The 64,061-nt window shown below is 44.0% G+C and overlaps 3 protein-coding genes across 4 annotated transcripts in view; all 3 read right to left on the bottom strand.

The window, feature by feature from the left end:
* Positions 1–11,254: 11,254 nt before the first annotated feature.
* MXD1 (MAX dimerization protein 1) lies at positions 11,255–32,768 on the bottom strand. Of its 2 annotated transcripts, none has more exons than XM_034761747.1 (6): positions 32,580–32,768; positions 31,350–31,449; positions 25,391–25,420; positions 18,647–18,761; positions 16,280–16,439; positions 11,255–16,182 (listed from the first exon to the last, which is right to left on the bottom strand). In XM_034761747.1, exons 1-6 carry the CDS (start codon positions 32,656–32,658, stop codon positions 15,998–16,000), a joined length of 669 nt encoding a protein of 222 aa, XP_034617638.1. In that variant the 5' UTR covers positions 32,659–32,768; the 3' UTR covers positions 11,255–15,997. The 2 variants fall into 2 exon arrangements, with proteins under 2 accessions (XP_034617638.1, XP_034617637.1); XM_034761746.1 differs by having other exon boundaries at positions 11,255–16,185; positions 32,580–32,764.
* Positions 32,769–37,200: 4,432 nt separating this feature from the next.
* On the bottom strand, positions 37,201–44,550 carry SNRNP27 (small nuclear ribonucleoprotein U4/U6.U5 subunit 27). Its single transcript, XM_034761749.1, has 6 exons — positions 44,411–44,550; positions 43,339–43,459; positions 42,640–42,752; positions 40,997–41,076; positions 39,355–39,419; positions 37,201–38,126 (listed from the first exon to the last, which is right to left on the bottom strand). The coding sequence occupies exons 1-6, from the start codon at positions 44,445–44,447 to the stop codon at positions 38,072–38,074; spliced, it is 471 nt and encodes a 156-aa protein (XP_034617640.1). The 5' UTR covers positions 44,448–44,550; the 3' UTR covers positions 37,201–38,071.
* Positions 44,551–56,947: 12,397 nt separating this feature from the next.
* The window catches only part of ADD2 (adducin 2), a 55,612-nt gene continuing 48,498 nt past the window's right edge, over positions 56,948–64,061 (bottom strand). Inside the window, exon 4 of the mRNA XM_034759531.1 lies at positions 56,948–60,586. Within this exon, the coding sequence (XP_034615422.1) occupies positions 60,270–60,586 (317 nt within the window). The 3' untranslated portion in view covers positions 56,948–60,269. The remainder of the gene's footprint in view (positions 60,587–64,061) is intronic.

Genomic DNA, 64,061 nt, shown 5'->3' with positions numbered 1-64,061 from the left:
AGATCCCATGACTTTCTGCGACCTCCGTGACTTCTGCAGCAGCCTGTGCCGCTGACCCCGGGGCGGCCCAAGCAGCTGGCTCCAGGGGCCATCTGCACTGGCTGCTGCTTAGGCGGCCCTGGGCAGCTAGCCCCGGGGACCACCTGAGCATCAGTCCCGAGGGGCAGCCAGAGCAGCCACTGCTCAGTGGCCGTAGCAGCTGGTGTCGCTGGCCCCACCCCGGAGCAGTGGCCCCCCCGGGACTCCCTCCCGATCAGCGCTCCCCCACAAGATTTAGTCATGGGTATTTTTAGTAAAAGTCATGGACAGGTCATGGGCCATGAATTTTTGTTTATTGCCTGTGACCTGTCCATGACTTTTACTAAAAATACCCATGACTAAATCATAGCCTTCCTCGTAACACTTCCCAGGGTTTCAGATGTTACATACAATACCACAATAATATATAAACATTTGCATTTTTAATAACATGAACTCCTAAGATACTTAAAGCTAGTTCAATAAAGTATGTTGGGGATATTGCAGGAAACTGCCATCGCTGTCACAATTATGATTAAACTGATGCTGTGAAGTACAAAAATCTATAACAAAACTGTACGTGAAAACCTCCCCGCCCTGCCCCAACTATATTAACTATATTATTCTACATATAATAGAATCCTAAAAGTATAGAACTGGAAGGGACCTCAAAAGGTCATCTAGTCCCGTCCCCTGAACTCAAAGCAGGGCTACGTAATAACTAGACTATTCCAGACAGGTGTTTGTTTAACCTGTTCTTGAAAACCTCCAATGACAGAGATTCCACAACCTCCCTAGGCAATTTATTCCAGTGCTTAACTACTCTGACAGTTAGGAAGTTTTTCCTAATGTCAAATCTAAACCTCCCTTACTGCAATTTAAGCTCATTGCTTCTTGTCCTATCCTTAGAGGTTAACGAGACCAACTTTTCTCCCTCCTTCTTGTAACAACTTTTTATGTCTTTGAAAACTTATCATGTCCGCCCTCAGTCTTCTCTTCTCCAGACTAAACAAACCCAACTTTTTCAATCTTTCCTCATAGGTCATGTTGTCTAGACCTTTCATCTTTTTTGTTGCTCTCCTCTGTACTTTGTCCAGTTTGTCCAAATCTTTCCTGAAATGTGGTGCCCAGAACTGGACAGAAAACTTCAGTTGAGGCCTTATCAGTGCAGAGTGGAATGGAAGAATTACTTCTTGAGTCTTGTTTAAAATACTCCTGCTAATACATCCCAGAATGATATTAATTTTTTTGCACAGTGTTACGCTGTTGGCTCATATTTAGCTTGCAATCCTCTATAACCCCCAGATCCCTTGCCGCAGTACTCCCCACCGTCCCGGAGGGGGAAGAGCCCGTCTGGAGGCTGGAGTGGGTGGAGCTAGGGAGCTCTGAGCCCGCCCCTCAGAGGGTCAGGCGGCGACCCGGAAGTATAAAGGCTCGCCCTCAGAGCTCAGTAGAGACCCAGCCGCCGGAGAGACCAGACGTCTCTAGCCCAGCCTGCGACTGGGAAACCCCCATGGCCCAAGGCGGCCGCCCAGACTTGCTGGGCCTGCCCTGTGCCCGCTATCTGGAGGAGTTGCCGGACCTGCCCTGCGCTCGTTATCCAGAGGAGTTGCCGGGCCAGCCAATCAACCCCTACCCCGAAGAACCCATGGTCCTGGATCTCACAGAGGCCAACACCAGGAGCCAGGTAGGCCCCGAGGGGGAGTGTGGAAGTAGCCAGGGGGCAGCCGACCCCAGTCTGGCTGCTGCACTGCCAGAGCCGATGTCAGTGTGTTGCGGCCAGAATCCCCACTGACAGCAGCGAGTTTCCGTCGCTGCTAGGGCCCCAGGCTGGGATGCAGTGGAGTGGGAGGGCCTGCGTCCCCCCTGCCACCCACTCCTTGGGTGGCAGACTCCCCCGTTTTTCCCTGACCTAGGGCCTGGGCTGCTACAAACCCTGACCCAGCCCCTGCTTAAGGGCTTGGGCCGCTATAGACTTTGCCTCAGCCCTTGCTTAAGGGCCTGGGTTTCGGACCTCTGGACTCAGCCCCTGCTTATGGGCCTGAGCCCCTAACTGTGTGCCTGTTGCCCCGGACTACCGCCGGACCAGAGCGAGGCGGTGGGATACCCCACAGCCCCGCTGAGGGCCGAACCTCGGCCCAAACCTACTACACCCTCTTTCAGGTAGTTGAAAACAGCTATCAAATCCCCCCTCATTCTTCTCTTCTGCAGACTAAACAATTCCCCTCAGCCTCTCCTCATAAGTCATGTGCTCCAGCCCCCTAATCATTTTTAAAAAGCAACAGAGGGTTCTGTGGCACCTTTGAGACTAACAGAAGTATTGGGAGCATAAGCTTTCGTCATTTTTGTTGCCCTCTGCTGGACTCTTTCCAATTTTTCCACATCCTTCTTGTAGTGTGGGGCCCAAAACTGGACACAGTACTCTAGATGAGGCCTCACCAATGTTGAATAGAGAGGAACGATCACGTCCCTTGATCTGCTGGCAATGCCCCTACTTATGCAGCCCAAAATGCCGTTAGCCTTCTTGGCAACAAGGGCACTCTGCTGACTCATATCCAGCTTCTCATCCACTGTAACCCCTAGGTCCTTTTCTGCAGAACTGCTTCCTAGCCACTCGGTCCCTAGTCTGTAACAGTGAATGGGATTCTTCCATCCTAAGTGCAGGACTCTGCACTTGTCCCTGTTGAACCTCAGCAGATTTCTTTTGGCCCAATCCTCTAATTTGTCTAGGTCCCTCTGTATCCTATCCCTACCCTCCAGCGTATCTATCACTCCTCCCAGTTTAGTGTCATCTGCAAACTTGCTGAGAGAGCAGTCCACGCCATCCTCCAGATCATTAATGAAGATATTGAACAAAACCAGCCCCAGGACCGACCCTTTGGGCACTCCGCTTGAAACCAGCTGCCAACTAGACATGGAGCCATTGATCACTACCTGTTGAGCCCGACAATCTAGCCAGCTTTCTATCCACCTTATAGTCCATTCATCCAGCCCATACATCTTTAACTTGCTGGCAAGAATACTGTGGGAGACCATATCAAAACCTTTGCTAAAGTCAAGGAATAACATATCCACTGCTTTCCCCTCATCCACAGACCCAGTTATCTCCTCATAGAAGGCAATTAGGTTACTCAGGCATGACTTGCCCTTGGTGAATCCATGCTGACTGTTCCTGATCATTTTCCTCTCCTCTAAGTGTTTCAGAATTGATTCCTTGAGGACCTGCTCCATAATTTTTCCAGGGACTGAAGTGAGGCTGACTGGCCTGTAGTTTCCCGATCCTCCTCCTTCCCTTTTTTAAAGATGGGCACTACATTAGCCTTTTTCCAGTCATCCGGGACCTCCCCTGATCTCCATGAGTTTTCAAAGATAATGGCCAATGGCTCTGTAATCACATCCGCCAACTCCTTTAGCACCCTCGGATGCAGCGCATCTGGCCCCATGGACTTGTGCTCGTCCAGTTTTTCTAAATAGTCCCGAACCACTTCTTTCTCCACAGAGGGCTGGTCACCTCCTCTCCATGCTGTGCTGCCCAGTGCAGCAGTCTGGGAGCTGACCTTGTTCGTGAAGACAAAGGCAAAAAAAGCATTGAGTACATTAGCTTTTTCCACATCCTCTCTCACTAGGTTGCCTCCCTCATTCAGTAAGGGGCCCACACTTTCCTTGACTTTCTTCTTGTTGCTGACTTACCTGAAGAAACCCTTCTTGTTACTCTTAACATCTCTTGCTAGCTGCAACTCCAAGTGTGATTTGGCCTTCCTGATTTCACTCCTGCATACCTGAGCAATATTTTTATACTCCTCCCTGGTCATTTGTCCAATCTTCCACTTCTTGTAAGCTTCTTTTTTGTGTTTAACATCAGCAAGGATTTCAAGCTGGTCACCTGCCATATTTGCTATTCTTTCTACACGTCTGGATAGTTTGTTCCTGTAACCTCAAAAAGGATTCTTTAAAATACAGCCAGCTCTCCTGGACTCCTTTCCCCCTCATGTTATTCTCCCAGGGGATCCTGCCCATCAGTTCCCTGAGGGAATCAAAGTCTGCTTTTCTGAAGTCTAGGGTCCATATTCTGCTGCTCTCCTTTCTTCCTTGTGTCGGATCCTGAACTCTACCATCTCATGGTCACTGCCTCCCAGGTTTCCATCCATTTTTGCTTCCCCTACTAATTCTTCCCGGTTTGTGAGCAGCAGGTCTAGAAGAGCTCTGCCCCAGTTGGTTCCTCCAGTGTTTGCACCAGGAAATTGTCCCCTACACTTTCCAAAAACTTCCTGGATTGTCTGTGCACCGCTGTATTGCTCTCCCAGCAGATATCAGGGTGATTAAAGTCTCCCATGAGAACCAGGGCCTGCGATCTAGTAACTTCTAGGATGATCTCTGGTGACTGTATATCTTTTATTGGTTTTAGTATTTTTTTTCCTGTAATGCTTTCACCTTAAGAATACATGTGCTTGCTTAGAAAGGGCCATTTGGTAACTTATAACTGCAGGCGCTTACAGCTGTTCAGAGCCTTTGAAGAGAAAGTAAAGCACAGGGATATCACTGTGTAGGCAGAGAACTGTGCAGCTTGGAAAAACACCAATCAGGAGGGAGACGCGAGTCTCCGCCCAAGAGAGGTGATGGCTGAGGATCCGTGGGTGGGTGCCATCGAGGGACTATGGAGGGAGATTACAGGTGCAGTTTTCCTGGACTGTCGCAGGGTCTTGGTGAGAGAGGGTGGGAAGTCCAATAGCTGGGAAGGTAGGTGGGTTTCCTGCCTACAGTATATAGTCAAGGCCCCATTTCTCAGCTAGCTAGCCCCTGAGTTGGGCTCAAGTTTTGCTAACCCACACAGCATCAGGGCCAGGTTCTTTGGGAGAGCTTGGCAGGGAAGCTATCTCCCTCACCCCACGCATGTTATCCCTGAGTCACCAACATTAGCAAGTTCTATCAGGGCAGACCCTGCTTCACTCCCAGACACCAAACAACAACATTTCCCAGCCGCTGAATGACTCATAGACCAAAACACAAGAACAGTCCTCAGCCTCACTAGATGCAAACTCAGCATTCCTGGTCCTTCCCCCTCTGGACTCCTCCATGCATGTGCCTTGTGGTTTTCAGGCTGGAGCAGCCTTCCCCTCCTGCCTCGAGCCCCGATAAGACCAACTGTGATTTTGATCTCTTGCTGGAAGGGTGGCTCAGCCAGTTTTGGCTCTCCATACCCCTTCAAGCCAGGGTAACCAGGGACGGTGAGGCGTTGGTGCTATTCAGTACCATTAGGTCTTGCAGGGTCCCTGGAGGCAGAAAAGAGCCACGACCCAGTTGTAATGATGACTATGCAGATTCTTTAGTAAGGCCACTGGGACCCGGACAGCCACTGTATCTCTCTCCCTAGCTGACTGCTCCCAGGCATAGCTACAAGACACCCAGATTTGGTCCTGTTAGAATTACTGCACACAAACAGGCGCTCCCAGGCCAGGAGGGTATTATTGTAGATTAAAGAAAACAACCAAGGATACAGAACCTAGCACCAGGGCCGGCTCCAGGGTTTTGGCCGCCCCAAGCAGCCAAACAAAACAAAAAAAGCCACAATCGCAATTGCGATCTGCGGCGGCAATTCAGCGGGAGGCCCTTCGCTCCGAGCGGGAGTGAGGGACCATCCGCCGAATTGCTGCCGAACAGCTGGACGTGCTGCCCCTCTCTGGAGTGGCCGCCCCAAGCTCCTGCTTGGTAAGCTGGTGCCTGGAGCTGGCCCTGCCTAGCACAATGGGGCTGTGAGCTTGGCACTGCTGGAATAAAGATGATTCACGCTACGTCTATGGCCTTGCTGCCCCTGGAGATTTCAGCCAGCCGGGCACAGCTGCAGTGGGTCAAAGCCCTAACGTAGGCGGGAACAGCTGCTGTGGTCTGCACTGGTGCTGTCACACTGGTGGCTGGGATCACTGAGTGGGAAGTCTGCTTTGGAAGCAGCCACCTGACATCAATTCACAGCACTGCCCCGTGGCAGGGAGTCGCTCCCCCGCTGAACAGAGTGGTGTGCATGCCTGCATCTGTATAAAGAGGATGCTACCTCCCCCTACCCTCCAGCTGATAGGGGTTACAGCTATATTCACTAGGGCCTGACACACCCAGCTGTTATATAGCACTTTGCATCAGCAGCTCTCAAGATGCCTTACAAAGACGGGGCACTAGCATTATCCCCATTTTACACATTGGGAAACTGAGGCACAGGGCAGGGGAAGTGACTTGCCAAAGGTTACATAGGACATCAGTAGCCAAGCTGGGACTAGACCTCTGCTCTGCAGTATCCCCATCCACACGTCAAGGTCTTAATTCGGGCACCACTATACGTGATGAATAACAATGCACCGGGCTTATTGTAACCGGCTCCAGCCAAGCTGGCTCTATCCCCACTGCTGTCTGACCCTTGGGGCTTTAATCTCCACCCCAGCTTGACTTCACGCTCTGCCTGCGCTGCTGGCATTGTGAGTGACATGTGCTCGAATTGTTTTCAATGGCAGGATGGATGTGCTCACAGCTCCTGACAGCACACAGCCCGTAGCAGTCACGGGACCCCAGTCTTTTGATGCATCTGTCCATTAAAGTGCGACATCAAAGTGACAGAGGCCGGGTAACCAGCCGCTCCAGAACAAAATGGTCCAGCAGCCTCTGTTAACAGAAAAACATCTTCTGACAGCAGTAATGGGACTGCAAAGCCAGTCTGGGATGAAGAGTGTTGTGATAGACAAAGCCAAGGCAATGGAACCTTCACTGCAAGCTGTTAGCTCAATTGGTCCTTATGGAATTGATGTTTTAAATGCATTAAAAACCCATTTAGAGGTTAAGAGCAGATCCTCAGAAGGCATTTAGGGGCCTAACTCTGATTGATTTCAACTATAGTTAGGTGCCTAAATATCTTTGAGGATCTGGCCCATAGGCCCTGATCCTGCAATGTGGGAGACCATGCATCTCCGTTGACCTCTGACCACCAGCCCGCTGCTGCTAGCAATACTGGGATGCAGCTTTTTAAAGCTAGACAGTGAACTTGTAAGAACCAATCCCGTCATAGCAGAGATATGAACCCACTGACCTAATGAGTCTATTCCCATTCCAGTATCCAGAAGTCTACAGCCTTTAATTAGGAGGTGAAAGTATAATCAAGAGCAACCAACTTGCTTACATATGTCTAAGCAAACAAGTCATGAACGGGGACAAAGTTCAACGGTTGCCAATAAGCTTCCAGTCTGTGGGCTATGTACAATATCATAGGGGAATTCCAATCACTTTGCTATATCTTGCCCTCTGAAACAGTCTAAGGTTGCAGGAAGAAGAAATGTTAAAGGAAAAAGTTGGGAATTTTAGGTACCAAACCAATAGCAGGTGGATTACACACACATTTCATCAGAAATAGAAACGTTCATGGATTTGATTCTATTAAACACCTTGAACCGGATTCTTAATTTCATTTTACATCAATGTAACTACATCTGTGGCACAGCAGTTCCTTCTGATTTGCACCAGGGGGAAAGGAATCAGATCAAGCCAAACATCAGATCAAGTATTTCCACAAAAAACAACAGGTCAGATTTAAGAGATTTCTAGTGTAGATTGCAATCCAAACACTACTTCTTTGTGGTAGTACCTGACAGTGAGAGAAGTGGTCTGTATTTATCCTTGGAACCCACTGCGAATTATGGGGGTGGGGGAAGTAAAATCTAAACTACTGTGATCTGCCTTTATAAGAGAAATCAGTTCTCCTGGTCATATTGCCAGTGCTCTGGTCATTGTAAAGTCGGTAGTTATTTGGGCACAGCACTGAAAAGCATTATTGAAATGCTTGGCAATTTGTGTTGATAAGGCCTAGAACTGGGACTCAGAAGACCTACAGTAGATCCTCAAAAAGTTACGAACACCTCAGGATTGAAGGTTGTTCATAATTCTGAAATGTTTGTTACTCTGAACAAGAAGTTAGGGTGGTTCTTTCAAAAGTTTACAACTGAACATTGACTTAATACAGTTTCGAAACTTTACTGGGCAGAAGAAAAATACTGCTTTTAGCCATCTTAATTTAAATGAAACAAGCACAGAAAATTTCCTTATCTTGTCAAATCTTTTTTGTTTTTTTTAAACTTCCCTTTTGTTTACATTTAACACAGTACTGTATTTATCCCCCCCCCCCATTGCTGCCTGATTGCATACTTACAGTTCCAAATGAGTTGCATGGTTGACCAGTTCATAACTGGTGTTCATAACTCGTTCTATTATAGGTTCATTTCTCACCTCTACCACAGGCTCCCTGTGTACTGCCAGGCTGTTATAATAAATAATTGTGTAGTTCTCCAATACCAGGCAGATGGGGGCCATATTACTACATAGATCCCACTAAAGATGGCCCTGCCAAATCATAAGGACCTTCAACTGCTTCGATAATGTGGTCTACTGGTATATTGTGTGACAAAGTTCCTCCTCTATCTTGGGGGGTCCTGTGCTTATTGGTGGATTTTCTTGCCTCAAAGATTCACCATGTGGGTTGGGGAACAGCCCAGAGACCCTCCCCTCTGGGAGAACCCACAGTCCAGGTCAATTGGGAGGTTTGGGGGGAACCCAGGCCCACCCTCTACTCCGGGTTCCAGCCCAGGGCCCTGTGGACTGCAGCTGTATATAGTGCCTTCTGTAACAGCTGCATGACAGCTACAACTCCCTGGGCTACTTCCCCATGGCCTCCTCCAAACACCTTCCTTATTCTCACCACAAGACCTTCCTCCTAGTGTCTGATAACGCTTGTGCTCCTCAGTCCTCCAGCAGCACACCCTCTCACTCTCAGCTCCTTGCGCCTCTTGCTCCCAGCTCCTCACACTCGCACCACAAACTGAAGTGAGCTCCTTTTTAAAACCCAGGTGCCCTGATTAGCCTGCCTTAATTGATTCTAGCAGCTTCTTCTTAATTGGCTCCAGGTGTCCTAATTAGCCTGCCTGCCTTAACTGGTTCTAGCAGATTCCTGATTACTCTAGTGCAGCCCCTGCTCTGGTCACTCAGGGAACAGAAAACTACTCATCCAGTGACCAGTATATTTGCCCTCTACCAGACTCCTGTACCCCACTGGTCTGGGTCTGTCACACTTGTTACATCCTAGAGGAAATAGATTCTTGAAAAGATGCTGTAGCATCAATAAAGCCTTGCCTACTCACTTCACAATTCTTTGCTTTTATACTTAAAAAAAAAATGTATTTTTTGCAATACTGAAAGTCATGCAGCAGCTCTGCATTTCAGCAGACTTGGGAGTGATGGGTGCTGTGTAGTCCAGACACAAATGCACAGCCCAACATAGAGCCAGATGTCAATTTCAAAGATGTCCCCAGTTTGACAGCAGCAGCTGGCTACTCTCAAGGACTTCCACATCCTAGAGAACTGCCGTAGGGTGTGTGTCATGTCAGTGCTATCGAGAACATTTCTAGGCTACGCCATTTTTCTGACAGTCATAACCCTGGTTTGAAAAAGTCCAAGAGGCGGTGATAAATAAGGTCCCATTCATAGATCCAAAACACTTGTACAAAGATCCACTGGAAAAGTTGTACTTTACTTTGTTTCACAATTATCTCCATCTTTTAAAGTTAATGCCAACCCTCTAAAAATGAATCTGCTTTGACTGCACGAAGCTTTTGTACATCAGAGTCCCCACTGCCTGCCTGCCATTAGTGCCTGCATTATGCCAGGTTTGCCCACAAAACACCATCCCTACCCTAGAGTTTAATCTGCGAACACAAGCAGATAAAGATACAAATTACTTTTAAAAACAGAATGGTTTTATGTTTCACCCCTCTCCAGGCAATCCTCTATCTAGCTTGAATTAATTGGCCAATTTCTTCTCAATACACACTTTAGCTATGACAACAAGAGTTAGAATGCTGTGCCTCATCTAGTCTGTAATGCTGCTAACTGTTGTCTAGAGTCTAGACCGTGAGCTCTTTGAGGCTGGGATGTTGTCATACTCCCTGTTTCTGAAGCATCCTGCAGTTGGTGTGCTACACGAATAGCAATAGCTTCCCCATTAAAAGCCATTCTTAATCATGCAGTAGTAACCTTTTTCTCTCAGCATGCTTTTTCGTGATTCATATTTCTCTGGAGTGTAGTCATTGCTAAAGGCCGACTAAGGTCTGAATCTGCAAGCAAGGTTAAGCTCCTAGAGAAACAGGTGTGGTTTTAGGGTGGGAAGGGATTTCACAATTCGGTCTGAGATTGTACATTTGCTAGTGTGACATGCAGCACCCAAGACTAACAGCAGAAGGAAAAATAATTTTCAGTTCACTTTAGTCCCAGTGCTGGCAAATGCACAATTAGTTCCTCTTGGTTGTGTAGGTCCTGAATATAAAAATAAGGGAGAGAAAGAAGGGAGTGATTGTAAAACCACAAAAACTGCATGGAGACTTGAGGGAAGGAACAAAACCTGACACTACCTTTTAAAATATAAGCATTATGATTAGGTTCCAAGTTGAGTCTCTAGACAAGTAAGGATCTGCATTGCTTCGAGATGACCAAAGAGTTTCCAGTCCAAGAGAAAAGCTTTCGAGCTCCAGAGTGCTCTTTTGTAGAGTGCCAAGCCCACCAGCGTTGGATGCTACCTAGTTGGGACTTTCCAGTGAAGTCACACTCCTGCACAACGATCCAATATGCACAGTTGCGACCCCATCGCAGAGATGAAGCCATGCCCCCCTTCACACTGTATGGCTGGAAAACATGAATGCATACAGCCACAGCGTGTGTAGGCCTGAACAGAAGGAGAGAAAGTTCTAAACAACCCCTCCCCTTCAGCAGTTGTTTGTGGCCCTCTCAAGCACTTAGCTCACTTCATTCTGAGGAATCTCAACTGAGGATGCTCAGTATTCAAAATTGAGGTTTAGTACAAAAAACTGGAAGCAGCTCTTGGGGGACAAACTACTGCTGAAAGGGAAGCTGAAAGCGTTAGTCCAGGCAACATTTAAATGTTATTCTTCCCCTTACTGTCATTAAAATGGGAAGGGAATGGAATAACTTTAAGCCATTTCCACCTACTAATTTCTTGCCTCCTAGAAACGGTTTTCAAAAGTGAATGTGATTCCGGGTGACAATTTTTGGGTGCCCAAGAGGCCATAATGAGTTTCATCACTAGATTGCTAGTAACATTTTGACTGCCATTTACTGAAAGGTACCTGACAAATCAGTGAAACTGTTCACGCCACAAGGCATTTTCTAGTCAAACCAGAAGAACACTGGGAGGACGTTGTTTCTCTTTAGTAATGAAATAATTTATTATCTAACAGTTGAACAATACAGAAGTATACATATACACAGCAAGGTCTTCTAAAACATGTAGTTTCTAAAAATGCATGTGCTAACTGTAATAAAAAGCACCATTATATGGTCTTGACACAGGATTCATAATGATGTGGTATTTACATTAGGAACTTAACATCTGGAAACAGAATTCATATTCTCCCATCTGCTTGCTCCCCTGTTTAGTCCGTTTACTATTTGGAAGACTGCCAAAAATAAAACTGATGGTTCAACAGCAGTGTTGCTAAGAGCACCAACTTGAGAAAGGGAGATAGGCAAGTTTGGTTCTTTCATCAATTTGGGAGAAAAAACAGCACAAATAGAACTGGTCAAAACCCCAGGTCGCTTAAGGTTTGGGCACTTTAGAAGATATAGGTACTTGGAATTTTTTTTTTTGCGCAGTCATACAACAGCTATTCAGCAAACAGCAACTGGGTAGAGCTGCCTCCGAGTTTATTCTTTCACCTGAACAACATGGTACAAAAAACCTTCCAAATAAAAAAAAAAGAGGGATCAAGTTTATTACACCCCAGATTTAAAAAAAAAAAAACCTGGCTATAGCATAGAGACGTTTGAACGCTAGATGACTATTTGGGGCTGGAATTTTTTGGTGATTTCTTCCATACCCCAGAGTGTCTACTCAGCTAGCTATTCACACAGCTGTCGCATGTTTCAGTAATGCTTGGGACCGAGGTACCTGTTTCTACTACTAGACAGTATAAACAACTTGCAGACCAAGCAGCAATAAAAAAAAAAAGCAACAGAATATACACTTTCAGGGGAGCAGATACATAGCCTGGCAAAAGCAGAATTCTTCCCAATACATTACAGTGTCAAAACCTGAAATTTATTACAAAAGGGGCAAAAGAAGAACTCAAAGCCCGAACGTATTGCTAGATAATATTTCATATGCCTGTTTCATCTAGTTCACACACTTTGAATGAGCAAGGAAAAGCCACCATACATTATAACATAGGACTCTCTCTTGGCTAGGTTGGTAGGCCTAATGCACAGATTTGTAGCTCTGGAGTGACATCAGATATAGGGCTCTGTTTTCAGAGCCGATATAGAGCTATAGTGGGTTTAGGACCGGGGGAGAGAAGTGCCTTAGTAGAGAACAAAGTGCTAACGTGGCAACTGGCAGACCATGGCCTGTTAATGTCCAGAGCTCTGAAGTGTTTCAGATCATCTTATAAGATGTTGTGAAGTTAGTGGCACCTACAGGGCTGCTCAAAAAAGTGCTCTTTGATTTTTCATCATAAATTGGAATTAGCAAGGACCCTGGAAATTCACAAGATGTGACTATCAGCACCGTGAAGAGTTGAAAGCTCTGCTTTGTAGAAGAAATTAGATTCTGGGTGCTCAACACTCAGGAAAACAAGCTCAATAGGTACAAACAGTACTTGAAGATGTTTAAGACAGACCATCATTAACACATAAGTTACTGCAAATTTGTTTTCTCTGCTCTGATTATTAAGTGCAAGAGTTTCGGATTTCTCTTCCAATTGAGCGTGTGCTTGGTTTCACCATTTTCACTGAAACTTAGTTACTGATGGCAGTATTTTTTAATCTGCCCTTTTCACAAGAAAAAGTGTGTTTTATATTTACACACATCTGTGCAACTATCAATCGTAAACTTGGAATATTCGAGTAGTCCCTCACTCCCCTAACAATCTACAAATTTTTTTATTTTCTGCAGCTTTAGTAATAATGCTGGTGGATCAGTGAATTCGAGGAAAAGGCTGGCAAAACAGAGAAAAATGCTACCATTTCAGCAGCCTTGGAAGTAGACTTAGCTGCCTGAGGCTTGTTGACTAGCAAAGAGGACCAGAGAGATTTGAAGCTGCCAAGGATGGTCCTAGCCAATACAAAAGTGGCTTTAGAGCCCACAGTAGCAAAATTTACTGCACCCGCCTAGAGTTTTGGAAAAGACACCACGTATACCCTTGTGTCAGTTTTGACATTAGTGCATCATTTTCAAAGTTCAACATTTTCTATGCCATCAAAATTGAGAGGACCACATCCAAACAGTGCAAAGGTCAAATAATTACTGTTTTATATAGGGACAAAACACTCAATATTTCACCAAAGGGAGGGGGAGAAGAAAAAAAAAAAAAGAATGTAGTTAACTCAAAAGGCACAACAATTAAAAACACATTACGCTGAAGCCTTAAGACTCAGTATTTCTAAATTAAAAAAAAAAAAAAAAAAGTACACAATTTAATATTTCAAATATACCCTTCCGACACTTTCCAAATATCTAAAGTTACTTTGCTACTTTTTAAAGATAGCAACATCTGCAACTCTAGGTTTGGTTTTGTGAGGCAGTTTATGCAACACTTATTTGAAGGGGGGAAAGCAAGAGGTTTCAAGGAAAAAACATATTGAGCAAAGGACCTCAAAGTGCAGATATTCAACATTTTTTTTTAGTTTACAGGTTTTGAGCTAGCTCTCTGAAGATTCTCTGCTTGTACTCAGGAAGCAGGCTTACAAATGCAAAAGGCATACAAGTTGTAGTTCAGTGCAAATCTGCTGGACATCTGAAAATTCCAGCTGTTTAAAAAATTTCCTTTTTTTTTTTTTTAAAAGCATAGCACACAAAAAGAATATACTTTGGAGATTTTTAGCAATCCACTAGCCCCATTTCCCATCTTTTCTTTTTTTAAAGAGTTCAAATTATCCAAAAATAGCTTGAGGATATTTTAAGAAAAATCTAAATTTTATATAGTTTGCTCATTTGCACTTTACAGAGTGTCTTCGTGGCTTTTGGCAGCTTGACTAGTTCAGTCTCATGAACTGCATTTTTAAAGACTGCGGGCAAGTGTGAAAGCCCACTTTTGTTGACCATCACTAAATAAACTACATAGCCCTTTTATATAGTGAAAATTGCTCAGTTGGATATTAGGGCTTCTCTGGTTACCTTGTACCAGCTGGTTGTATTACCAGAATCAAATATTGAATATTCATTGTGAGGAGTTTGCCAAGTGGGCTGAATATAAAGACCTTAAAATGTTTCAAGCAAAGAGGACTGAAGAAATCTGTCTCTCTCTCTATATATATATATATTTCTCTATCTGTTAGCAGACCTCTACATACAAAGTTTCCAGAACATCTATAAAAGCACAAAGGCATAAGAATGTATCTCCATTACATTAATTTTATATAAAATGAATAAATACTATTTATAGATCATGTGTATTATGTACATTTACATGTGCTCTATTTAGCTTAAATGAAAATGTTGCAAGGTTGAAAACCACATTTTTTGGGGAAAATATTAAGGTTTAGGCTGGCAACAAAATCTTTTATGAGCCAGTTTTAGAGTGCCTTATAATTCAACCCGGTGAGGAAGAGCTTTAATGCGAATAGCACTTCACTGAATAATTGTAGGAAGGTAGTATTAGCAACATCCTGTAAAATGTGCCCAATCACTGACACCCAAAGTTAGCACAGCTAGCTTCATCACTCAGTTATTGCTAAAATTTGTAGTAAAACAGATTTGAGGAGGACCAAGCATTGCTTATAGAAACAAATGAGGCATAATTATTTTTGTGCTAAAGGGATTGAGATAATCTTTGTTCATCTCTCTGAGGTAGAAAAGAATTGTCCCAGAGATGAGAAGCAAGAACAAACTTCTAGGAAAACTTGCCTAGAACAGTAATATGCAGCTGTAATGCAATGAGGTCACAATAAATTGCACTAGAGAAATAGTACCATTTGGGTTTAGGTATTAAAGAAACTGGGATGTGCAAGGCTGAAGACATCCTATCAAGGTATCTGGAAGAGGTGGAGCAGTATATCTGTGTTGCCAAGGTCTTGCAGCCCAATCCTGCAAGGTGCTGATTACCTACTATCTTCCAAGAGCTACTCAGAACATCTCAAAATTGGTCCCACTGTCCTGCACTAGTCAAAATTCCCACTGTCATTTGCTGGCTGCTAATCTGAGATAGAGTTCAATGGGGTTACTCTTGAAAGTAAAGGCCGCAAATATACAGCCCTTTGAACTTTAAGTCAATGGGAGCTTTGAATGAGTTAGGTCAAGAGGACTGGGTCAGGTGGTAATACAGCCACACTACTAAAAATGCAATACCCATAATATATAGGAGTAAATTTCCAAAGCAACAGTTGTGAGAATTGTGTAGCAAGATCTCGAAGTATCAGAGACAGGACAGCTACAATGCTCCACACTCTACTTTTGAAAGTTTAGTCCACCCATTTCCAGATCTGTACTATGAGGAAGTTGGGTTCCCCTTTCAGATTGTTGATCAAACAAAGTTATGTTTAGCCACTAGTTCTGGATATTAGATATATTATGTTGCTAAGCAAAGACAAGGTAGGTCTAGAATACTAGACAACAACATCAAGGCAAAAAAAAAAAAAAGAGGGTTTTTTAGCTCTCTATTACTGCTAAAATATTCTTGGGTACTTCAAAATTTGGTTGGAATGTACAGTCTCACAGAGATGAGTTTATGACAGAAAGAGAAGCTAGTGGATGCAATCAGATGTGTGCTCCAGAGAGTAGCTTATAACCCACAACCCTATGCACTGTTTCAGGACTTAGGCAAAGCTGATTTCGCTAATGTTGGTGGTACATTAAATTTACGTGCAAGAGAATTGTGGGACGGTCCAATATACTACCTAATAAGATCCAACAGGGAAACTGCAATGGATGGAACAGCTACTGAGTTGCTTCTTATAGACTGAGACAAGGCTTGTGATTGTTCTGCAGCTTTAATCTCTTAATGCCAGAGCTGGAATAGCCCTCATCACTACAGACGCTCTGCATGCTTCCTCTTTCATCCGAATCACTAGGACTGCTGCTGCTCCAGTCTAGGTCTCCCATTAAATAGTCTGTGCTTTCGACATCCACATCAATTTCTTCTGTAAGCAAAAGAGTAGTGTTGGAACAACCTGATAAAGCATTTTAAGGTTTCAGCTACAAGTATAGATAGTCTTAGCCAAATGAGTGACTCACCTCTGTCAGAATCCGAACGCTCTGAAGAAACAGTAGATCCTATACTGTCCATTCTTATTCTTTCAATACCCAGCTTCTCCAGTTGCCTTTCCAGATGCCGCTGTTCTCGCTGCAATTGATCTATTTGGTGTACTGCTTTTCTATCATAGTCTTCAAGCTTCTGTGGGTTAAAAGGCATTGTTAGTTCTTCTGGACATTATGGACTAAGGCCAACATTTACAAGCTCACACACTTAAGCAAGTGGCCTAATTTTCAGACATGGGTGCTCAGCACCTTTGAAAGACAGGTCACTTAGGCACCTAACTATGGCTTTAGGTGACTGATGACAGGTAGTTGCATTTGAATCTAGGTCAGCATGTTCTACACATTTTAAGAGTATGTATTCGAGGTAGTTATGAGCCAAAGAAAATTTTAAAAGGAAAACAATTGAAGCACATAGCTCAAGTGAAAATATATCTGCTTTATTACACCCTTAATTGCACGGTCAGCATTTCAGACTTGCTAAAGGTTTGAGGTTTGTGTTGCCATCTGTACACAAAGCATCATCCTGTGCTGTCATGTGCACTGTGAGCATCTCCACTCATCTCAACAAGACAAGACTTTGGTCACCAATAAAGGCGACTGCCAGTTAAAGCTGTTTTCAAAACCAGCACCAAAGCTGAAGTTATTCCAAATGCCTCACATACCAAATGCACATTTGCTTATCCAGAGCAGGAACTCTTTGAACTTTCAAGACAACTCATCTCTCCCCTCCCCTTAACCCCATCCCATGCATCACAGTACACTGGAAGTAAACAGAGTTCATTAGAATTTACAGAAGCAGACTTTTCCTGTTTACTTGGCCAGTGGGAAAGAAACGAAGTTTGGGTGTTCTCATGGTGTGGCCACAACAGGGGAAGGTTTTTTCCTGCTGGGCTTTGGTGCAAGAGCCAGATCTCACAGAGCACGGTTAGGATTGAGCTATTGCTGCATTAGAATTATCTAATGGCCACATGGGGATGTGTATAAATAATGCTTCCCTCTCAAAATTGTTTTTATGCAATTATCTGGCAGTGTCTCAATCCTATTAATATACATTCCAAGTCTTTGATAGCTAGCTATTTGTAATCAGACTGACGCCAACCAAGTCCCTCAGTGCCACCCCCTTGATCTTCACTTAACAATACTATGTACTCTAAAAATATTTGGTATTGCTAAGGAAAGATATCAAAACCATTCAACTGAAAGTTAAATATTTTTTTTATTTATTAATTTTTTTAAAAAAAGAAGCAAGCTATCGAATAGTACAAATATTGAGACAAACTCCTTGGGGCACAGATTTTATATTTGTACAATGCCCAACAGTCTGAAGGTCCCAACTCAGGCCTCTGGATGCTACAGTAATATACGTGAGACGTAACATTAAAATCATGTCCATAGATAATTGTGATGAGAAAAAAATCTGTATACAAGGACAGAGTCTTGATTAACAATAGCCTGAATCCACAGCTGAGCCAGTCAGCCAGTTTAACCATGTTAGCATGTCTGAAAAATGTTAACCAACTAGCATCTATAAGTTACAGCATCACAATTAGCTTAGGAATCAAAGCCTTTTCTCCCTGTCAGGGTGCTACTGTAAAGCTAGTATTGTTATATCTTAACTCTTGGCTAGAAGAGAGATATTTCTTCCTTTAAATAGTAAGGTCTTCAGGTATGCAATTCATATGGATTCCATGTTTCAGTGTGTGTCAGTGTTTTCCTTGAGACAAATCATAACATCAGGAGACTGATGTTTCTCAACAAAAGTATAAAAAAAAAAAACACAACTTGAAACACTTACCATTATAGGGTCAGAATGAAGGCTGATCTTAGTGTCTGAATCAAGATCAAAGGGTTTCTACTGTCCATAGCGCTGAAGCTTTTTGAACCCACAAAGGTGACCCTCTTGGGAACTTTTTCCTCCCATCTCTTCACTGGCAGGAGCATAGAGCTTCATCCTGCTACTTTAAGCACTGACCAGTCCAGCTACAGCTGGAGGTAAGAAGCAGTCCACCCAGCTGAAACTTATTTTTAGACCCCCCGGAGAGACTGAGAAATTAAGTTAAAAACTTTTAGACAGATCTGGTCTTCACTGATTGCGACTAAGAGCATCAGCAGGAAATTATTTTGGGGAACAATCATTGTCCCTTTCATCCCTATGCCATTTCAGTCATATGTGTGAAGATTACTTCTCTTGTTTGCAGGAGACAGACTTCAGAAGTGGACATGACTAAAGAACTGGTTCTGAAATAGGATTTTATCCACAATTTGTTGTCAAAGCAATAGTTTTTACAGCATTCAGTAATGCTTGGCGTGCTCACTTACATGATTAAACTAACTTGAACTCACCTTTATGTGCAATTTAGCTTTTGTTAGTAAACTCAGTGTAGTATGTCTGTTGGATTCAGGCCCAAGTGGTACCAGCCCTTTCAGCTTCTCCAGACACAACCGCAGATGAGCACGTCTGTAAAATACAAAGTTCATACATACATATTCATTCTGTGGTCAACAGCAACTAGGTAGGATTAGGCAACATTCAAGAGGACCTCACATCTGCAAGCAGCTATGGCAAATATAACAACAGTAAATAATACAATTGGTGACATCAGCAGTTGGTGTTAGAAGAATAAGGATATCCATTCCTTTCTATTTTTGGAAGATGAATAGTGCATCCTGGCATAATTTCAGATGCATTTTCTCCCTTAGAGCTGTACTATGAAGCACTAGCATTCCAGAAACAGAGGTACAATGGCTTGGAAGAAAGTAAGTTTCAATTACACTGAAAATGTTAAGCAGCAGGAGGACAAGCTAGAGAAAAATTTCAACCTACACTCGTTATACCCATGACCATCTTCATGCATATTAAAATTCAAGAACTACATCAGTCATTAAGGTGGTATAATTAAAAATGAAAACAGAAAGAGCAACATCACATTGCACATCATGTAAAGCCCAATACATGCCAATAATGTTTTTCCCAATCAGCGCTCAAGCAGTATATAGTTTCCCTACCCTACTGTAGAGTAACTACTGTGACCACCTACTGCAGGTGCTACCATGTGAAGTAGAGCAGGTACACATCACCTTATTCAACACAATCTCTTCCATGAGCATTTCTAGCCACATCCACTGCTGGTTACTAACACCTTGTCTACAAGGGAAAGGATTTGCCAGTATAGTTATACTGGCAAATTGTCCTAGATTTGAAACAGCTTATACCGGTAAAAGCGGGCTTTTGCTTCTATAGCTTATCCTAGTTCCCTGAATAAGATTAGTTATTGACAAAAGGACTTTTGCCAATAAAAGCTGCATCTACACTAGTGTTTTTGCTGGCATAGGTATGTCGATTAGAGTTATGATTCCCCTCTCCTCCATCTCTCCCCCCGCCAATGTAGCTATGCTGGCAAAACTAAGTTTAGACCTGATCAAACATTTCTTATGACAATCTATAATTCTGCACCATTTACTACAACAGGTTGTTTATGTCCCCAGGTTTTATGTCAGTGAACAAATTAATTCCACAAACAATAATAATGATCCTACAGGATAAGACAGGTTTTAATGTTAAGTCTTTTATATCAGAAATGGCTACTCTCAGCTACAAGACATGTCTTCATAGTATCCACTTGCTGTACCCAGTATGCAGTACTTTGAAATAAGTTTTAAGAAAAGCAACAGTTTTGAAAGACTGGTTTGAGGTATTTCTTGAGCTAATAGTCGATTAAGATAGTTATGCTTTCCCATCTTATTAGAAAAGCCTTTCAATTCTGAAATGTTCAACAGTGCAAAAAAAGTCCACCAGACTGACAGAGCCCCATTTTTAGTTACAGTATAGGGAGTACTAATACATAAGAACGATCATGCTGGGTCAGACCAAAGGTCCATCTAGCCCAATATCCTGTCTTCCAACAGTGGCCAATGACAGATACAACAGAGGGAACAAATAGAACAGTTAATCATCAAGTAAGATCCTCTGTCACCCATTCCCAGCTTCGGGCAAACAAAGGCTAGGGACACCATCCCTGCCCATCCTGGCTAATAGCCATTGATGAATCTATTCTCCATGAATTTATCTAGTTCTTTTTTGAACCCTGTTATAGTCTTGGCCCTCAACATCCTCTGGCAAAGAGAGTTTCACAGGTCGACTGTGCGTTGCGTGAAGAAATACTTTTTTGTTTGTTTTAAACCTGCTGCTTATTAATTTCATTTGGTAACCCCTAGTTCTTGTGTTAGGAGAAGGAGTAAATAAAACTTCCTTATTTACTTTCTCCACACCCATCATGATTTTATAGACCTCTATCACATCCCCCCTTAGTCATCTCTTTTCCAAGCTGAAAAGTCCCAGTCTTATTAATCTCTCCTCACATGGAAGCTGTTCCATACCCCTAATAATTTTTGTTGCCTCTTTCTGAACTTTTTCCAATATATCTTTTTTGAGATGGGGCAACCACATCTGCATGCAGTATTCAAGATGTGGGCATACCATGGATTTATATAGAGGCAATATGATATTTTCTGTCTTATTATCTATGCCATTCTTAATGATTCCAAACATTGTTAGCTTTTTTTGACTGCCACTGCACATTGAGTGGATGTTTTCAGAGCACTATCCACAATGACTCTAAGATCTCTTTCTTGAGTGGTAACAGCTAATTTAGACCCCATCGTTTTATATGTAGAGTGGGATTATGTTGTCCAAAAATGCATTACTTTGCATTTATCAACACTGAATTTCATCTGCCTTTTTATTGCCCAGTCACCTAATTTTGTGAGATCTTTTTGTAACTCTTCGCAGTCTGCTTTGGAGTTAACTATCTTGAGTAGTTTTGGATCATCTGCAAATTTTGCCACCTCATTGTTTATCCCTTTTTCCAGATCATTTATGAATATGTTGACTAGTACTGGTCCGAGTACAGATCCCCTGGGGGCACCACTATTTACATCTCTTCATTCTGTAAAGTGTTTTACATTGGCTCTGGTACTATGTAGATCAGCCTTTTGCTGTGTTGTGCAGGAGGCAGTGTAAGTATATTCTTAAAACCAAAGGTGTCTTAAAAATAATCTGTGAATAGCCAGGAGAAAGAGACTGAACAAGAAACAGCACTATGAGGTGTGGTCTTCTGAATTACAATCCAAGGTTTGTAAATCAGCAAAGTGTTAAGAGCACTTCAAATACAGACCTGACCATTAAGTATTAACCTTACATTTAAGGTAAAAAGCATTGACTGATGAGTGTTTTGGTCACAATGCTTTAGAGAAACAAGACATTTCACACAACATTCATTTTGTTGGAATGTTGTCCTGGCTCCAGTCTTTTCCTCTAATCAGTCGACATCTAAGTTCTAGTCACAGTCCAGCTCTGCCATGGGTCTAAATTAGCATGCATAGGACCTTGAGCCAGTGACTTAGGGCTGGTTTTCAGCAGTGTTAAGCACCCACAGCTCCCACTGTTTTTCAGTGGAGTTATGGGTACTCAGCATCTCTGGGGAGGAAAAAAGCCAAGCCCTTTATTGTCTCGCCACACCTTCAAGGCAGAGTTACCAAAGCTGAGAGCTTTTGAAAATGTCTACGCTGCAATAAGACACCTGCAGCGAGCCCTAGTCAGCTGACTAGGTCTCAAAGGGCCAGGCTGCAGGGCTGTAAAATTGCAGTGAGGACATTAGAACTTGGGCTCCAGCCTCATCCCTGGGACACTCCCCCTTTGTGGGGTCCCAGAGCCCAGTCTCCAGCCCACAGAGGTTAAATGATGCCTTATGCATTTGGTCAGAAGGAGATTTGAAACTAGTGTTTTCAAGGGTGACATCAGCTGCAATTGAAGGCTTACCTGACACTGCTTTCTGGGTGCACCAACTATTTTCAAACAACTTCACCCCCTCATGTTAATTCCATTGACAACTAACTCCTCTAATGTAGCATGTCAATATTACACAGTTGTAAACTCTGAATGCACCTTTACAAATGTTTCCTCTGCCTACCTTTGTTTATTTCCCATTAGCCAGTTTCAGATCAATTGCTCTGGTATATGCATCTCCATTCATAAACAATCCATTTAGTGAAGTTGCATCCTCATCGAGGCTATGCTACAGTATTCAACTTCCACTACAGGAGTTCTCTAGCACTTTGACAGTGGCTAGAAGTCCATATATACAGGGTACACTGTTTATTCTGATCCTTGCACATAGGGAAATGCCCAGTTGCTTTCACACAGCAGGCATATGGATGACAATATGCAGCGCTAGCTTTTTAGATACTCAAGGAAATGGCTTCATTAGGATATTGGGAGTGAGGATAGTTCCAAGACAGGTGAGTTTCAATACTATTCAAATGCTCTTGTTGATCCTGACATTTAGGTCATATTATTTGGCAGTGGTTGCAACATAACCTGTCTTTGAAATGTCTAATTGTCATAAGAAGTTCAAATTGAGATGTTGCAATTATCTGCATATCTTGCTCTAAGCACACTACAAGTTAAACAAACAATCATTTGCGCTGTAGTTCTGAAAGCATTTTATGTAAGCAAACAGAGTGGATAATCTTTACTCCTATGGTAAATCCAATGATGGGGCCCAGTGATGAATCCCTGCTTAACACTGTTTGCAACCCCAAAATAAGATCTCCTACTTTCAGAACAGACTTATCCAACCTGCCTTAATGGAGTTACACAAGAACTGTCTGTAGTACCTATAGAGGTATTACGACTATGGTCCACAATACTTAAGTGAGAGACTGTAGTGGGCATCAAGTTAATTTCAAAGTCACTTGTTAGATGTCAAACCCTTAACATTATGGAGTTTGTACAACAGCAAGTGAGATTCCTAGAAATCTAGCATGTGACTTTGCATGACCCTTGATTTTCCAGATCCAACTTCTACTTTACATAAGCAGACTTATGCTTAAAACTTCTTTTAAAGCATATTTCAGCATAATTTTTACTGAGTGACAATACAACCACAGTTTTAGATTAGACAAAATTCTCCCATTGGCAAAGCCAAATTCCTCAATTAATAAAGTTTGCCGTCAGAGACAATTGATCTTTCAAGTCCCTTGTAATGAAAGTAATCAGATTCCTTACATTAAGGATAATGCTTAACAACAAGCTTAATTTTCATCTTAGATGCGATGTGGTATTTATCTAACCAGAATTTGGCCCCAATTATCAAGTTAAACTGGTTCCCACACTATTCAAGTTCCAAACAGATAACCAATGTTGACTGCAAAATTAGTACACCTCTACCCCAATATAAGGCGACCCGATAACACAGTAAAGCAGTGCTCGGAGGGGGAGGGGGGAGAGGAGGAAGGAGCACTGCACACCCTGGTGGATCAAAGCAAGTTCGATATAACGTGGTTTCACTTATAACGCAGTACGATTTTTTTGGGTCCCGAAGACAGCGTTATATCGAGGTAGAGGTGTACTTTTGAATAACTGCAAAGTCCTAACAGCTTGATATTAACTCTTTGTGTACAGAAACGTTGAGGAGCCACTTTAAAGTCTCCATAAGGCATCTAAGTCGTTAACTCTTGAGACTAGCAGCAGTTAAAGTCTTAGACATCAAAATACTTTGTTTCACTCCTACATGTACAACAATGGGAGAATAACAATTTTATTTAGAAAGAGAATACATTCCAGAGAAATACACTGGCTGTTTTCCTAATCACCTTTTTGATAAGAGCTTAAAATAAATGACACTTGCTGTACTTCATTGTTTGGACAATAATTTAAACAGGATTTCAATACAGCTATGGTGTAGTTGCTACTGCAGAGTAAGTAGGAGAGATGCAATGTATTCAATAGTTTTTAAAAGCATTTTTTCTTTAGTTTCTCAAGTTATCAAGTGATAATTTTGTGACTCTGGAAAGTAACTACCCAAAAGCTTACACTGAACTCTGACAGAGCTAGCTAATGAGAAATTTGCTATTTACATCTTGTAATAGATCATAAAAGAGCCATGCATCCGAAGAAGTGGGCTGTAGTCCACGAAAGCTTATGCTCTAATAAATTTGTTAGTCTCTAAGGTGCCGCAAGTACTCCTGTTCTTTTTACAACTATTATGGTAGCCTGGGGTTTCACACTAAGGGGAGTGTCAGCTTGTTATTTTCTTTTCCCAAACTACCAAGTTACTTATCGAAGCACCACAAACACAAGGATACCTCACTTTACAAGTATTCATACACAATAGCCCTTCTCCCAGCCCCCTTCCTCCCTGCAAGAAGTATGCTGACTGAGCCAAAAGAGCTGAAAACAAAGTTTAAGCCCTATTATGAAGTTCTCCAATTTTAAAGTGTTATAGTCTTAAAAACCATGTTCCTGTGTCTTGACTGCAAAGTACATTTACCAAGATACAGGGTAAAAGGGCAGATTTAATGATGCCACAACCTTGTCAAAACAGCCAACAAAAAACAGGTTAAATTCTGTATAGTGCTAAGGACACAAACAGTGCGATAGTTTATCAGATGAGTGGTCTATCTAGACCCAGGTACCCTGACAGAAGGTGACCAGAACCAGTAACTTCAAGAAAAGGTCCAAGAAATACTGCTGAAGGCAGTTATGGAATAACTGCACACGGGTGTTATGAGGAAATGTTCCCGATCAGCGCTTAGACTCTGAAGGATGAACAACATATTCCAGGTAAGAGGCCCAGAAGATCTGGGATTGATGAAAACATAATTCCTAGAATCAGTAGTCTCTAGTTGCTGTAATGCACACATCTGAGCTCACACAGAACTGCCATTCTCCCCCACATTGCAGTTTATGCTTGCTTACTGCAGATGTTGTGGTCAGAAAGCAGGATATATTTCCACACCAATTTTCAGTTTAAAGTGACATTTTAGCTTACCCATGCCTATATGGGTAAGCTAAGAGGGTACTCAAGGGTACCTCCCCCCCCCCCCCCCAAAAAAAAAAACTTCAATAAAAACTGAACTCTTAGATTTAGAGACTGCTCAGAGAATCACTCCTGCCTGAAGATGTACCTTGCACGTCCCTCTGGTATTACTGCTCCATTGAAAGGAGGACCTGGACAATCCCAGTGGGGGATGCAGGGGAATGGAATAAAAGTTAGTGCAAATACTTAATGAATCCTACAAACTCACCTGTTCTTTTCCATTTCATTGTGCGTTGACCTGAAAGATAAACAAGGAATTAGTTATTTAATGGTTGTCAGTTGCAGATAACTACATGCACGGTGATTAAGAATATTAATGCAACAGTTTTTGTAACCATTCACTGCAAGAGCTGCAAGCCACTAACGCACTTCAGAGAAAGCTACTAGCTACCCTGGGGACAGCAAAAAGGTTGGAAGCAACCAGGACAAAGTGAAGAAGTGTGGAGCAACACAGTATGGGTTTTCTGCCAGCAAAATGGCAATATAAGCCCAGAAAGAGCTGCAAAGCCAAGAGCATGATGGTGGTGCAGACCAAAAATGTGGTTATTTTAGCATAGGAAGAGAACGGCAAATTGCCCCATCTTAACACTATTTGACATCTAATCAATTAAGAGTCAAGTGTAGTTTCAGACATGCCCCTGAGTGCATTGCCAACTGGTGGTTTGGGGAGGATTTTTAAGTATTTATCTCCCTATTGCTGTGCAAAAGATTCACATCATGAGAGAAGCCAACTTTGCATTTTATAGGAGTTTATATGTCAAGTAAGAAAAAAAAACACTGAAGAAATGGAGAAAAGTTGCCTGAATTTTGTTACTCTTAGGTGGTATTTGTAACTCTTGCCTGAAAACACTTATATATTTGTGTCTTTAAGAGTTATATTGCAGAATAAAATATGGTTTTAAATAGCACCTTTGACATCAGAGATCCCAAAATAATGAGGTAAGTACCATAACACAACAATAATTAAACACTAGCAGACAAGTGCTTAGACAGTCTGGACACCACAACCTAATGTCAAGTAGCCTTAACTTGTATTCAGATGCATCTGAAGAAGTGGGGGGTGTTTTACCCACAAAAGCTTATGCCCAAATAAATCTAAGTCTTTAAGGTGCCACGGGAATCCTCGTTAACTTTTATTGAATTCTTAACTTCTGCTTCCAGCTTTTTATAAAGGATGGCACCTTAAACAGTGCAGCAGTGAGCATGACACAGATTTAATCCCATGGCCTATGGATACCAATGAGTGATACCAATTGAACCATGTGACTTGTACACTGTATTCAATCACTAAGTCACCAGCTTTGTAGAGAAATAATATCCTGAAGATCGGGTACGTGAACACAGGAGATCTGTAGAAAACTTTTCCAGAAGCGAATGACAGATTATAATGCTTTTCATTTTTACATGGAAGAATGACATATTAAATGTAAGGTTATAGTCTAGATTGGTATTATATTGGTTTGCAAATAATTCAGAAGTTCTTCCTTCTCCCCCTGCAAGATTTTAGGGAAACGGTAAGAAAACAAGAGAACTATTGCAGGGTTCTCTTATAAAGAAGAGGATCCAGAATAACTAAAGAGATTTAAATAGTTTTCAAGTTACTGTTGACTTAATGTTGAAATGAGGCCTCCTAATATATGCACACATGCTCATAACAGAAATCTGCCACAACTACTCTTTAAAGCTTTAAACGAAGCCTGTTATCGTTCAGGGATAGCATTACTGCATGACAGAAAACCCGAGGGAAAAACCACAACCATGGAATGTATATATCTGAAGCCTTCCATCTGACTTATCCTGTGCCTGAGCCAGAGAGTGCCAGTTTTCCCACTGTGTTTTCTAGAGGTTTCAATAAATTAAGAGGATTTTATTGCTAAATAAGCAACACTAGGAACTTATACTTTGAGGTCACTGCAAATTATATTTTTGGTATTTTTACTCGCTTGCAATCCCTCATAGAAACTTCATTCATAATAGCTTTATCTTTGTTTGGTAAGTTATTCTCCCCTCCCTCCAGTTTTTTAATGACATTAATTTTAACATGGCTCCATTTGTTTACTTTCAGATTGCATTATTTAAAGTGATCTGTTCTGAAATGCAAACATTTAGCTTCGAAACATTTAAAAAAAAAAAAAAATCACAAGATATTTTGATTTCCATGGAGAATGAAAGGTCCATATTTCTTAGTAGATCATTTAAATGGAGGCACATTAGTCTGAAATGTAATGGAGATACAAGTTCCCCTGCTAGGGCATCTGTAAATGGCTGAAAAGAGGACAGACGTATTTTTGGTTCCACCGGTTTCCCCCACTGACTCTTCTGGATAAAAAACAGAGAAACAAAGAAGTTTGAGCCCTTCCTCACCTCCGAATTTTGACTGCCCAAGTCCAAGACATTACAATTAACTTGTAGTTTACTAGTGGTCTGTTGTGTCTTAAATAGGACATATCAATTCAATACTGGTTCCAAAAGTTTCAGATGTCTGTTACAAACTAGTTTGTTAATGAAATACATCCTCTCTGGACTTACCATTAGTAAAGTGTTCCTGGACACAGTTAAGTTTTGTATCCAAAAATATAGTTCTATTAGCTGGTGAATTCTATTTTTACAACATAAACCCTAAGGTGGATAGTTTGCACATTACCATGTAGACAAGATTCTCAGCTCTTAGTGATAAACGTTAGTTTCCTTTACTTGGAACGTATTCAAATATTTTTTATCTGAAGTGGAAAGACTGAGCATAATAACTTCAAGAGATGTTAGTGTTTTGTTTGTCAGTTTCAAAGCAACATTGATAGCAATCAATTTCTGTGTTCAGAACTCCAAACAAACAGAGACCATTTCCAGGAAGTTAATACAGAGAAGGGCACAGTAACCATATCTACACTAGCTAAATGGCTGTCCAGTGTACATAGTACCCATCTTCTTCCCCTTCCAAAAGGGAAAGAGACAGTATCTCTAATTAGCTACAGAAGCCACTGCCACATTTTTGTGAATAGCAGTGTTGCAGAATTTCCATTCCAAAGATGCAGGCTTAACCATGCTTATGGCATAGTGACAGGTCTGCAGACCTAGCATAAAATGCCAACCTTAAACTCAATATAAAAAAATACCCTCACCTCTCTCTGACAAACAGACCAACCATTTTATTGTCCAATATCAGCTAACAATCATACTGGTCACACAGACCTATTTATAACTATACTATAGTTAATATCGATCACATTCTAGAATTGAAATGCAGAATTTGGGCATGCAACTAGGATTACTTCTGAACTTTGACCTTTTAATGAACACCTGTTCCATTACAGATACAGGAAAATGGCTGCACCTTTCCATATGAACTCAGTATTAACTCATTCCATTGTTATGTAGGCCAGAAATAAGTTATTCTTGCTACTCTAAGACACCTCCACAATTGGTGTTAAAGGGAAACTGTCAGCTTGTAATCTAACCATTTTTAAAAAAAAGAGAATTAGAAGTAGCTTCAGGTATTATATATGCCCTTGGGGCCACTTGCCAAGCTGTGTTTTACAATCAGATGTTCCTGTTTAACATATGCCTTTTCCCCCATTTCAGTGAAAGTTTCTCACAAACAGGAGATAGAAGACCTAATCTGCCCTCCACTGAAGTCAGGTAGGCCTAAAAAGACTACACAGACTGAAATTGACTATATACAGAGCTGTCCAACAAAGTAATTGCCCATCTCTATGCTCCTGCCCAATAATATTTCAGCTATTGTAATATTAGGTATTACTTTAACAAAAGCAGATTTTGTCTTAATTAAAAAGTTTAAAGGGACACTAAAGAATCAAACTGATTAAAACAAGGAGTCATTTCACATTTCCTAATGTGACAGGAAATATTTAGTCCCTAGACAGAACAGCTAAAAACAGGCCAGGCTCACCCACACGACATTTAGAAATGAATTTGCTCAAACTGCTTTCTCTCTATCGTACTATTTCTCCATTAATTATGATTTGATCTTTAGAGCACTTAATGTATACATAAGAAAGAGCTCACTCTCCAATGCCAACATTGCACACCTTTAAATATACTATTCCTGCAGGTCAGATACAAAGTTGAGCTTTACAATTCATTTTAATAGTTAAGATTGTAATTACAGAATTCTGTGAGACAGGCTGAAAAAAAAAATGCTGATTAAATTTTCACTAGATACATTAAGAAGTAAATCAGCTCTTGTACTGTCAACCTCCATTTCTAAAGGATTTCTAGGGTACTCAGCTGCAAAAATCTCTCTCTCTCTCTCTCTCACAAAAAATGACATACAAAATCTTGTCCCAGAAGGTTTAAAAATAAGAGGGGGGGGGAAGCATTTGTAAAATCCTTCAGACATCTTTCTGTACTTCAATAAATCAAACCCTTAAAATTTCTTGAAATTTGAGAGGCCTTCCATCTGCATTGTGAAATATGTCCTTCTTAGTATAGAGATACAAAGAAGTCATCAAGACTATTAGACTTTTCTCTAGCACTGGTCAATATTCGTTCTGTATTAGACATGCACTGAAATGACAGTCTACAGCCCAAGTAAGATTCTAAACACCGAGGTTGGGACAAAAACCCAAGTTCAAAGTTCACACTGAAATTCCATCCTTCTTTTCCTATGCTGTACCAAAATATTGCAGCACATATGGTGCACATCACGTACTAAGCTTAGGCCACTAACCATAGTAAAAACAGGGTGAGTTAAGGACAGAGCTTTAACTGAGAACTTCCTGGCTTTTATGAGTCTCCATCACAGTACAAGCATTACCTAAAAGTAGCAGTTTGCATTTATACATACTACTACTAAATGGAGAGAGTTGCAAGCACCTAAAACAAGACAGGAATTTCAGTTTTAACCTGCAAGTCTTTAGGACCTAAAAAACTTCACTAAAAAAGGCTTGCAGAAGTTGCCTATCCAATTTAAAGTTCAGCAGCTTGGACTGAAATGAATTTGGATGGATTAAATCCCAGCAAAACATCTCCAGTACTGGGTGATTTAGCATTTTTAGCTGCCCCAAGAACAAGATGTATATTAAACCAAAGATGAATAATCTGCAGCAAATCTCTAGATGGATTTCAAGATGAACAATAAATAAATCAGGCTGTCAAACAAAAGTGGCACTGGAAGCAAGATTTAATCAAAGTGTCAAACTAGAACCATGTCACTTTCTGCACTCAGTCATATAATTTAGCTTTAGTTAAGAATTCCTGCACACTTAAAGTGAAATAGAAAATGTTAGAAAATTTGAATTTAACATTGCACATAAATCTTGAATGAAAGATAAGACTCCTTCAATTTTCACATTAGCTTTAGAAAAAAAACATTTCTATCATGTCGCATGGCAAAAATTCCACATTTTCTGAGAAACAAAATCAAATACAGCAAAAAAATTAGAGTTTCTGTTCTTTAGAGGTTTCCCTAGAAAGTAACTAGTATCAAAATGTTTGACTATGTTCATATATTACTGCAGTTAAACATGCACACAATAGTCTAAATGTATGCACACCTATCTCAGTAAGAAATATTATAAATTTTACCTTTGAGTATCCATGCTCTAGTTGAAAAGTTTTATTTCACTGACATAAAAAGATATCTGAATGGGTGTGTTAAAAATACTTCTGTTTTCTTGAAGTGCCAAAACCAAAGTTTGGGCCGAATTTGACTGAGGCATTATATAATTACAATATATTCCCTTTATTATAACCACATCACGCCTCATTTTATTTTTTAAATGGTTTGCATTGAAACTAAATAGGGACATACCCCATCAGTATTTGCAATCCAAACATTAAACTGTTGTGTTAATGCAGGAAAGCCTAAACATATAGTTGACTGAAAGCAAAAGTGAAACTGATTAGTACCTTCATTTCCCAAGTTAAAGATAGAAGTAAAAAGCCTAAATAAAGTTACTAAATGGAATGTTTTAAAAATCTGAGTTTTTAACACAAAGACTTTGTCAAGTGAGAAAGCACAGAATGAGAAAAACAACAACTCTTTAATTAAAAATACCACTGTATGGTGAGTTATAAGTCGAAAGACGCATAGCCAACATTGTCACAGAGCTATAATCATAGTAGAAATGGCAGAATTTTGCACCACAAGCTTCTGCATAAATCAGATCACACACACACAGATGCAAGTACCATATATTTGCCATTACCTGCTACTACTGCTGTTTTTCTTCGACTTGCTTCTCCGTTTTAAGGCATCTCTGTCCTTGTTATTGTAGGGTAACATAGAGGCATAGCCATGTTCAGCTTCTAAAAAAAAGCCAGGATTTCATTCGATCATTAAGTTAGCCCCAAACATACAGACATCCAGGAGTATTTGGGGGTGGGAGGAGAACATATTTGGAAGTCCAACGGTGGAAATCAATAAGATTACTAAATTATCTGCTAATGAATAACACACAGAGCCTTATACAAAACCCTCCAGGTCCAGGCAATCCATTGTTTCCAGCACGGGGATGACAAGCCCACGCCATACATGGGGGGAAATCATGTAAACGGCAAGCAATAGGGATTTTGAAGTGGGGATCTGGAAGATGGGTCCCTTTCTCCCCATTCCATACATGGGAATCTCCAGAACACTTGTTTCTTGGAGGGGACACCCCTCCATGGAAAGATCTACACAAAAAGCCAGGGCGTTTGTGCGTGGTGGGATTATACCCCAGGAGTTGCAATGTGTGCCTGGGGGTAAGGATCTTTCCACACCCCAAGATGGACGATTGGGGGAGCAGAGCGGATGGGGGAGGGGGATTAGGGTGGGCCCCGAGGGGCAGGGGTAACAGCAGCCGGGCTAAGGAAGGGGAAGCCGGTGCAGGGCGTTCTCGGGGTGGGCGCGGAAGCCAGCGCCGATGGTCACCGCTCGGGAGAGGGGGCTCCGCGCTCGGGATGGGATCCCGGCTCCTTTCGGTTCCGCTTTTTGCCGACGACGGGTGGGGGAAGCGGCGGCGCAGGCCGCTGGCTCCTTGGTGGGGAGCGGTCTTCGGTCAGCACCCCCCGCCGGGGATAGCTCGGCCTCAGGGGAGGCCCTTCTCCCGGGGCTGGTCCTGGACCCTCTCCCCGGGCGGGGAGGGGGGGGCTGTCGACACCCCGGTCTCGCCTGCGGGGGGGGGCGAAACCAGGCCCCGGTCTCTGCTATGGGGGGCGGGCCCGGCGGGGGGAGGGGGAGCACCCCGGTCTCTGCTATGGGGGGCGGGCCCGGCGGGGGGAGGGGGAGCACCCCGGTCTCTGCTATGGGGGGCTCTATGACCTATGAGGGGGGTCGGTACCCCGGTCTCTCCCGCGGCGGGAGGCCCCCCGCTATCCCCGAGGATGAGGCGGGATCCCGAGCCGGGCCCCAGAGAAGGGGGGCGGGCGGGCTGGCTGCCGTCTCCGGGGGCTGGTACCTCGCTCTCTCCGCTCCAGGTACTCGGCCGCCTCCAGCAGCATCTGGATGTTCACACAGACCCGGGTCGCCGCCGCCATCTTACACCGCTGCCGGGGCCCTGCGCTCGCCCTGCCGCGGAGCCTCACGGAGCAGCAGCTGCAACAGCCGGTCTCCACAGCCCGAATGTTTATCCCCCTCCCTCCTGCTCCGCTCTGACAGACCCCGGGCAACCAACCCCCCCGCAACCCAACCCACTGCCCCCTGCCAGCGCGGTGCTCATTGGATACCCAGAGACAAGCCCCGGCCTCTAATTGGTCGGCTCATATAAAGACCCCCCCCTTCTATTTTCCTCGCCTATGATTGGCCTTTTTGTCCACATTCCCGCCTCTTGGTTATAGGCCCGCCTCTTTTCTTTGATTGGCCCAGTAGCCTTAGGTCCCGGCCCCATCCCTTAGCTACCTTCTAATTGGCCAATTCTTAGGAAGCACCACCCATTGCGCGGTCCAAAAGGACAACTGCTCTAACGGCCCCGCCCCTCTCTCGCCTTCGGAAGTTACGATTGGTTAGAACTTTCATGGTTCCGCCCCACCTAGTCTTCTCCAATAAGCTTAGCCAACAATGCCCCGTTTCTTACCTCTGATTGGTCAAGCCTTCCCAAAGGCCCTCCCTCTATTGTGTAAAGTTCCACCCTTCGCAACTTCAACCGTCCGTCCAGCCGCCCACTGGCTCCTTCCAAAGGAACAAACCAATCAGTGAGCAGCAAGGCCGAAGAGGCGGGGACAAGGCCCCTGGGGCCAGGTGTCAGGCTTTGGAGCCTAACAATGCAGGGAGGGTGCAAGGACCAGGAAATTCCAAGGTGCAAGGGAGGGAGAGAAAAGAGGGAATGCAGGGAGAGGATACAAAGGGCTGGATTCGAGGGGGCAGAGAGAGATGCAAGGTGGAGACAGTACATAAGATATAGGGAGTATAGAAGGAAGATGGACGGCCCAGGTGGCTGGATGCAGTGGGGGATATAACTGCAGACATGTACAGTGGAACACTGATGATTAGACAAAACAAAAGGCCACCCAGAAAGAAAAAGGAGCTATCCCCACCCTTTTACAACAGAGCATCACAGGACTCCGGTGGGAGGGCTTTGGCATGATGTTTTGCAAGGCTTTAGTGCATCCCTCCCTTTCTATTATTCTCTAGGTATAGATCAGGAACTCCCATCGGGCTGTGCATCGCTAGCACTAGCCCTTCAGGTTTTTTAGAACTGGTTGTCTAGATGGCTTCTCCTTGCCCTGTGCTGATATGCCATTACTACCTGCTTCATGCTCATGGGCACAAAGTCAGACCTGCTCTGGGGAAAGGCTGCTTCAAACACTTCTGCCACCATTGGTGAGAATGCAAAGCTGAACTATGCTGGTAAAGGTGCATACAGTAGAACAGGGCATGATAGGCATGGAGAAGGCTCCAACTTGGTAAATTCATTCAAACAATTAGCACACACTGATATTGTCAGACCAGCCTCCCAAGAAATCACCTGTTACTGGGGGTTTGCAACTTGATCCTATGGCATGAACCCTGACATATAAATCTAAACAGTAGTTCGACCATTTAACTGACAACATAATAATAAAACATAGATTGCTGTACATGCTTTGTTTCTGTTCTTGTAAATCAAACCATGTCCTATCATATCATGACTTCATGTACAAAGGAAATACACAAACAACTTTTACATGATCAGAAGTGACTGGCAGGTGTTCTCTTGCCTACAGCATTCAGACAAGAAGGCTAACATTTGCCTCACTGACCCTAACCTCCACATGTAAATGAGGGACAACTACATTTCAGATCCATTTTTAAAGCAGCAATCAGTAAATGGAGCCATAAAAAGCAACCACAGAAAATAGCATTCAGTTAAAGCAACAGAGAAAGGCAGGTTACCTCTGCTCTTTTCAAAGAGTAGGGGGAACCTTCCACAGCCAAAGATTGTCAATTTCCTCTTTCCAAACACCAGGGAAGAGCATGTTTGATGTTGCTGCAAACAGCTGAACTACCATTAAGTCACAGTTAAATACTGTTTAAAGCAAACATGTCTGCACAAAAACTTACTATGCCTGCCTTTTCTCCTTCTTTCCTGCTTGCTTGCCTCCACTTTTCCTCCTATTTAAGCTTAGTGTCTTGGTCTTTTTCAGTGTCTGTATTGCCTCCAGACTCATTTTGCTATTTTTCATCTATTTCAAATATTTGCTTTCCCCTGAGACTCTTGCTAACCTCACAGAATGGTCATTTCTAATTGTGCCTCTCTCCTCTCACCTATTCTTAGTTTTGTTTTTCCTTTTCCCCTGTGTATCCCAGCCTGTTACCACCTTCTCTTCATTTCTGCTTCTCCAGAGCACTGTCTACCCAACCTCTAAGCAAGAATGTCAGAATTTGTATGTTTTCTTCCAGCTGATAATGCTACTACACTTTCACTAACTCAGTAGGCTCTAGCATACCTAGTTAGGCAACATCACAGTAGAGGCTCAATATTACTCTGATAGATAGTAGGAATATACATTAGTAAAGGTCCCTAGGCATCTATTAACCATGTTGCTTGAATTGGGGATTTCCTGCTGTGACAGAGGGCATAGCAAGCCATCTTCTCTTATTTTGAAAATAATACCATGGCTTCCAGTCCTTCAGTTTTTCTAAGGACAATGTCAGGATAAGCTACATCTCTAAGCATGTGGCTAGAAGTGTTGGGGGAGAAGTACAATGTTAACTGCAGGTGAATTCCTGAAACACCTGGAATTAAGCTATTTTAGATTGTTATGGAAGGACTGCTGGAGTTGCTTTAGTCCTAGCCCACACCCCAGTGAGACATGCAGGACAATGATCTCCCAGAGAAGCATCACGTGATTCTAATGCACAGAGAAGATAAGTTAGTGCTTCACTAGGAGCATTTGTTTCTGCACTGGTATGGAGACCCTCAGGCAGCAGTCACCTCCTAGGTTTAGATGAGCGGGTGAAAAATTCATCTTAAAATCAGGATATGTTGTTCTAGGACAACCAGACACTTGCTACTGACTGGTTTTTAATCAATCAGTAAAGGATTTAAGGTAGTAATACTGTATTTCACATCCTGCTAACTTGACATGGCTCAGGCAACCAGAGGGAATTTAGCAGAGGTCAGCAAAAAAAGAGGCCTCTGCCTGGCCTTCCGCTATATTTTGCTAATCAAGACTTATGGTAGGATAAAGCCTTGGAATAAAGACACTGCCCTCACCTCTAGGCTGCTTTAATCTCTGATTGTCATAGGCCCAGTAGAAAACTGGAATCCTGCCTGAGATTAAGAATTAGGCATGAGCTTTAACAGAACATCTTCATCTCTCCTGTGGTTGTGTTTTGGGGTGGGGGAATATCATCATCCTCATGTAAAACAGAATCTTCCAAATGGGAAAAGATTTCAAAAGCTAGCACAAATTATGTTAGAGATTTAGATTTTCTACAGGCTTTAGCTGAACACCTGAAACTTATTTGTGCCTTTGAAAATCATCTTCCTCCTCATCTAATGACTGGCAGTTCTACACTGCAGGCTGTCAACTTCCCCAGTCTTCTGTCATATGCAGTACAATCTTTACTCACTGTTTTAAACAGGCTCTGGCCTACCTTTATTTATCGGTTTTGCCTGCCCAATTTCAGATGGCAACAGTGTCCATTGCCAGGGTTCAGATTGTGCTTGGCCCGAGTGTTTTCTGCCTGCGTGGCATGTTAGCATCCTGCTAGTGTTAGGTCCCTACATTTATTTGTGTGAGCTGAACAAATTCTAATGCCATTCTAGGTCATTGCAGGGTTGCACATGTGACTTTAATCTGGATTGTTCCCTCTGTCAGATTAGTTGGGGGAAAGGAAAATATAAAATCATGTTTTGCTTGTCAATGGTCATGGAGGCTACAGGAAAAGCTGTGATAAAATGTGAAGGCTGGAGTAGCGGAGCAGCTTTAGGAAAGGATCTCACTTGCCAAGGCATGAATACTGAGCATGATTAAAAAAGAAAAACAAGTCATCTAAGGCAAAGGCTATTTGCTATCCACGTCTCGGAGGTTAAAAGGTACATGTATGCAAGAGATTTTAACTATTTGCATCACATGAGAGTTATCAAACTTCTGATCAGACGTTCCCAAAACCTCAGTCCACAAGTGCTTTAGGATCAGATGCTGATGGTTCAGAGACAGCAGACTGGTCCCACAGACAAATTGGAGAGAGGAGATGAAGAATAATAGAGAACATGATTAATATTTTTCAAAGAAGGATAAACACTGCTTATTGAACGAGGAAGAGCTAATATACACGCAGCACTTTTCAAATGTTCCTTTGCCATGTAAGTAATGGCGGTATTTGCCACAGGGACGTTATGTAATCACGCATGGGAGAGGTGTACACGATTGTGAATCGGAGCAGAGATGTTCATTAGGCACTTTATGTCAAATGGGCATGTGGTCTACCACGATGAATAAGTTTTAACCCACCTCTTGAAATCAGCCCCTGCATGTGCTGCCACCTGCTGGTATGTGTGTGAAATGGAACAGCAAATAAACCATGGCCTTTGGAAAAGGTTGTTTATAAAAATAATCTAGATGCATAGTAAGCAATGAAAGCGGAAGGCGTTAAATGTTTCACCTCTGGGTCTTTAATATAACCCAGATTTACCTCCAAACTTTGCTCAGAGAAGAATCAGCCTCAAGAAGAATTTTAAGTAAGAAATCTGTAAACAAATATGAAAACTAAAGACTATTCCAACACGGTATGTTTTTCCAAGCCAAATAGTAAGTAAACTGACTGCAACCCTTTGCCACTATGCTATACTATCCTACTCGGTAGTTCTGGACAACTTTGATTATTAACTAGTAAGGAAAGGGATAAGTGAAAAGTAAGGAGGGGGGGAGGGAGAGATCTTAAATTAGGAAAACAATTCTCTTTCAACATTAGAGACAGCGTGGCTCCCTGAGATTCTCCCATGAGCACACTTTCAGCATAATCCTGTTTCTGTTTTAAACCCTAAACCAGATTTATCTTCAGAGTGATTTATCCCTCTGTTTGACAGGAAAAAAATTGCCCAGACATATCTCCAACAGCCTCCTCTCTGGTGCTTTATTCCTGAGCAACACCATCATATTTTAATTATGGGGTGGGAGTAAATATATACTGGTTTTTATTGTAACTGACAATATTTAGTTATTTAAAAAAAAACCTCATAGAAGAAATGAAAAATAATACATCTAACAGGAAAGTCCTGACAGGGAACAAAACAGGCCTGAACATATTCAAACCCAACGTTTCTAGAAAGCATCATTTTTACCCTCTCTTCCTAGGAGGCAAAGCAAGTGTTTCTGGACTCTCATAAATAAGCTGATTTCATTTTACGGTGAGAAGCTGAGTTCCTGTCTCTGAGATCCCAGCACACACAAGTCATAGCGAGAGAATAAAATGTTAACCATTCATGCTCCAGAGGTCATTCTTCACAGGTAACAAGACTAGACATCAGGCAATAAAATCCAACGGTCTGTTGAATCCGCCTTTTCTGTTCATGTACTGCCTGTGATGAGGGGAAAGAAATCAGCATAGTTAGAACTTAATTGTCTGTACTTGTGATGAGCTTTAGGGGCTCCAACCTACTCATATGGGATTGGTGTTTTTTTAAAGTGCTGATGGAAATCCAGCACAGGTTGGCTGGGACAGAACGCTGCTGCCACTCTACGACAGCTTGTCCATTCCTTGTGTGACATGAGCTGGGTGTTCTCGAGACATACCAAAGAGGATTGGCACTAACTGGCATGTCTGATGGGAGTCTCAGCAAAGAGTCATGATTGGATGAGCCATGGAGAACTCACCCAACCACTGGAGCTAATCACTACGATCAGGTCTACACCAGCAAACCCTCCAAGTCTAGATTGAGCTTATATTGGCCAAAAAACAAAAACAAAACAAAAACAGAGGGAGGGCAGGGGGCGCTTTGCCAGTATAGCTTTTCCTGAGGTAGTGAGCAAAATAAGTTATACCGACAAAGGCACTTTTATGCCAGTATAACTGGATCTGCAGTAGGGCTTTTGCCAGTTTAGAAATATTGACAAAACAGACAGCACACTCCTGTTATATTGGCAAAAGATTCTAGTGCAAACCTGGCTTATGTCAGGCTGAGGCACATTGGTCTGGAAGCTTACCATGCCGTTGCCAGGCTGTTCGTGTTCAATGGCTAAAGGACTTCGGTCCCCAGGGCCATCAATACAGTACGTTTCACAGGTGCTTAGGTTTAACTTAGAGATGCAGGGTGTACAAAAGAGAAGGTAGGCTACATTTTTTAAGTAGTTACAAGAAGCAGAGGGAGAAGATTCCCAGGACTGCAGTGACATTCTGTACCACTCTAGCCAAGTATTTACAGAGCGTTTATTGCCGCAGCATCTGAGCGCTGTACAAAGTTGCATATATTGAAACAGGGACCGAGTGCACCTTTGTTCTTTGGTTCACTCCTCTCTCCATTAGCAATGGAGCTTTAGAGAAACTAGAGGCAAGAAACATAACTGTTTTGAGTAGTGTATAACAACTGCTTAGATGTAAAATCAACAAGCACTCCTCAACGCAAATGAGAATGACCTCTCAGTCAATAAACCTAGAGACCGCCACACTTCTCACCAGGACTACAAAGTCTTCTCTGAATCAGATTGTCCTGGAAAAGAAGTTACGTCTCCTCCAACATACCCATGCAGACATCAGATATTACAGCCTCCAAATCAAAGCAAGTCTGTCCAAGTGGTAGAAACACAAACCTGTACTTTCTCTTCTGTGACACGTTTATAGCATAGGCATTTACAGAGCCATCCACTTTCTTCCCCTGAAAGATACAATGGGAAAGAGAGCTCCAAAATTCAGTATGTTTTACAGAGAACTGTTCAGTAAGAGGCACAGACAAGGGCACAGGTTGTGGAGCTGGGATCAGCACATCTAACCAAGTGTATGTCATTCTTAAGAAAGCCAACTTGAAACCAGAGACAAGGTGGGTGCGGTATTGTCTCTTATTGGACCAACTTCTGTTGGCGAGCGAGACGCGCTTTCAAGCTTACACAGACTGAAGCCTACAACAACACTGCATGTAAGTTGAAACCAGTTAGTAGCAACTTTCTAGGTCTTTGCCAGGTTAGTCTTACAATGCAGATGCATGGAACTAAAAGCAAACCCCCTTTTCAGAAGCAATAACTACAGACCTAATCACTTGCCTAGGGTCACATCATATCACAAAGCTCAGTGTTAACTCCCATCTGCTTCCATAAAGAACAGTGGCAGGATACAGCTTTGTCTAACCAAGGCTGTAGCATGGATAGGAGACACTGTTGGAACATGTTTTTATACATTGTAACCAGGCCTTCCCAGGGCTCTGAGTAAAAGGCACCTTAGTATCCATCAGGAATAGGAAGGATGGTTTAGTGGATAGGGCACTTGTCTGTGACTCAGGAGACCCGGGCTCAATTTCTGGCTCAGCTGCAGGCTTCCTGTGTGACCCTGGGCAAGTCACTTAACCTCTGTGTGCCGCAGTGCCTCACCTGTAAGATAGGGATGATACCACCCTCCCTCCCAGGGGAGTTCTGAGGGGCAAATAATGATTACAAGGTGCTCAGACTCTATAGCGTGAGTGGTGTATAGACAGATACTACAGTTATGATTCAATTAGCGCCAATAGGGTAGTAAATACTATGATCAGTATTAAGTGTTTAAAGGATCACACCCTTAGGGAGAAGTACAGAGTCACGCTAAAGGACTGATCCAAGCTCTGCAACTAATAGCCAGGAGCTAGCTGATTAAAAGCAGCAGAGGCAAGCAACAAGAAAATAAAATCAAGACATACCCATTTTTCCCACAATAGAAGCCAATATAGGAAGCCCTGCTCCCTAGGAAACCCAAAGGGTTTAACATGTCACCTGAAAGCCAGTACCATTAGAAGCACAGCACCACACTGGGGTATCTGTTCAAGTTCCAGGGCAACACTCCCTCTGTCCCAGCACAACACTGACTTGGCCCCACCTTACTTATCTTGTGAGGGCCCAGGGGCTCACAGCCCAAGGGGCAGGGCTGCCAATCACGACCAGTATGTTGACTTCCCATGCTAATTCTGTATTATAATGAATACTGGCTCTCTTCTGTAGTTCCTATCGACAATACTCTTCCGACGCAACATTTCAACACACTGATGAGTTATTTCTTGCTACTTACTAACAAATTCAAAAGCTGAGACACAGCCCTGTAGCATCGAGAGATTTAATGTTACGGCAAAACAGCTAACCTTCCTCCATCCTCTTGTAAAGGATTTTCCTAAACTTACCAAGATAGCTTGGCTATACCCAAGAATGAATTGTAAATATAATCAAGAAAAAGGCCATGACTTTTCACTCAAGTTCTATGGAACAGTCCACTCACTTTTGTTGTGTCAAAGGATGCAAATCCCATTGTTTTCATCATCTCAATTTCCTCCTCTGTTTTGCCTTCCATATCTTCTTCTGAAAAGACAGAGATACAAGAGGGATATGAAATACAATACTAGGAAAAATTACCAGGCACTCGATGGAAACTTATTGAACGTGCTGATTAGGAAGGTAAGGAATAAAGATTTGTGCATGTGACAAAAGCATTATGTGTATTGCAAAACTGGCTCTCTGGTCTGCCCAAACACAGCTCTGGAACAGAAAACTGGTCCAGGGGGTAGAGGAACAACGCAAGGTCAGATATGGCCCAAAAATTGAGGTTTCGCAGATGTTTGTTTTTACAGTATATGATAAAAATATTCCCAAGTTCATTTGCTTTTAAATGCCAAAGAAAAAAAACAAACAAACATTCCCCTACAGTGTTTGAGACCTTTGAGCTAGCGGAGAACTGAGCAAAGAGAACAGCAAGAAGAGCACAAGGAAATTTAGATTTATTTTTAATCTCAGTCTTACTAATGTATTAGTTACCACACATGTGCATGGTGTTTTACAGATGAATAGGCATGCACGTTCCCAGCCCTCAGGAGTGGCAATCTAGCCAGACAGAGATATATAACTAGAAGCATACAATGACGGATGATTAAGGTGGAATATGGGAGGCAACAGAAAATAGAAGGGAAACCTCCTCTAGGGGAGACACTGTGGTTTCAATTTCTTTTTTGTTTTTTACACATACACTTAAGATACTTGCTAAGTTTTGCTTTAAAATAAAGTATCTCAGATGACAGAGGAAAGTGAACTGCTTTGTTAGGAATGCAGACAAGAGTCATTGTCGTCCCCCCGCCCACAATATGGCACTTTGGATGGGCTGCACAATATCAGGCAAACCACAACTACTACCTCATCCTGTGTGTGTGCTGCCTAATTCATTAACCTTTGTAAAGTGATTAGAGATCCTCTTAGATTAAAGACACTGTCAGGCCTTAGATCTTGGGATCAGATCTGTAAGGGCTGACTCTTAGGTCTGCATGGAGTCCCTTTGCAGTTAATGGGCCTCCATGAAGCTGCAAATGCCTGCCCCTGAAGAACCAATTGCAGAAATACTGGAGTTGCCAGATTCAATCAGACCCAAGGTGTATCTAGTTCTGTATCCTGTCTTGGACAGTGGCCAGCACCAGATGCTTCAGAGGAAAATGCCAGAAATCCTACAGTAGGCATCATGAGATGATCTGCCGCACAAGGTCACATCCTAACTCCTACTAGTTAGTGACTGAATTGTGCCCTGAAGCATGAGGTTTCATATCTCTTCTAGAACGTTTTTTGTGCATTAACTATGATTAAGCACATGGAGTGGGGCCTAAGAGGGCAAAGTATTATTAAAAGGGTTGCACGGGTCCAGGACTGGGGTGCACTCACAGATGGGAAAGGAAAATCGAGGTAAAATTTGACTAGCACCTGCCTTTAGTAATCCTGGCTCAGGCAGTTGCAGAGGCCCTCATTTTCACAGGCATCTACTCCATTTACCAATTTTATTTAGGTCCACTAGATTTTAACTGGTTCTCCACACATCAAGGTAAGATAAACACAAAGCCCCAATAGCCAGCTTTGCTTCCCAAGATTAGGACTCTGCTCAGTTACCGGTGATCTGATGCTCTTTGCTTTTAGCGTCTTTGTTTTCTTTCTTTTCATCCTCTCGCCTTTCCTTCTGCCGGGACGGGGAAGAAGAGCTGGATCTGTGCCGTCTCGGGGACCTAGAATTTCACACAAGTACAGATTTCAATCCAACAACAATACTCAACTACAATCCCACCTACAGCTCTTCGTGTGACACCCAGGAAGTAGAATAATGGTTATGTGGTGTTACAATGGCTGGCATTGTCTTAGATACAGGCAGAGGGGGCGCACAAGGAAACACTATACAGTCTAAGGATAAGATGAGTCAACGGAAACTCTTTGGGGCAGGGACCATCTTTTTGTTCTGCGTTTGTACAGCACCTAGCACAACGGTGCCCTGACCCATGACAAGAGACCACAGGTGCTAATGCACTCCAAAACAAACAATCAATACAAGGCAGCATAATTTCATCACATTTCCCCTAGTTAAGTAAAGGACAACACAGGCTGAATATTAGTAAAGAGCCCCCTAATAGTAAGATCTGTCTGACTCTAGAATTGTTTTTTCTTCCCTTCAGCGTGCCCCATTTCCCACATCAAGGGACGCTAGTACCCTGTTGATATCACAGTAAGAATGACACCAGTAGGAACAGTGGGGGAATGGGGTTGTCAACTAGAAGCTCTGCTTATTGCCTTCAGAGAATTCAGATATTTTCTCCTCACCTGGATCGCCTCCTGTGTGGGGAACGGGAACGACTCCTCCTCCTGTCCCTCTCCCGGGACCTCGAACGCTCCCGTCGCCTCCTCTCCCTCTCCCGGGATGCAGAACGAGAGCGCCTACGTTCTGAAAGAAGCCATGATTGGGGAAAGAAGTGGGGGTGCTGATTAGTGGTGGCTAGCTAGAACTGTCATCATCCTTGTTATAGTTTCAGTGAACCCCTATGTTTAGCTACAACTAAACTAAAAAAAGGGGGAAGGGATTTCTTCCATCCCCTAAACCTCAAGACTTCCTCAGGGGTAAAGAGGATTGTCCAAAGAGCAACAAGAGCAGAGAAGGAAAGACGAGGGACACATGACAGTACTTGTTGCAAAATTCTGAGTTGAACTTTTCAGAGGCAAAGAGAGGAAAAACGGTTAAGGCTCTATTACTAAAATAAAAATAGGGACCATCCCTCCTAACAGACAAGATCTTGGTCAGCGATCCACTGCCACAGGTGGATTGGATTCTAGGTCCAGCTTATTTCCATTCCTTTCACAGCGTGCTCCCTTCCTTTGCTTTGTGGTGCATCTCTCCTCCACCCTTGTATCAGGGTAGGGATCAGAGATCCCCTCTACTGGAGGGAGGCAAAGCTGTCACCCCCCATATGCAAGTAGGTGTCCCCTTTGCCCAGTTATCTGGCTTCACGGGGTCCCTTCCCTTGCTGCGGAGCGATCTCTGACTCCCCCCCCCCATATCAGGGCAGAGATCAGAGGAGTCCTGCCTTTCTTGGTGGGGGTGATACCCCCCCCGCAACAGAGATCCGCTCTCTGGATAATGGGGTAATATCTCCCATTTACACATACCCTGGGCAAGGATTTGTACACCTGCCCTTCTCTCAGGGAGGGGGGGAGAGGAGGGAGGTTCCATTGACACCCCCCCACCGGGATCTGAGTCCCCCTCTTCTCGCTGGGGGGGAGCGTCCATTGACCCCCAGGGCAAAGATCAAGGGCTCCTTCCCCTACTCCAGGGACGTGTTTACCTCCCATCCCCCCCGCCGTAGACCGCGGACCAGCGGGTCCCTCCCCAGGTACTCACCCCTCCGCGGGGGGGACCTGGAGCGGCTCCGGACCATCCCGCCGAGCCCGGACCCTGGCGACTCCCTCGGCCTCAGCCCCCGGCCGGCAGGCACGTCCAGTAGAAGAACCCTCCGCCGAGGACTTCCGGAGGGTAGTCCGCCCCCGCTCCCGCTCCGGCTGGGAACTCGCTGCGCCGCACTTCGGTTCCGGGCCGATGGGGTTCCCCTGAGCACCTCTTTGGGTTTGGGTTTGGGTTTGGGTTTGGTCGGGGGAGGCCCTCAGGGCACAGCCTTGCCCATATCCCCCCACCTCACATCAACCAGCTGGCAGATCCCAACCACTAGGGTTTGTCTTGAGTTGCAGTGCCCAGCACACGTGGGCTCAGGGCCTGGCCATGTTGGAGTTAGCCCCCAGCAAACCCATTGTGTGGGGTTAGCCCCCTTGCCTCGGGGATCGTCTGGACTGCATTGGTGGCCACAGATCCCAGCACAGACAGGATAAGATCCCAGCATCTGCTCCTCTCTGCGCTGAAGCCCCAGGGCTGCCCCTGCCACTCACGACGTGTTAACACACAAGCATTTGTCTCCATTTTGGGTTCCCTCGCGGTGCCAGCTTGCTCCGCCAGCTCAAACCCAGCTCGTGCTCCGTGGCACATGTGTCTTCTCTGTCACAGCGTGCAAGCTGTTTTCACAACCACAAGTGCTTGCACACAACATTTGACCTGTCTGCATGCCATGGGGCTAACTGGTACCCGAGGATATTGCTGATTAGTACAGATCATGCACATGCGTGTGAGTCACAAGTCACACAACTCTGTCTTTCAGACACCGCCACTCATATTTTCATCACTCTCTTGCCCACACCAAACGTTGTGACTCGTGTTGTGTGCTCACCGCTACTTCCCTGGCTCAAAGATGGCTTGGGTGATCAAGCCTTGACCCAGTTCGGTGTCAACCTAGCCATGCAGCCTTTCCATCTAGCAAGGTTCAATGGAATTGATTCATTGGGTGTGTGCTTCTGAGATGAGACTTTAAGAACTGATAATACTTAGCCTTGCCTTGAATGCAGGGGACTGGACTAGGTGACCTCTCAAGGTCATAAGAACATAAGAAAGGCCGTACCAGGTCAGACCAAAGGTCCATCTAGCCCAGTATCCTGTCTACCGACAGTGGCCAATGCCAGGTGCCCCAGAGGGAGTGAACCTAACAGGCAATCATCAAGTGATCTCTCTCCTGCCATCCATCTCCATCCTCTAACAGACAGAGGCTAGGGACACCATTCCTTACCCGTCCTGGCTAATAGCCATTAATGGACTTAACCACCATGAATTTATCCAGTTCTCTTTTAAACTCTGTTATAGTCCTAGCCTTCACAACCTTCTCAGGTAAGGAGTTCCACAAATTGACTGTGCGCTGCGTGAAGAAGAACTTCCTTGTATTTGTTTTAAACCTGCTGCCTATTAATTTCATTTGATGACCCCTAGTTCTTGTATTATGGGAATAAGTAAATAACTTTTCCTTATCCACTTTCTCCACATCACTCATGATTTTATATACCTCTATCATATCCCCCCTTAGTCTCCTCTTTTCCAAGCTGAAGTAGTCCTAGCCTCTTTAATCTCTCCTCATATGGGACCCGTTCCAAACCCTTAAGCATTTTAGTTGCCCTTTTCTGAACCTTTTCTAGTGCCAGTATTTCTTTTTTGAGATGAGGAGACCACATCTGTATGCAGTATTCGAGATGAGGGCGTACCATTGGTTTATATAAGGGCAATAATATATTCTCAGTCTTATTCTCTATGCCCTTTTTAATGATTCCTAACATCCTGTTTGCTTTTTTGATCGCCTCTGTGGACATTTTCAGAGAACTATCCATGATGACTCCAAGATCTTTTTCCTGACTTGTTGTAGCTAAATTAGTCCCCATCATATTGTATGTATAGTTGGGGTTATTTTTTCCAATGTGCATTACTTTACATTTATCCACATTAAATTTCATTTGCCATTTTGTTGCCCAATCACTTAGTTTTGTGAGATCTTTTTGAAGTTCTTCACAGTCTGCTTTGGACTTAACTATCTTTAGCAGTTTAGTATCATCTGCAAACTTTACCACCTCACTGTTTACCCCTTTCTCCAGATCATTTATGAATAAGTTGAATAGGATCAGTCCAAGGACTGACCCTTGGGGAACACCACTAGTTACCCCTCTCCATTCTGAGAATTTACCATTTATTCCTACCCTTTGTTCCCTCTCTTTTAACCAGTTCTCAATCCATGAAAGGACCTTCTCTTTTATCCCATGGCAGCTTAATTTACATAAGAGCCTTTGGTGAGGGACCTTGTAAAAGGCTTTCTGGAAATCTAAGTACACTATGTCCACTGGATCCCCCTGGTCCACATGTTTGTTGACCCCTTCAAAGAATTCTAATAGATTAGTAAGACACGATTTCCCTTTACAGAAACCAGGTTGACTATTGCTCAACAGTTTATGTTTTTCTATGTGTCGGACAATTTTATTCATAACTATTGTTTCGACTAATTTGCCCGGTACAGACGTTAGACTTACCGGTCTGTAATTGCCGGGATCACCTCTAGAGCCCTTTTTAAATATTGGTGTTACATTAGCTAACTTCCAGTCATTGGGTACAGAAGCTAATTTGAAGGACAGGTTACAAACCCTAGTTAACAGTTCCGCAACTTCACATTTGAGTTCTTTCAGAACTCTTGGGTGAATGCCATCTGGTCCCGGTGACTTGTTAATGTTAAGTTTATCAATTAATTCCAAAACCTCCTCTCGTGACACTTCAATCCGTGACAGTTCCTGAGATTTGTCACCTACAAAAGCCAGCTAAGGTTAGGGAATTTCCCTAAAATCCTCAGCCGTGAAGACTGAAGCAAAGAATCCATTTAGTTTCTCTGCAATGACTTTATTGTCTTTAAGCGCTCCTTTTGTATCTCGATCATCAAGGGGCCCCACTGGTTGTTTAGCAGGCTTCCTGCTTCTGATGTACTTAAAAAACATTTTGTTATTACCTTTGGAATTTTTGGCTAGCCGTTCTTCAAACTCCTCTTTGGCTTTTCTTATTACATTCTTGCACTTAATTTGGCAGCGTTTATGCTCCTTTCTATTTGTCTCACTAGGATTTGACTTCCACTTTTTAAAGGAAGTCTTTTTATCTCTCACTGCTTCTTTTACATGGTTGTTAAGCCACGGTGGCGTTCTTTTAGTTCTTTTACTGTGTTTCTTAATTTGGGGTATACATTGAAGTTGGGCCTCTATTATGGTGTCTTTAAAAAGCGCCCATGCAGCTTGCAGGGATTTCACTTTAGTCACTGTACCTTTTAACTTCTGTTTAACTAACCCCCTCATTTTTGCATAGTTCCCCCTTTTGAAATTAAATGCCACAGTGTTGGGCTGTTGAGATGGTCTTCCCACCACAGGGATGTTGAACGCTATTGTATTATGGTCACTATTTCCAAGCGGTCCTGCTATAGTTACCTCTTGGACCAGCTCCTGCGCTCCACTCAGGACTAAATCTAGAGTTGCCTCTCCCCTTGACTTGCATCTGAAGAAGTGAGGTTCTTACCCACGAAAGCTTATGCTCCCAGTACTTCTGTTAGTCTCAAAGGTGCCACAGGACCCTCTGTTGCTTCTCCCCTTGTGGGTTCCCGTACCAGCTGCTCCATGAATCAGTCATTTAAAGTATCAAGAAATTTTATCTCTGCATTTCGTCCTGAAGTGAAATGTTCCCAGTCAATATGGGGATAATTGAAATCCCCCACTATTATTGAGTTCTTAATTTTGATAGCCTCTCTAATTTCCCTTAGCATTTCATCATCATTGTCACTGTCCTGGTCAGGTGCTCGATAATAGATCCCTAATGTTATATTCTTATTAGAGCATGAAATTTCTATCCATAGAGATTCTATGGAACATGCGGATTTGCTTAGGATTTTTACTTCATTTGATTGTACATTTTCTTTCACCTATAGTGCCACTCCCCCCACCCCTGCACAACCTGTTCTGTCCTTATGATATATTTTGTACCCCGGAATGATTGTGTCCCATTGATTGCTCTCAGTCCACCAGGTTTCTGTGATGCCTATTATATCGATATCCTCCTTTATCACAAGGCATTCTAGTTCACCCATCTTATTATTTAGACTTCTAGCATTTGTGTACAAGCACTTTAAAAACTTGTCACTGTTTATTTGTCTGCCCTTTTCTGATGTATCAGATTCTTTTTTATGTGAATGTTTATCATCTGATCTGGCCCCTACTTTTTCCTCTTCCATCCTCTGCTCCTGACTATAACCTGGAGATTCTCTATCATTAGACTCTCCCCTAAGAGAAGTCTCTGTCCGAGCCACATGCTCCTCTGCAGCAGTCGGCTTTCCCCCATCTCCTAGTTTAAAAACTGCTCTACAACCTTTTTAATGTTTAGAGACAGCAGTCTGGTTCCACTTTGGTTTAGGTGGAACCCATCCTTTCTGTATAGGCTCCCCCCATTCCAGAAGTTTCCCCAGTTCCTAATGAATGTAAACCCCTCCTCTCTACACCATCGTCTCATCCACGCATTGAGACTCTGAAGCTCTGCCTGCCTACCTGGCCCTGCACGTGGAACTGGGAGCATTTCTGAGAATGCCACCATAGAGGTCCTGGATTTCAGTCTCTTCCCTAGCAGCCTAAAGTTGGCATCCAGGACGTCTCTCCTACCCTTCCCTATGTCATTGGTACCTACATGTACCACGACCACCGGCTCCTCCCCAGCACTACGCATAAGTCTGTCTAGATGCCTCGAGAGATCCGCAACCTTCGCACCAGGCAGGCAAGTCACTGTACAGTTCTCCCGGTCATCACAAACCCAGCTGTCTACGTTTCTAATGATCGAATCTCCCAATACTAATACCTGCCTTTTCCTAGCAACTGGAGTTCCCTCCCTTGGAGAGGTAACCTCAGTGCGAGAGGCAACAGCAGCACCGTCTGGAAGGAGGGTCCCAACTATGGGAAGGTTTCCCTCTGCTCCCGTTGACTGCTCTGCTTCCCTGGGCCTTTCATGCTCCTCAACAGCGCAGGGGCTGTCTGACCGGAGGTTGGACAATTCTACAGTGTCCTGGAAAGCCTCATCAACATACCTCTCTGCCTCCCTTAGCTCCTCCAGTTCCTCCACCCTGGCCTCCAGAGTCCGTATGTGGTCTCTGAGGGCCAGGAGCTCCTTGCACTGAATGCACACATACGCCACCCGCCCACGGGGCAGGTAATCATACATGCTACACTCAGTGCAATAAACTGGATAGCCCCCACTCTGCAGCTGGGCTTCTGCCTGCATTTTCTCTTAGTTAATGAAGGGGTTGTTTAAAGCAAGAAGTTTTGAATGTAGTTTGGGCTAAGGTTTTAAGGGGAATAAAGGGTTTAAGATAGAACCGGCAAGGGACTCGCGCTCCCTTCCTGCTCCCCTTCCAAACTCCCTTGCGAAACTCCCTGTTAGCAGCCCCTGTTCGCAAAAGGTCCCTTCCAGTTCTATGATTCTATGAACTGTAGCCTGTTTCCTCTGCCTAGACAGTCATTTCAGGGAACTTTTCATAAGGGACAGGAATTTCATAAGTGTCTTTGGACACAATTCCCTTTCTCCCTGCTGTTTGCAGCATGTTGTGCACCAACTATTGTCCTCCAGTTGTGAGGTAGTTGCATTTCAGGGGTGTTACATATGGAAGCACTCTGGGATCTTTCAGGCTAAGTGTAATCTTGAAGCATGACAGGTCACAGGCTATGAAATGCTCCATCTGTATACTACAACAAATTAGCTTACGCCCAATGCTCCTTTCTCTTAAATGTGTTGGATTCTCACAATTTTCTACTCAGCTTTGTTTTTTGTGATGCTGCTGAGTCCTCTCCTCCCCCACTATAATTGCTTGCAGCCATTCCAACTTATATTTTGATCAGCATATCAGATCTTGTAAGCAATCTAAGTAGCTTTGGGCTGGATCACTGCATTGGGGGGAGACATCCAAGGAGTATCTAAGATGCTGGTGATTCAGTAGGTGGTACTTTTCCCTATGAAAGAGTAGTGAGACAATAATGCAGCCAGGACCGGCTCCAGCTTTTTTGCCGCCCCAAGCAGCGAAGAAAAAAAAAAGAAAAGACCCAATTGAAGCAGAGCGATTGAGCTGCCACCGAAGTGCCACCGAAGAGGAAGCGAGGCACTGAAGGACCCGCTGCCGAATTGCTGCCACAGACCCGGACGTGCCACCCCAACAACGGACGGAGTGCTGCCCCTTTCTATTGGCCGCCCCAGGCACCTGCTTCCTTCGCTGGTGCCTGGAGCCGGCCCTGCCATGGGGATTCTTTAATGCCCACAGTTACTCAAGCCTTGGGTTTTATATCTCCGCTGAAAGATGGCACCTTCTGATACTATGCTGGATTCAGGGCTGGCTCCAGGCACCAGCTTCTCAAGCAGGTGCTTGGGGCAGCCGCTCTGGAGAGGGGCGGCAGGTGCAGGTATTCGGCGGCAATTCGGCGGACGGTCCCTCATTCCGGCTCGGAGCGAAGGACTTCCCGCCGAATTGCCGCCGCAGATCTTTTTTTTTTTTGTGTGTGGTTTTGGCTGCTTGGGGCGGCCAAAACCCTGGAGCCGGTCCTGCTAATAACTGTGTGAAATCCATTTGGGAGGTTTCAGTCATTGAGTAGGAAAGTCGCCAGTAGCATTTTTAATGAGCAGTTTCAGCATAGTAGTGAAAGACAGGAAGACTGAACACCCTTCTTCTGCCTGAAGCTGATCCCCCCAGTCCAGGCCAGCATCATGGAAGTGGTTTCATGGGAGGATTTCACTTACCAAAGCAAAATTCACATGAAAAGAAAATGTGTTGTAAGTGTTATGGTGAAAGTTTATTTCATTTGCTGCTGTTCCAGAGCTATCAAAGGGGAATAGCATTTTAACAGCGAGCCTCTGGTCCTTACATCACTCAGGCTGGACCTGCACAGGCCTAAAGAGAGAACCATACCCACACTGAGTGTAGTTGCTTTAATACAGTAATATCCATTCAGAAAAGAAGAGCGTATACAATCATCTGTATGCAGGGACATGCAGTTTTAACAGAACTCTAACCCAATGCAGATAAAGGGCTTGCAAATCACACCACAAAATTCTCTTTAAAACAGCAGGATGACTTGGGCATTGAAAGATTAGAAACCAAAACAGAATATAAAATTGCAAAGGAACCCCCCCCCCCGCCAGGAAACAAACTGCAAATCTGAATGTCCCGCTCACTAGAAAAGTGTATGTCGACATACAGAAAAAAATATAGCTTTCAAGTAATTATGCACAGATACAGGATACCAGGGTCTAAGTAGCAATAAAGTTATTTACACCAGAACCCTAATGTAAAACTTCACAATATTAGCAAAAGGCCAAACACTGGGGCTTATTTACAGACAAGGACATTAAACAGCACTTTCAAGCAACGATTGTCAGACACAGACATTTCACTTTAACAGCCCAACTGATATACAGAACATTGTACCTTACTTAGTTTGGCTATTGTTAGTATACCGATCAGGCTACCCTGGGTTACTACACATTTTAGTGTACTGTTACCCTCAGCCAATTTGCTGTGACAGGCAAAGCATAAAGAGCTGGTTTGAAGGATGGAAAACACCTGCTTGTGGATTTGAGGCAGGCTCACCTGTCAATCAGCAAGGGAAATCTGATGTTATTTGGAATTTCCGTTGGTTTGATGTCACCTGTTAGCCATTTCCATTGCTTTAGCAGCCCTGCTACGGCCATATTCTTATTCCCCTCACCGCCTAGCACGGAGGGTCTCTCTGCAAAGTTCATCTTCACTAAGATTCATGTTGGTAGGGGGCTGAATTATTGTGATGTCTATTTCTGAAGCATGAGGAGTGCCTAGCCCTTTGCCTTCCCTTCCCTGCAACTGTGGTTCAAATCGGGCCAGCTACTGGTGGTGAACTCAATGCTGGAAAGGAAAGATACACAGGGACTACAGTTCTAGATGAATGTTTCTTTGAAAAACAAGTTTCTTCCACCCTCCCAATCTGTTTGGTGTTTGACAGTTGTCAGGCTAATGCCCAAACACTCCGTTCAGACCAGTGCATATGCACTGGCCTTGGATAGAAAACCCTGATGGAAATAATTGCTCAAGGCACCAGCCCACCTCAGTGGCTTAGCAGAGATGGGACCAAAGGTCTTATGAGTGACTGCAGTGTTGTGAGGTCAACAGGCCTTATGCTGCTCTCATGGAGGGCCCGATCCAACACTTACAGAAGACAATGGAGTCTTTCCATTGACTTCAATGGGATTAAGACCTTCCTCTGTGTTTACACCTTCATTGGCTTCAATAGCGTCACTCCTACTTTACACAAGTATCAGTGAGAGGAGAATCCGGTTCAATGTTCTCAGATACCATGGTGATGGGCACAGTCTATGAACCTAAACAGAAGAGAATGAGGATTTGTGCCTGCTTAATCCAGAGCTGAATTTGGCCCAGGGTCTTTCTTTAAAAAAAAGAAAAGAAAAAAATCTAGCAAACAAATTTGAACTGGAAGCTTTGGGGCTATTTTAAAATACTTTCTTAAGACAAAGACAGTCCCTGTGTGGTATGGGCCACAGTGCAGGCCTTGTTGTATGAAGTTGAAAGTAAGAATGAAGCTCTTCTACTCAGACACAGGATAATGGACAGTCACAACCTCCCTCTAACTTGTATTTCAAGCAGCCTGTTTCTCTGGGTAGCTGCTCAAACCCCAGTGTGTGTATGACTGCAAGAAAAGGGCTACAGGCTGAGTGTGTATTTGTAAAAAGCCCCCTCCCTCCTCTCCTCCCAATCTCCAAACTGTAGAGCTATAACCTTGATCAAGCATCTCCAGGATCAGCCATCAGCCCAGCTGCATATAAGTGTAAGCCTGTGTATTCACCTGGATTGGGTACCTGCAGCCCCAGCCCCTGTAGAGTGGGGAAAGCGAAGGCCACACCCCCTCTGATGCAGGTGGGCAGGGAGGGATGGGCACTGGCTCCTCCCCTAACATGCCAGCCAACGTAACTGAACCAGCTGGAGGGGGAAGTGAGGTGTGCCAGTAAAAGGGCTGAGGAAGATTATTTCCCCTGTGGAAAAAAGAGGAAGCAGGGATCCAGTTGTGATTCTCACCGTCACAATGGAGACTGCGCGCTTTCCCTGGGGCACTGCAGTTCCATGCTGCCCCTCTGTGAATCACAAAACACTTCTGCATGAAGCCCCTTCTCCAAGAATCCAGCCAATCATTGGGAGTATTCAGGGAGGGTGGAGAAGACAGAATTAGATCCCGTACATTTCAGCCACTGCTTCACACTGAGCTTTTCCTCTTCTCCTCCCCCCTCCCCTTTGGAACAAATAACCATAAATCAGATCCATAATGGCGGGGATAATTAGGGGGTAATTTCAGAATAATTACATGGTTATTTATGCCTTGCCGATTACATGGCACAAGTGTTACCGTGAACAGATGTAAACTTATAAATGAATAACCAGTAAGTAAATATCATGTAATTACAGAGCTAGTCTATGGTCATTGTTCCTTATTAACTCAAGTGCTTCTCTTCAGAACAGCTCAACAAAAAAAAAGCCAACAGAAGCACCGAGATTCCTAAATTATGTGGCTCTGGTTATTCTGAGGGAATTGGTGCATTAGGCTTTTGCAGTTCTGTGCTTAATGTGTGAAAGCCTCTCCTTGCCTCTCCATGGGCCTGATTCTGAGCACCCCGATGTCCACAGGCCTGACTTGGCTCTCCTTTACACTGATGAAAAGACCCGCTCCAAAGCCCCTTCACGTCAATGGAAACACTTCCATAGATCTGAGTGGGCTCTGGATCAGGCCTCAACTCATGACTGACTCCACTACAGTCAATGGTGCTATGCTGGCGTGAAACCACAGGAAGCGAGATTAGAATCAGGATTTCAGTGGGTATTAACGGAAGCTCAGAATCTCATCCTGAATGGCACCAGCACAACTATTCAATGAACCACTTGTTAGGAATGGGTGTACATATTCAGTAAAGTGAGTAATATTTACCAATATGGTTTCAGTTCCAAATTAGGGTCAAATCCAAGGGCTATTATAGAGGAGACGGCCTTAGGCTGCAAGAACTGGATTCAGATCCAAGCTTCACCACAGTTCAGGATTTTGGTTCAGGTCCCTTTCAGGCTATTTTATCTGACGCTTCTAAATCATGTCTGGGGCTTGGGCGGACTCCCACTCACTTAGGCCAGGCCTTTTTTGGAAGCAGCATGTATGCAGCTCAGGTTCTGGCATTCAGGGCTTGTTTTCCTTTTACATGCAAACTCATATGTAAACACTGCTAGACATTCAGTCTTAAACATAGGAAATCCCTGCATTTCATAGGAATGTGTCCATAACAGATCAATGATCTATCTAGTCCAAGAGTCTGTCTCTCACAGTAGACAGTGCTTCAGAAGAAGGGATCAATATCTTGTAATTATATCTAATAATGCAATACTTCCCCATACAAGGGCAGTTGCACTTTCTTTCTGATCCCAGTTGGTGAATGGCTTTTCCCTTTTTAATTCCTATACTTTAAAAATAATGCTTATAATTTATGCTGTTTTAAAGACAATCTATTAGACCCCAGCCCTGCACGCTTCACACAAGAGAGATTCCCCCTAATTTCAATGGGAGTCCAGATGTGTAAGGGCTGGGAAGAGAGACATTAGAGTCAATATTGAGTGTGACATTTCACCAAAGAACAAAAAGGCAGAAGTAGAAGGAGTGGAGATTTATCTTGATTTCGTGCTGCTTTTCATGGCTCAGAATCTCATCATACTTGATCTTGTATGTTGGGTTTTGGCCTTTGCTGCCTTGTGTGATAAAAGCCATGCAGCCTGCAATTTAGTAGATTGGTAAGATTAAAGATGATCCCCACTCCCAGACTGCAAAATTTGGGGGTATTTGCGTCAGGGGGTTTGGAATGGTTTCATCTCTGCTAGAGACAGGTCCAGCAAGAACACGGGATCTAAACATCCCTTAACTTTGGTGGTACTGGTGTCTATACCCAAAATACAGCTCTGAACTAGACGCATGGCAAGCTGACACCAACTTTACAGAAGGAGTGAGAAGGATGTGGCAATCGGCCCTGGAGCTATCTACAAACATATCCAAGATGGCAGATAGAAAACAAAAGCGGAGGAAAGCAGGGGAGTACAGAAGAGGTGGGAGGAGACGCAAAAGGCTCAGATTGGAAAGAGGAAAAAGAAGAAAAGTAAAAAGTCTTAGGACCAAGTTGCGAACCTCTTACTCATCTGGGGGAATGGTGGCTTGAGACATTCCAAGAACTTAGCTTTCAGCCTTTCTTTATTTTCTTCTAAATAAAATGTGAGGAGCCATATTACTTTTGCCTCTGCTCATGATTTTTTCAGACATTAAGCCTAGCTCTATGCACCTATATATTTGACTTAGACACACACACACACACCCACCCCTCCTCTTTTCCTGGTGTTAATCCCAAAGCACTTTGCTCAATGCCTTAGCTTCCATCACACCACAAACTAACATCTTCCCTTATCAGGGGTAGTGGTGTTAGTCTGTATCCACAAAAATAACAAGGAGTGCGGTGGCACCTTAAAGACTAACAGATTTATTTGGGCATAAGCTTTTGTGGGTATCTGAAGAAGTAGGTTTTTTACCCACAAAAGCTTATGCCCAAATAAATCTGTTAGTTTTTAAGGTGCCCCCAGATTCCTAGTTGTTTTTGTATCTTCCCTTATGACATCCCATCATTTCTTCTTGGGTCAGCCTCGCAGTCTTTTCCCTTCAGTCTTGATCTCTTGGACTCTCTTACCCACATAGTTGTCTAGACCGCGCTTTACATCACCAAACCATCTGAGCCTGCACTCCCTCGTTCTTTTGTTTATGGCTGTTTCTTTGAGTATGTCTCTAACCTACATGTTCCTCACGTGGCCCTTCTTAGCTTACCCAGTCACCCATCTCAACATTTGCCTTTGCACGGAGCAGACCGTTGGCTCATGTTTTTCTTCTTTGGTGCCCAACACCCAGCGCCAGATCTTAAAACTGGTCACACCACAGGGCAAAAATCAGAGCTAGTGTAAACAGATGCAACTCCAGTACAAGTAACAAATAAGGAAGTCAATGGAGCTGATTAGCTATATGAAGTCTGAATTTTGCGCCAGGTATTAATTGTACTAAGGGTGGAATTCACCTCATCATAAGACTCAGGCACCACTCTAATCCCCAGTCCTGCAGTCTGATCCACATGGTGCGTGCGCATTCACGTGAAGCCCCACTGGAATTTGTGAGACCCCCACATGATCTGACTGCAGGACTGAGGTCTTAGGGGTCTTAGGCCCAGTACTGTGACTGACACCACATAGACGGATCCCTTCACATGGGTCTGTGGCGTCTGTTGCAGAAGCAGGACCCAAGATTTCAAGCTCTTTGGAGGCAGGGACCACACTTTCATCTATCAGAGGGGTAGCTGTGTTAGTCTGAATCTGTAAAAAGTACTGTACTTGCATCTGAAGAAATGAGGTTCTTACCCACGAAAGCTTATGCTCCCAATACTTCTGTTAGTCTTAAAGGTGCCACAGGACCCTCTGTTGCTTTTTACTTTCATCTATGTTTATGCAGCACTTAGTCCAATGGGGCCCCAATCCGGATCATGGGCCTCTGGGCAGGGTTGTAATTCAGATATTAAATAACAATAAGACATCATGGTCAATAATAACCATTGACTTCGCAGGATCACTCAGGGGTGAAATTCTCTGGCCTTGTTATTCAGGAATTCAGACTAGATAGTCATAATGAGCCTTTCTGGCCTTAAAATCTAATGTTAATAAGCACAACATCCAACAGTAAATATTTATAGGTTTGGGCCTTTAATATGTCAAAATCTGCCCATCGTGCATACAGTGGATTTAGGCAACAGAAACTTAAGCACAGCTAACCTTAAGGACCTGGATTTAATTTATCTAGCATACATGAACACCAAGAGCACATATCTAAAAGGTCCGGCATTTTTGCTGCTGAGGTTTTTGTTGTTGATTTTTTTTCCATGTTCCACATTTGCCAAGCACACCTAGTAACTTGCTCTTTAAAATAAAAATAACTTGTGTTTTCAAAATATCTTCCCCTCCATTCTACCCCTCCCCCCGAAAAAAATGTGGCAAAGCAAGATATTGGTGCTTATTAAAAATTGCGAATCACCCCAAAGTTCTGTATTAAGGCAAATCGTGATGCAAGACTGGGGAGCTGATTCCCTACCCTATGAAGAAAATGCATCAGCTACTTTCTCAGTATGGATCTTGCTGGAATGCAAGTTCTTGGATTCCCCACCACAAGAGCCTTATTAAAAAAAGATTATTTCAAGGACATTTTGCCTGAACAGATTCTGTTACTGTGAAGGGGAATAATAAATAACCATACCTAGCGTTCACATATAGCACTTTTCAACAGCAGAGCTCAAAGCACATAGGGGAAACTGAGGTGCAGAGACTAACCCAAGGTCAACCACCAGGCCAGAGCTGAGAATAGAACCCTGGTATCCTAAGATGCAGTCATGTGCTTTAACCACTAGACCCCACAGCCTCATTCCAGCACAAATGAGACTCTGAAAACCACAGGGTTGGAACAATTAAAAAAAAAAAAAAAACACACAACAAAAGTTGTTGCTTTTTTATCAGAATTTTTCCAACCATTTTGCTTCATACAGGCAGAGATGGATCCGGCTCACAAATTATGGATCCGGAATCACATCCAAATCCAAACTTCATTGGCGTTCAGCGTCACGGTTTCAAGTCCAGGCCACTACAGAAAGAGGCCTCGCCTCCTGATCTTATAGAACTACTGGTAGATGTTAGCGATGAGCCTGACCCAGAACACTGCGTCAGTATACAGACTACAATATCCTTCTACGTCAGTTGTTCTCAAGCCTTCCATTCTGTGGACCTGATGACAGAGAAAGATTTCTCCATGGACCATCTCTTTCCCAGTTTCTCAACACACACACACACACACCCCACTCCCTTGCATGGTTCTCCAAGTGCCATTCTGCGGACTAACAATAGCCCATTGTTTGAGAACAGCGACCTTAAGCCTTCGGGGTCTGATCCAGCTCCCATTTAAGCCAATGGAAATCCTGTTTCAATGGAGCAAGATCAAGCTCTCATTTGGTTAGCACCTTTAATGCCAGAGTCCTCAAACTGACAGAGGAACATTGGCCTGTTTATCTCCTTTAACTGTGGCATGATAGGTTAGATGTTAGCTCAACCTTTCTAACTATCCGGATGGTTAAGCACTGGAACAGGTTACCGAGGGAGGATGTGGAATCTACATCATTGGAGGATTCTAAGAACAGGTTGGACAAACACCTGTCAGGGATGGTCCAGGTTTACTTAATCCTACCTTAGCATGGGGGGGATGAATCAGATGGTCTCTCAATGACCCTTCTAACCCTATATTTTTATGATTCTCTGATTGTAAATTGTAATAATCCTCATCTGTTGGTAACTTTGTCTTATTTTGAAGAGGGGGTGAAGGTTAGAGATGGGCGGGGGCAGGTTAAGCCAGTTGGCAATAACATGTCACAGGTGTGAACTCGTGTTTCATTTTCACTCTGGAGTCGGGGTTGGTGGGAGAGTGCGGGTGGGGAAGAGGGAATGCACTCACAACCCCGCTTCGCTGCCAGTCCAGAATGGCATGTGCTGAGCCAGCGGAAGCTGAACGCAATGAAAAGTGCTAACAGGTCTCACATCTGCATCGCAGCCTCATCTAAGTGTAATTAATTAGTAGCGCAGCAAGTGGGGGTGAAGTCGCATTTTCTATAGGCTTTTCATTCTGGAGTGATTATTACAGGAGTGATATCGTCAGCGTGCATTTATTCCAAACTAACAAAATAGCACTTAGTGACTGAAGTTTTCTTGCTTCTTAAACTTAACATAGAGAGTTCCCGGAGGCTTTTTTCCTTCCCCGCTCTTACCACTATAAATATAGTGGGACACGTTATCTTGTGTGTTATTGTGAGGGAGGGATTTGTGTACTTCCCCACCGACTGAGACACAATAGTCATTTCCAAGAGGCTTCACTACTGCAGCAAATGGACCGTTAGATAACTTGGTGTCACCATTCTGGCTAGAAAGGAAGTTGAAAATGGCTTGTTGGCCTAGGTGTAAGGCCCAGGAGGCAAAAGGTCATGGGTCCATAGCCTGACCCTTCCTTCTAGGAGACCAATCCTTCACCTTTGGGTTCTGATAAAACTGGATCGTCTCCATTTGAGATTATACAGTGAATTGCAACACTGTGATTAGCCAGGATTCCACTGCAGAACTGGAAAAAGGGAATCAATCATTGTCAATGTCCCCTCCTGTTTCACGAGGGTCTTTTCTTGCACCAAATTATTTCTAAAAGGCGGCCACATGGGCTGTAAAGGTAGCAGCATGTGGAAAAACAGCCCACAGGAGATAAATGGTTTGGAGCATTAGTGCTGTGACGAGGAGGAACTGGTACAGAGAACCAGTTTTACAGCTTGTGAAATTAGTGACTAGCTCCCTTGAGCAGAAAATAAGGACCACAATCATTCCTAAACTCGCTTACTTCTTCAAAAACCGGTTTAACAGGGAATGATACGTCTCGCGCCATGAGTACCCAGAAAATTTGCCTCATTTCCCGCAAAGTCTAGATGTTGTCTCAGCCACACGTATTACACAGGAGTCATTCCAGGACCCTCAACCTCTGGTTCTATCTCAGCACAAACCATTCTAGGAGAGGCAGCTATTGGCTATCAGCTTCCTCTACTGCTCTGGTGACCTTGGTGGGTGGGGGAGAAGGAAGGAAGCAGCAGGAGGAGAAGGCCTGGAGAGGAATCAAGATTCAGCCTTCTCCTTCTTTTTGCCCTTTTTCAGGAAGGATGGGGTCCGGAATTTCTTCTTCTTCTTGGAGGGAGATTTGGATGGCGAGCCTTCTGGGGACACAGGCCCACTAGTAATTGACTCGGTTTTGTCCTTAGGGGCATCCGGGTCAGCATCTGTGGTTGTAGTCATCTGGCTCATTCCTTTGCTTAGGGTGTCTTCTGCAGTTTGGTCGTCATCTTTCCCGTTCACGACCACCGCTGCCGGCTGCGCCTCCTCTCCAGCAGCAGTGGGATCGGCAAGGGCTTGGCTGGTGTCCGTCTTCTTAGCACCTTCACAAAAGAAAGACACAAGGCATGAGGATTTATGGGGGCAGGGTCCCCAATCTCACTAGAAGGGCTGCTATTTTGTGTGGCTACAGGGCCGGATCGCCTGGCTCTGCGAAGTGGTTTTGACTGGGAGATTGCAGGCTAATAAGGAGTGGGCATTTTCCAGCTTGCCTAGAGCTAGCCCTGTGGTCTTACTATAATCATTCCACCAGTGACTCCATTGAGGAAACTCTACCTTGACACTAGTTTAAATAGAAGCAGAATTTGGCCCAAGGGGCAAGGACATTGTCGTGGTCTGATTCCCTTCTCTCTGGCACCATTGTAAGTCCATTGGGTCTGGCTCTCCTGTGCCGTGCACCTTGAGGATCTATACATCTCTGCAAAGTGGGCGTGATCTGAAGTTGGTGGTATGTTTCATCCACTTTGCACAGGAGGTGCAGGGCAGTGGGGAATCAGGCCTATGGTATTTACACAGACTAGACCTTATCATGCTCCCACTGAATGGGAATTTGGCCCTTGATTTCAACAAAAGCCAGAGCAATCTTGCTGTGATGTGGAGAAAATGGGACACTGATGGGTTGAGACAATATGGCCGGGAAGGATCCTCTGACCCACATCTCCTGGACCCGAGGAAAGAGCTTGTGCTTCACGTTGCCTCCTCGGTTTAATTTTTCCTCATTGAATGCAGGCAGAGCTAGAAGTTGGAACTAAAGGTATGTCTACCTGGTAACCGCTGCAGTGGCAGAGCGATGCTGCTGAAGCTATGCCACTGTAGCACCGTGGTGTAGACACTTCCAACAGCAGTGGAAGAGGTTGTCTTTCAGAGAGGCTGACGGAAGAATCCTTCCGTCAACCTAGCCATGTTTACACCAGGGTGAGGTCAATCTAATTACAGTGTTCCAAGTGCAAAATTGTTCAGAGCCCCTGAGCAAGGTAACTAGGTCAGTCTATGGGTATGTCTACACTACCCACCGGATCGGCGGGTAGTGATTGATCTATCGGGGATCGATGTGTGGCGTCTCGTCTAGACGCGATACATTGATCCCCGAACACGCTCCTGTTGACTCCGGAAATCCACCAGGGCGAGAGCGGAAGCAGAGTTGACGGGGGAGCGGCAGCCGTCGATCCCGCGCTGCGAGGACGCGAAGTAAGTCGATCTAAGATACATCGACTTCAGCTACGCTATTCTCGTAGCTGAAGTTGCTTTTCTTAGATCGATTCCCGCCCCCCAGTGTAGACCAGGCTTACGCGTAGGTCTGGCCTAGGTTTAAAACCAGAAGTCTTCTCAACTTCGTCCCTGGGAAAAAGAGGTTGCAAATTTCGTCTATGGAACTCCAGAGAAGAAGGGGTTATTGCTAAGCAAACATGGGTGCCCAACAGGAGCAGATTGGCCAAGGATGGTCAGAACTCCTGGAAGCCTGTCTGCTAAGTGACCGGTACATTTAAACAGTGCTAAGGGTACCTAAGCACTTGGATTTTCCATTTGCTCACTCATGATGTTTTTCCCTCTGAGCCCACAAACACAGACAGGAGTGTGGTGTTTTGCAAAGGGCTTCTTTTGCAACTAGGTTAATGAATGATCCTCTTTGACAATGAATGCAGGAAGCTGTGTTCTGGGAAGAATCAATTAAACAATTGCATGCATACCTCTTTTCCTCTTCCTTCTCCTCTCCTTCTCTCTTTTTTTCCCTTGTCCCATAGATTTCTTTATGGGATTTACTAAGATAATTATAATGAACACACCAGACTTCCATAGCACCTTTCAACTAAGGATCCCAAAGGGCTTTACAAAGAGGTGCTGAGCCACCCAACACCCTTGTGAGGCCTGCGGTATGATCTCCATTTTACAGATGGGGAAACTGAACCATGGATCATTTAGGCAACTTGCCCAAGGTCATGCACTAAGTAAGAAGCAGAGTGAGGAATAGAACCCATGGATCCCCTGCTCTAATTGCTAGACCGCACTCTTGGCTGATACTTGTCACAGCTTGTGTAAAGCCCACGCAATATACGTAGTGGAGCAGCGGTTCCCTTTGCACATATTCATCATGAATATATTGCTCCCATGAATATATTTGCCAACAAATTACCTTTCACCCCTTCCCCGTAGGCCAGTGGCTCCCAAACTGGGGTTCGCAAACCCCTGGGGGTTCGCACAACGTTACAGGGGGTTCGCCAGAAAAATTTCCTTAATGGCGGCCAGAGGACCCCAGGCATGGGAGGCAGCAGGTGTGGCCCAGTTGCAGCGCAGACTGTGGAGTCCTGTGGAGCGCTGAGTGGGCAGCCGAGCCCCAGTCAGCGTGGGGCCAGCAGCCCAAGCCCCACGGAGTGCAGAGCCGGCATCCCAGAGCCCGGCCAGCAGGGGCCAGCAGCCTGAGCCCCATCGTGGGCAGGGCGGCAGCTGGGACCCCAGGCACACAGGTGGCAGCTTGGACCCCTGTCTTTGGCAGACGGGAAGTTGGGTGGCATGAGGGGCAGAGTGAGGAGGGGCCACGCTGTACGTGGGGGGTGGTCCAGGCTAATTTGTCCCTCGCGGGGCACCCTCCTAGGGATAGCCCTGGTGGTGGAACAAAAAGTGTTTGCGCCCCAAACCCGCTGGAACCAGGTAGTAGTCACTGTAGCAGGTTCAGGTGCCTCAGTAATTCGATACTAAGTCATTTTCTCTGGAGTGCTGTTTTGCTTCAGTGAGAGGTGAGTGAATGTTAGCATCACACTGAGGAGAGTTAAACTTAAATCCCTGGAAATATTCATTTTTAGGAGGGGATTCACGAGATTTCACATTTTAGTGAAAAGGGTTCACAGGTTGTTAAAGTTTGGGAACCACTGCCGTAGACAACTATGGACCACGCTTAAAAAAGTGATATGACTGCTTTGGTGTTTGCCGAGCTGCTGGTTTTAGAGCTAGCACTGGAATAGAGCTAGCATCAAAATATGGATAATATGTGGTATGGTGAAAGCTGGATCTCCCCCATCCAACCCTCCCAGAGGCTGGCTGCAAGGACACATTAACCTTGTTAATTATTCAGACAGTGAATACATTTTGTGCAGGCATCCCCGCCATGATTCCATAAGGGTTTGGGATAGAAAGGAAATGGCATGGAGGAGGAAGCTTTCTTTTCAGAGCCTGCAGTGCAGAGAACATTTGCAATCAGGCAGTCAACCCCCTATCTTGGCTGCCTTCATTTGTAAGGCCTGGCTCTTTGCTTGACTCCTAGCCTGCCTGCACCTCCACCCAGTGCTTGACTTAGAGCCCGATCCTGGCGAGCACAGAGCGGTACTTACTCAATGCGTAGCGCCCGTCTCTGCTGGGGTTGTTCCTGTGACTAAGTGCAACTCAGTGAGAATGATGGTGACCCTCAAGACGCAATACAGTTTAAAAAACATTAGTGCTTCTCTACGCAGAGACCCAGGGTACATCTACCCTTCAAGCTGGGGTGTGGATCCTCAAAGAGACATACCTGTGCTATCTCTGAGCAAG

Source organism: Trachemys scripta, chromosome 2, assembly GCF_013100865.1.
Source record: "Trachemys scripta elegans isolate TJP31775 chromosome 2, CAS_Tse_1.0, whole genome shotgun sequence".
Taxonomy (NCBI): Eukaryota; Metazoa; Chordata; order Testudines; family Emydidae; genus Trachemys; species Trachemys scripta.
The sequence above is the reverse complement of the archived record's forward strand: the minus strand, read 5'-3'. Positions and strand labels throughout refer to the sequence as shown.

Excerpts from the sequence above, each read along its gene's own strand:
- SNRNP27 (XM_034761749.1), bottom strand. The coding sequence starts at position 44,447 with ATGGTCCGGAGCCGCTCCAGGTCCCCCCCGCGGAGGG. Across the intron at positions 41,077-42,639 it reads CAAAGAGCATCAGATCACCG|AAGAAGATATGGAAGGCAAA; the intron begins GTAACTGAGCAG and ends CTGTCTTTTCAG. Across the intron at positions 39,420-40,996 it reads CATCCTTTGACACAACAAAA|GGGAAGAAAGTGGATGGCTC; the intron begins GTGAGTGGACTG and ends TGTATCTTTCAG.
- MXD1 (XM_034761746.1), bottom strand. The coding sequence starts at position 32,658 with ATGGCGGCGGCGACCCGGGTCTGTGTGAACATCCAGATGCTGCTGGAG. Across the intron at positions 25,421-31,349 it reads AAAAACAGCAGTAGTAGCAG|GTCAACGCACAATGAAATGG; the intron begins GTAATGGCAAAT and ends TTTATCTTTCAG. Across the intron at positions 16,440-18,646 it reads AAGCTAAATTGCACATAAAG|AAGCTTGAAGACTATGATAG; the intron begins GTGAGTTCAAGT and ends TTTAACCCACAG.